This window comes from Cervus canadensis, chromosome 14, assembly GCF_019320065.1.
Source record: "Cervus canadensis isolate Bull #8, Minnesota chromosome 14, ASM1932006v1, whole genome shotgun sequence".
NCBI lineage: Eukaryota > Metazoa > Chordata > Mammalia > Artiodactyla > Cervidae > Cervus > Cervus canadensis.
The window spans coordinates 56,598,427-56,670,515 of NC_057399.1; positions in this window are offsets into that span (position 1 = coordinate 56,598,427).

Here is a 72,089-nt window from a genome sequence, read left to right on the forward strand (position 1 = left end):
CCATTCATATAACTTATTATGATGGGAGAGGATGGTCATCCATGTCCAGATGAATCTCTGGTCAGCCAGACTCAAAGGCATTTGTAGCAGAAGAGCAGATTCCAAGCTTTATCTATTTCTGGACATAACTTACCATAAACAAAAAGCATGAATTCTTGACACTTCCCAAGATTATACGAACTGAACTCTCTTCTATAGACGAAGACGAAGCTACATGTCTTCATTCTCCTTTTACCACATTTTTGGGAAAACATCAGTTATTCTGCTCTATTTAGTGAGAGGTACAGTCTCAAGATTTTTACTAATTTCTCGAGAACAAATTTCAAACAGTGATAGTTATGGCTTCTTTTATTTTTCTTTTTTAATGGGTAACATGGTATTGTATAAGGTAATTTTAAAAAAATGTTTCTTAGAGTTTATCAGGCTTGGAATTTAGAATGACTTCCTAGATCAATGCATCATGATTTTTTTTTAAAGAGGAGAAGAAAAAGAATATTTTAAAACCCTTGAAGTTTTTAGTTACCACAGTTGTCGAGGGTATAAGGAAGGGTATAAGGGTATACCATTATATACTTCCAATGAATATTCAGGACTGATTTCCTTTAGGATGGACAGTTTGGATCTCCTTGCAGTCCAAGAGACTCTCAAGAGTCTTCTCCCACACCACAGTTCAAAAGAGTTACCACAGTTGTGGAGGGTATAAGGGTATATTGTGGTAAAGAAATTTCAAGAGGAAAAATAAGTCATTACCTCATAGCAGGGGTGAAATATGGGCCTTGAATAGGGAAGGTATTTCGTATATACTTTCTTAACTGAATTCCTTGCCCTTTTCCATTTCTTACATGTGGCCATCAGTTCAGTTCTGTTCAGTCGCTCAGTCGTGTCCAACTCTTTGCAACCCCATGGACTGCAGCACGCCAGGCCTCCCTGTCCATCACCAACTCCCGGAGCTTGCTCAAACTCATGTCCATTGAGTCGGTGGTGCCATCCAGTCATCTCATCCTCTGTTGTCCCCTTTTCCTCCTGCCTTCAATCTTTCCAGCATTAGGGTCTTTTCCAATGAGTCAATTCTTCGCATTAGGTAGCCAAAGTATTGGAGTTTCAGCTTAAGCGTCAGTCCTTCTAATGAATATTCAGGACTGATTTCCTTTAGGATGGACTGGTTGGATCTCCTTTCAGTCCAAGGGACTCTCAAGAGTCTTCTCCAACACCACAGTTCAAAAGCATCAATTCTTCAGCATTCAGCTTTCTTCACAGTTCAACTCTCATAACCATACATGATTGCTGGAAAAACCACATGTGGCCATTATCTATCCTTTGTATCATAGTGGTTAACTGGTAATTTAGAGGGTTATAGTTAAGGTAGCAAAGGGTTATAGTGAAGGGTTAAGTTAAGGTCGCTTAGAGGATTATAGTTTATGGTAGGAAAGATTCAAATGGTCTAAATACACAGAAAAGATGTCTCTTTATTATTCAGTTCTCCATTTTGGCTTAGGATAGAAATCTAAATAAACAAGCAATAAAATTGGATAGACTATGTACTGCAGAGTGTAGTTAGTTTAGGGTGTAAGTGAAAGTATAGTTATAAGAACATTGACCCCAGGCCCTATTTTCTACCTGCTTGTATTCTTTTCTAGTTTCTTTAAAGTACAAAATATTATCAGTAGATATTGATACGAGGTATGCTGGCCTCTGGTTATTTTATACCTCAGCACAGAGGATACTGCTGAGATGTGCACTGTTGTAACAACTATGTCCTACATAAATGCACCTAGACTTTCTTACACATTTTTTTATGTTCCCAGAGAACTGGGCCGACCTTATAAGATTTTTAATCTTGTGTGTGTATGTGTTATATAAACTCCAAGGCCACTGCAAAAATCTGTAACTGTACTTACAATTTTTTCAAGGCAGTATTTTTTCAAAAATAAAAAAAAAAAGCCTTCTTATAAATAAATTAACAGCAGAAGTATTTCCCTTGCACAGTTCTGAGAAAAAATTTCAGATGAATTCAGAAGAAGCTTATCAGAAGAGAAATAAGTAAAACAATCAAATAAACAATCATAATAGAATTTTCTCTATTCATTAACATCATGTGGCAATTTAAACATTTCAGACAAGAAAAGCTTATATGTTTATCAGCTGTTTGTGATAAATACTTTGAGTTTCTTTCTTTGGGGGGCAAATGCCTTTTTGCAAATGATTTCTTTTTAATTCAATAAAAAATAAAGACTGTAGGAACCAAGAAGATGAAAAAAGGGAAACTATTTCATGTGTATTATAAATTTAGGAGATGCTATATATATATATATATATATATATATATAAATTTATATATATAAATTTAGGAGATGCTATATGTATATATATATATATATATATATATTTAAGAGAATTTCTGTAAAGCAACTTTTGAAACACATTTTAAATTTGCCTTTTGATTAATTGTGTATTACTTTAAATTTCATTTGTCATACTTCTAAAACAGTCTTTAAATATTTCTAAGTCTGAAGACAATATATGAGTGTTTATTATTAGCTATATTTTGGAAACAAAGAATTTAATTAAATTTTTATATTGAGGATTAAAATTGTGAACAAAATAGATTATTCTAACTTTTCTTCATTTTAAAAAATAATCAAATGTCACTCTGCATTTCTTTATAGTTTGCCTTTTTTTCTTTTGGCATCTTTTCCATTTTTTTTTTCTTCTTTAAGATTGGCAGAAAATGTCATGAAGGAAGAGATAAGAGATCTTGAGATCCTTTAGAAACAGTTCAGCAATAATTAATAAAACACACACACTTTTTATAACTGGCTGAAGTTAATAATTAAGCAAAAACTCTCAAAAATTCAAATGGAGTTTGGAAGTCATATACATTCTGAGAGGAGAATGAATTCATTATTTTGGATTTGAAATTCTGAAATATGAAACTTTTTGTTTTCATTCTATTTTGAAGTTTCTACATAAATGCTACTGCTAATATTCAGAATATATTCTCAATTATTTGTTTCTGGCCTAATGTGGGACTCATTTCTTAACCACAGTATGTACTAACTGACAGAACCAGAGCTATGTCTGCTAGTGGATGAATAAAATAAATGATATTTTATACCTGGTCTGCTAACTTGGAGAAAGATGGAAGAAGAGGGGAATTGCACTGCAAAGAGAGACGAGTAATTCATTTAACAATGAATTTAAGAAAAGTCAAAACCACTGCAGATGGTGACTTCAGCCATGAAATTAAAAGACACTTGCTCCTTGGAAGAAAAGCTATGACAAAAATAGATAGTATATTAAAAAGTAGAGACATTACTTTGCCAACAAAGGTCTATATAGTCAAAGCTATTGTGTTTCCAGTAGTCATGTATGGATGTGATAATTGGACCATAAAGAAGGCTGAGTGCTGAAGAATTGATGCTTTTGAACTGTGGTGTTGGAGAAGACTCTTGAGAGTCCCTTGGACTGCAAGAAGATCCAACCAGTCAATCCTAAAGGGAATCAGTCCTTACCATTCACTGGAAGGACTGAAGCTGAAGCTCCAATACTTTGGCTACCTAATGCGAAGAACTGACTCATTGGAAAAGACCCTGATGCTGGGAAAGATTGAAGGCAGGAGGAGAAGGGGACGACAGAGGATGAGATGGTTGGATGGCATCACTGACTCAATGGACATGAGTTTGAGCATACTCTCGGAGATGGTAAAAGCATAGGGAAACTTGGTGTTTTGCAGTCCATGGGGTCGCAAAGTCGGACATGACTGAGCAACTGAACAACAGAGAAAGAAGTTAGAGGAAGTGATGATAAAAAAAGAGCAAAAATATGATAAGATACAGGACAAAAAATATTAAGGAAGTGCCATCATCAGTATGAAGATGGCAGAGATCCTGTTTTGTTCAAAAGTCTATGGAAATTTGGTGGTGTTCTCATCATCCAGGTCTTTTGTAAGATAGAGCAGTTGGCCTCTGAACAACAGGGAGGTTAGGGGCACCTATACGCCACACATTTATCCTTGCTTTCTTTGTAATTTGCTTTCATATCCTTAGAGTCAACTAATTATAGATTCAGGAAACCTCAAATCTTGTAATGCCATAGAATTTACTGGGAAAAAAACATGTGTGTAAGTAAAGTAAGTGGTGCTTCATAGTTCAGACTCATATTGTTCAAAGGTCAACTGTAACTCTTATTTTGAGAGACACTATGCTATAATATGGGCTTCCCAGGTGGCACAATTGGTAAAGAATCTGCCTGCCAATGCAGGAGATTCAAGAGATGTGGGTTCAATCCCTGGGTCAGAAAGATCCCCTGGAAAAGGAAATGGTAACCCACTCCAATATTCTTGCCTGGAAAATTAGATGGATAGAGGAGTCTTGTGGGCTAGCAGATTGCAGAGTTGGACACGACTGAGTACACACATGCACGCATGCAATAATTAGTATTAGTCTGTGGAAAATTGGGAAAATGTGTGTGTTGTGTATATATGTATGTATTTATGTGTGTGTATGAACATAAAGTTTAATTTTGCTTATCTAAGTATAGAAACATCATTATATAGTGAGTGTACCAAAACTTTTGCTAATTTTATTTGTATTACTAAAAAAAAGAAAAAGAAATAAAGATAAGTTGCAATTTAAAAGTAAATACATTGTCTATGGCCATACCACCCTGAATGCTCCCGATCATGTCTAAAAAATAATATATATGCTGAAAACCCAGGTGTTTTATTTTGTTGTTATTTTTTTGATAACCTAGCTAATTTTATTTACAAATGTATGTCAAATATTTAGAAAGGAATATGGAAGATATCAATAACAACAACAACAAAAAATACTTAAGAAAACCCAGTACTATGCAACATTTACAAAGAAGGCAGAGAACTATGTACATTTCTATACAACATGTAAATCTATCAGTACTTTAAAATAAAAATTTAAAACAGAGGAAATCAATGTAGATCTACCTTTTTAATGCACAGCTGGGCTTGAAGGTAAGAGAATTCACCAACAATGTATGCCAAGTTCGGAGTATTTATGATAGATGTTTACACAAGAAGAGTTTAAGCCACTACATCGGCCATGTAGAGAAGGCTTCAACTAGAAATTACTGGAGAAATTACTGGAAAGCTAGTGAGAAGAAATTCTGTTCATTTGAAAAGGAATGCAATTCAATGAGGATTGCTATGTTTATGAGTACTTCTGATAAGTTTTGGAAAACTCATTAAGGGCTGTGATCAAAGTTAGGATGTGAAAACACTAGGAAATTCTCCTTTCAGATGACTAAGTAATGATAATTCAAATTAAAATATTTAAATAAATTGTCATGCTATAAAGTAAAACATCACAGCCTCAACAAAAATTAAGTTTTCCATGGACTATAAATGCACAGAAGTAAACTAAAGATGGAGTGACAGGGCACTTGGGTAGCAGAAATTGAAAAACTTATATGAGCAGCAGAGGTGTGAAACAAGACTGACTACTTGAACCAAGGAGGCTGAAAATAAGTGGAAAATGCTGCCCTTGGCTAGAGCTGATATCAGTCAGTGTACTTGTGGGTACAGGAGAAATCATCACAGAGTTTGAGTCAAGTTACTCTCTGGTTGAATAACTAGAGCTGGAATATCAACAATATTACCGTGAGACAAATTTTAGTCACTGATAGAACACCTGAGTCTGCATTTGGAGTTACGAGAGTGCCCACAAAATCTATGAAGAGATAATTGTTAAATGCAAAGGAGGGAAATAGTGCACAAGAAAATCTTCCCACAGAATTAGACCCAAATTCCCAAACTTCCTGAGAAAACCTATGGAAGGTGCTAACAGTATAGAGCAATCATGTTATAATAGACTCATAAAACAATCTCTAAACGTCTTTAAAACCAATCAGCTTTGTAAACTATAAAACGAGAGCTTAATAGTCCTAAGAACAAAATAAAATATTAACAGCAGTTATCTATAAGTTAGAATTATATAGACATGGGTTTACAACACTTAGACAAACAAATAGAGACCATATATTGTTTAATGCTATTATCAGGCTTTCACATTTGTAAATAGCCATATAGGTGCTTATATACTTGATTTTGCCTCTCGGCCTGCTTAGAGAAAAAATTTGCCTACTCTATACAAAGTAAAGCACATGCAACTTTGACCAATTTAGGGGAGGAAATCATCAAATCTCTTGTTAAATTTCCAACATTTCCAACAGAATAATTAATCCAGGAGTTCTAAGTAAGTAGAACCTGTAATTCACCCCCTAGTGTCTGCACTTTTTGTTACATAAATTAATAAAAAAGTGGATCAGCTCCAAATCTGGATGGTACCAGTAATTTTATTTTAGGCAAGGACTATACAAATGCCTCCAGAAGCAAGGTAAATACCTCTTCTTTCACTTGATACAAAGTTTATATACTTGGCAGGTTCAGGTGATCAACTGCTAACACAGATGTCATTGATCTTGACTTCAGAGAGCCTACTGATTCTGTTTTAACTTGGCATACTTCAACAGGTCAGGATAATCTAGACACTACATTTAGGTGACCACATAACTGGTTAATGCCCAAAGTATTTTCAGTGTAAGATGTTGGCTAGAAGAATTTAATATGCATTTATTTCTAAAAGAAAAGCCTCAACTTTATTTTAAACATTTCTATCACTGCTACTGCTGCTGCTAAGTCACTTCAGTCGTGTCTGACTCTGTGCGACCCCATCCCTGGGATTCTCCAGGCAAGAACACTGGAGTGGGTTGCCATTTCCATCTCCAATGCATAAAAGTGAAAAGTGAAAGTGAAGTCGTTCAGTCGTGTCTGACTCTTTGCGACCCCATGGACCGCAGCCTACCAGGCTCCTCCGTCCATGGGATTTTCCAGGCAAGAGTACTGGAGTGGGGTGCCATTGCCTTATCTGTTTCTACCACTAAAACCTGGATAAAAATGCGATTTGCTACATCTGCAAATTAAACCAAAGATGAGGAATATAATATAGAACCACACTGTGGCTAATTAAACTTGAATTTAAAATTAATATAATTTAACAGAATTTAAAATTCAGTCCCTCATTTCTATTAGCCATATTTCAAATGTTCAATAGCTGCATGTGTTAGTGGTTACCATTTTGTATAGCACAGTATTAGAAGATTTCCAGCACTGCAAAAATGTGTACTAGACAGGGGAGTTATAGAAGATAAACTAAGATTCAGACTGAACTTCATCCTATGTAGAACCAGGATGAAGAATCAACTAAATACAAACTTGTTGACTTAGCTGACAAAATACATCTGACTTTGCCTATGAGGTAGTGAGTACAGTTTTGAATATATTTAGAGCAGTTTTGGTAAATACCTATGTGGAGATGACAAATAAGTGGAGAAATAGAGTGATGCTCAAATGTCTGATGTCAAAGACAGAAATAAATATTCACTTCTAGGTTTTGCTGAAATTGTGAAATGGTTTTACTGACGACCGAAATAGAGACCTTTAGTTGCTAAATCATGTCCAACTGTTTGCTATCCTCCACTGTCCATAGTTTGTGGATAGACCTTTGAGAGACACCGTGTCGGTCATTAATCTCTGTTACTAACAATATAATAGAAAGCACTGTAGCTAGTTAGAAGAGAAAAATATTAAGAAATTAAACTAAAAAAATAATAGGTGACTTCTAGAGATTCAGGCTTAGAGATGATACAGTCAAATGTTTCTTGACTATCTCATGGGAATGAACCAGCAAAAACCGTGACACTGCAATTGGCCTCACTGGCAGCCAAGGAGGTGGAGCTCTTTGTCTTGTGCTTGTAGGATGGATGATTCCAGCTTCATTCTCAGCCAGCCTTGTTCCGCACTTCCCAATTAAAGTCCCATATGGATGCACTTGACCTGGCAGAGCCTAATTTCCACGTCTACTTTGGCCCCAGGAAGCAAAGAGCTAACTCATTGGAAAATACCCTGATGCTGGGAAACACTGCATGCAAAAGAAGGGGGCAGCAAGAAGGTGAGATGGTTTGACAGCATCACTGACTCAATAGACATGAATTTGAGCAGGCTCCTGGAGATAGTTGAAGATAGAGGGAGCTGGTATGCCATTCACGCCACCCCAGCTCATGGGGTCGCAAAGAGTCAGAAACAACTTAGCAAATGGACAACAACAACAATGCCTTTGTAGCTTAAAAACCAAAACAGAGTTTTCCTAAATTCTACCTTAAGGATGCACAACTCATACTGTATGAAATGTACCGAAAAATGGGATGCATTTTTAAAAACAGCCAGAAATCTTGACTGAAGTTCATGATAATATGGATATGTACATGGATGTCCTCAGCAAAGGAAGAGTACACAGCTAAACTATCTAAAAATTGTCAGAATAAAAAACGTCATGAAAAAAAAAAAAAAAAACGTCATGGGACAAAGGATTTTTAGAAATGAAGGGTGACCTCCTATGTCAACTGCAATAGGGAGAGAGCTGAAGAAACAACTATTTTAAATTTAATTTTGTAAGAGATGAACCAGTTGATGTTAAGTCATGAGCTTTGTGTGAGAAAATGACAATGTTATATGAAAATTAACTCTGGTAAAAAACTCATTTCACTTGTTTGTTACTGGATTAACAAGCCATCTACTCTGTGGTGGTGGCACATTACGTGAATTATCTAATTATATCTCCACTTCAAACCATATTTATTTCCTTTGTATAGATAAAGCAAACTGAACTTCAGAGACAATAAATATTTTGCCCAAGGTTACAAAACTGGTAGGTCCTAGAACTGGGAATCAAAGAATAGAGTAACTCCAATGTTCATTATCTTTCCATTGTGTTTTGCTCCCTAATATTATTAGGCTTTGACCTCAGCAGGCTGTAGGACAAGTATAAAAGTATCTGAAAGAACAAAAAAGAAAAAAAATGTGCTGGATAAGTGAACTGGCAGATAAATGAACAACCAATTCCCAGAGAGTACTTAACAAGTTAGATCAATTAATAAGAGATGTCACAAGATAAACTATTTGGTTCTCTGCATATGTTGCTGTGTTTTTACAATAACAAAGTTGAAAATTTGGGAGATAGCATGTTTAATCCTGTTACTGTTGTTTTTATTTTTATTTTTACATATACTTCTAATTTTGTTATTCTCCTTCATTTTACTTCCTGTTTCTGCTGTGCTGACTTAAATCATAGCTTTGGTTTAATTCCTAGTTTCATCATTCAGTGCAAATTAGTTGACAGTCTATTGATTCAATCAGTGAAGGAGTATTTACTACTCACCATGTGTCAGGTCTTTTTCTAGGTGCTGGGAATATAACTGACGAGCAAGGTAGTTGCAGACTCTGGCTTCATGAAGTCTGGGTTCTGAAGCTAATGTTTCCTTATCTATAAGGTGGAAATTGTACTCCACACTTAAAATTGACTGTGAATGAATAAGCAGATGCATCTAAAAATATTAGCATAGTGGTGACTAGTTCACTTATTTATTAACTCACTAATTTACCCATTACAACCACTGTTTCTGTATGCTTATGTTTTATCTTGGTAATTTCTCCTAACTGTTATGATTAAATATTCCTGACAAACTATTGGTCTAATACTCTGATTATGGTATTCCTGGGTTGCCCTATAAACTAGATTTACTCATGTCTGTTGCATATTATTTTTCCCCTTGATAAACTTCTTTGTAGGACTAGTATGTCTTTCTTTGACCTAATAGTAAATTCTGATGCCTTTCATCATCACCATCTGCCTTTCATAAATGCCCCATTCTTTTTCCTGCTGGATCTATTCCATAGGTTCACAAATTTTTGAGTACACAGGATTCACCTAGGGAACTAATTCAAATGCATTTTTCCACCAACAATTTCAATTGCTAGATACCGATTATTGGAATATATTCTTACTAAAGAACAAGCCTTGAGAGATCCAAGACTTAGATAATTATAGTTTTTTTTTTAATTATAGGTTATTATAGGCTGAAATGTGTCCCTCTGAAATTCTTATGTTGAATCCCTAGCCCCAATACTTCTGAATGTAAGAGTATTTGGAGGCAGAGCCTTAAAAGAAGTGGTCAACTTAAAACAAGGCCATTAGGATGATCCCTAATCCAATCTGACTATGGTCCTTATTAAAAGAGGGGATTTGGACATCAGGATGCACACAGAGGCAAGAGGACATAACAAGAAGGTGGCCGTACCCAAGCCCATGGGAAGGACCTCAGGAAGAACCAAACCTACCGACACCTTCATCTTGGCCTACTGGCCTCAACATAAAAAATAAAAAAATCTGTTGTTTAAGCTAGACTATTTCTGGAAGTCTAAGCAAACTAATACATATGGTAAAATTTATATATGGTAAATAAAGAGTGCATGTACTCTGCCCAAGTTCAATGAACTCAAAAAGAAGTAGAAATATGATTCAAACATAGATCGTTTAATTTAAGTAAACACTTTTTTACATTATGCCACACTGGCTCACATGAACAGCAGTAATCTCATCATTATTAAAGGCAACTCTTGGCTAACAGTGAGACTTTTAAGGTATTCTCAAGGGAGATCATGGCATTTCCCATGTAGAGTTGAGCATGTGGCAGTTGAGTAAGGATGAAAGGACTGACAAAATGATCCATCATTCAGAGTTCATCCCTATAATACCAGTCTATGGTTCAATGTTCCCCTCTAATATCTGCTAGTCATACAGACTTCCTCTTTAAATTTTCCAACTGATAGGGTTACTTGTCAGTGAAAAAACAGCTGCACTGATTTTCAACTGTTTTATTTCTTGTCTTGAAATCATCAGAATGAAGAGGGTAAGACCAAAATCTTTTCTGTAATCTGTGCTTTAAATTTCTCCTGCCTGTTTTCAGTCATCACGAACAGTCAGTCCACAGTCTAAGTTGAAAACTGATTATCAACAGACAATTTTTTATTATAACTCATCTAACCTTTACTATCAAGAAAAACTTAATTCTGATCTCACTTTTTGTGTGTGATGTGTTTTGCACTTGTAGAAAAGTCCTTGAGATTTTCCTATTTTTGTGAGTGTCAGTATTTTCAGAGACATGATTCACAGAGGATAGAATAATTTTCAAGGAGTATGAAATTCTGAGTCTGCAGCCTCAATAAGACAAAGGTGAAGAAAAGGAATAAATGAAAATCTCTTGTATCTATAATGAACTTCAAAAGGAAAATTATAAATAACTCAGAATTTTTACCCAGTTATTACGTAAGCTTACATTATGCTATTCAGGTTCATAATCAAAATAATGAAGGTGAAACCTTCTATTAGAAAATAATACATCCTTCAGATTAAGACACTGCACTGCACCCAGTTGCAAAAATAAAATGTCCTAATGAAGCTAAAGTTGTGAGATTAATTGCTGTCATATAGTCATTTTTAATGAAGAGTAACAATTGACTTGACAGGCTAATTGTTATAACATCCTGGGTCCACAGTATGTAATAAGAGTTATAATGTAGCAGTCAATCAAACTCTTTCACTTCTGTTACTGTGCTTAAAATCCTCAACTTTCTTTGTTTGTCATATTAACTAGATGACATATGGAAATTACTAAAGGTGTTACCCTCAAGAGAGAACAGAAGCATGAAATATTCTGCTCATATTTCTACTGCAATTGATGTTGTGAGATGGCTTTGGCTACACTGAGGAAAAACTCTTCCCAATTTTATAATAATTATTATATTACCATGGGGCATATTGACAAGGAAATTTTGATAAGAATCACTAACGCTTAGAGCATTCCATTGTTAGCATAGGTTCTTGTAGAATGGAGAAAGATTAGAAAAGTTTTAAAATAAACCCACTGATGAAAGGAATGTTAGAAGAGACTATAATATGTAGAAGTTATTGCTGGTGTTGCTAGATTGTTTTAACAAAAATTTTCAGTCACTCTATTCTTTCTCTATATAAAGTGTTAGCCGCAAAGTCATGTCCATCTCTTTGCAACCCCATGGATGGTAGCTCTCCAGGATCCTCTGTCCATGGAATTCTCCAGGCAAGAATACTGGGGTGGATAGCCATTTCTCCAGGGGATCTTCTGGACCCAGGGATTGGGGATACAGGAAACGGGGTCTCCTGCATTGCAAGCCGAAGAAAGTATATTTTCTGGGGAATTTGATTTTTTAAGAGCTTATGTTTAAAATTTATTACTTGAATGTGTGTGATTCTTCCTTTTAATGCAATTCAACCTTTCTAATGTACCCACCCGATCATGTTTGTATACTATCCTCACATTTGTACTGAGAGATCCTGCCATCAAAATATACAAAGAAATCTACAGTGAAAGGAGGAATGTGAAGCAGCTGGTCCAGAAGTCTAGCACATGAAAGGACAGAAATTGAAAATAGTGTTCAGCAATGCAGCATGGGTGAGAATTCAAAAATGATTTTCAAGATGTCATTGAGATACTACTATGATAAAACAGCGCCGAAGTACTTATACAAGTTGTCTGTGCATCATATCTGATGGGAAGAAATTGAATTTTGTGTATCATCTAATCTAAGATGGTGTCAGTTAAAAGAGTACCACTACCAACTTTACTGACTCAACACTTTCTTATCATTTAGAAATTTTATAATCATGGGAAGAGCTTTCTACACATATTCTAATAAAGATATTTATCACATATCTCTTGGTTAGAAATCTATAAGAATAAAAGAAAAAGTAACTGATCAAAAGATTCCTAAAATTTATATCCAACTCAATTTTTCTGAAATATTCTTTGACTTGATGTAAAAGTGTCTATATGGTCTTCACAGTATTGTTCCCTGGGACACCAAGAGAGTTGGTAATGCAGCATTTTTAAGAGTGCTAACTACTGTCTTGGTTTTTCATGTATGTGCTCAGTTATGTCTGACTTATTTGCCACTCATGGATTGTAGCCCACCAGGCTGCTCTGTCCATGGAACTTTCCAGGCAAGAAGACTGGACTGGGTTGCCAGTTTTCTACTCCAGAAGATCAGGAATCGAACCCTCATCTCTTTTGTCTCCTGCACTGGCAGGCAGATTATTTACCACTGTGTCACTTGGGAAGTCCCACTGTCTGTTATTTTCTCCTAAGTTTCTGGTGATTCTTTATCTGTTGACACAGATACAATTTATATTTTATGTATATTCTTCTTTGTTCTTTTCACTAAGAGATGTCAACAGGTTCAGTTAGTTCAGTCACTCACTCATATCCGACTCTTTGTGACCCCATGGACTGCAGCACACACCAGTCTTCCCTGTCCATCACCAACTCCTGGAGCTTACTCAAACTCATGTCCATTGAGTTGGTGATGCCGGCCAACCATCTCATCCTCTGTCGTCCCTTTCTCCTGCTGCCTTTGATCTTTCCCAGCATCAGGGTCTTTTGCAAGGAGTTAGTGCTTTGCATCAGGTAGCCAAAGTATCGGAGTTTCAGTTTCAGCATCAGTCCTTCCAATGAATATTCAGGACTGATTTCCTTTAGGATGGACTGGTTGGATCTCCTTGCAGTCCAAGGTACTCAAGAGTTTTCTCCAACACCACAGTTCAAAAGCATCAATTCTTTGGCTCTCAGCTTTCTTTATAGTTCAACTCTCACATCCATACATGAATACTGGAAAAATCATAGTTTTGACTAGATGGAACTTTGTTGGCAAAGTAATGTCTCTGCTTTTTAATATGCTGTTTAGGCTGGTCATATCTTTTCTTGCAAGGAGCAAGAGGTCAACAGGTTATCAAATAGCAACCAAAACTCCTATATCTTTCACATTTATATCCGGACTGGAACATGACGGGGTTGTGTCTACTCAGATAATAGGAATAGTAGCCAAGTTTCTGCATGAACAGAGCATAACTACATCCCAATGTCACTAGACCAACAGAGACCGTATTACACCCTCAAAGGATAAGATGCAGCTCAATTTCAGATATTAAAATGTGAAAAACAATGTCACAAAGTTGAAGAACATAATAGGCTTCACCAGGGTTATTCCATTCCTGTAAACAATTCTAAAACATATCCTTTTTCTAGAAATAACTAAGAAATAGAGTTTCTGTAGCTATTCAATTTTTCTTGCTCAAAATAATGAAATGAAGAAAGATGGGCTCTATCATGGGGTGCCACATAAGATACCATTTACTGTAGATCACAGAGTTCTAGTCATTTTCCCACATGCAAAGAATATGATTAGTCTTCATCAAAATAGGGTCCTTTAGTTGGAAATCCAGATCCAAGACAGTACATGAAAATGATCAAATCATGTTATTGGATGGTGGTACATGCATATCTGGAGCTTCCCAGGTGGCACAGTGATAAAGAATCTGCCTGCAATACAGGAGACATGGGTTTGACCCCTGGGTCAGAAAGACCCCCAGGAGAAGGAAATGGCAATCCACTCCAGTATTCTTGCCTGGGAAATCCCAAGGATGGAGGAGCCTGGTGGGCTCATGGGGTCGCAATTGGACACTAATGAGCAACTGAGCCCACACACGTGTATTATCTACTAAATAACTGAAGCAAACACTTTGAATAAGAACGAGGGTAAAAGAAGGCAAGACTTACAAAAAAAAAAAAAAAAAAAAAAAAAGAACAAGGGTAATGGATTGGTTTGGTTCTGATTAAATATCTCTAATCTCTTCTCTTTAGGCTGCTGTTAAAAATACACTAACTATGAATAAATAAATAAATATCTCAGGCTCATTCTTGGACCTCAGTGTTTTAAAATTTTGCCTATCTTTGATTTTCTTGTCTACCTTTCAGGGAATAACAAATACACTCTGCAATATCATGTCTTATTGCAAGGTCTTTGCTACATTAAATATAAAAGCATTGCTTTGCTTCTCCTCTTGAGTCAGTTGTTTCTTCTGATCTCAGGACTACCTTAACTCTAATTTCCATGTTTCTCTTATAATGTTGCATCCCTTCTCAGTCTTTTTTTTTTTTTTCCTAAACTGTACATCTGTCTTCACTATGTATTTCACTTTTGGATACTTTTTCCTGGAGAAACTGGCTCAGTCTTTCTAGTTCTCCAAGTCAATGATTTCCATACAATTCCTAGACTCTACAGTAAAATAACTATATGTGGAGGTATAATCTGTGAATGTGTGTATGTGTTTAATACTCTACTAATTTTTAATAATTGTTTTTTAGCCCAACTTCTAATAACTGATTAAGTCATTGTTGAACTGAGTCTCCTGCATTACAGGCATATTCTTTACCGTTTGAACTATCAGAGAAGCCCCTTCTTAATATTACTGATAGCATAGTTGGGAATAGGAGGAAAATTGTCAATCCTGCTCTTGTATTATTATTTGCAGAAAGTGAAGAAGAACTAAAGAGCCTCTTGATGAAAGTGAAAGAGGAGAATGAAAAAGTTGGCTTAAAGCTCAACATTCAGAAAACTAAGATCATGGCATCTAGTCCCATCACTTCATGGCAAATAGATGGGGAAACAGTGGAAACAGTGTCAGACTTCATTTTTTTGCGCTCAAAAATCACTGAAGATGGTGATTGCAGCCATGAAATTAAAAGACGCTTACTCCTTGGAAGGAAAGTTATGACCAACGTAGATAGCATATTAAAAAGCAGAGACATTACTTTGTCAACAAAGGTCCATCTAGTCAAGGCTATGGTTTTTCCAGTGGCCATGTATGGATGTGAGAGTTGGACTATCAAGAAAGCTGAGGGCAGAAGAATTGATGCTTTTGAACTGTGGTGTTGGAGAAGACTCTTGAGAGTCCCTTGGACTGCAAGGAGATCCAACCAGTCCATCCTGAAGGAGATTAGTCCTGCGTGTTCATTGGAAGGACTGATGCTGAAGCTGAAACTCCAGTACTTTGGCCACCTGATGCGAGGAGCTGGCTCATTGGAAAAGACCCTGATGCTGGGAAAGATTGGGGGCAGGAGGAGAAGGGGACAGCAGAGAATGAGATGGTTGGATGGCATCACGGATTCAATAGACATGGGTTTGGGTGAACTCCAGGAGTTGGTGATGGATAAGGAGGCCTGGTGTGCTGCAGTTCACGGGGTCACAAAGAGTCGGACATGACTGAGCGACTGAACTGAACTTATATTAGTTTAGTTTTTAATCTGCATGTCTTTAAATGGATATTTTCAAACCATTTTTGTGATGGTAAATGTAGTTAAAATTAAATAACATAGACCTTAAGTCCTCTTAACTTAGGCAACTATAAATTGCAATGTCCAAATAAACTAAAAGAACCAAACAGTTAAGTAAAAGCCTCTGAAGCCCCAAATTGTAGATTTCTCTTCCTTTACTTAGATTACCTCCCATGTGTTGCTATATTTGACGGAGGACCACTTGACAACTTAATTGATTCCAGCCTTCCATTAATTATAAATGAAACTTAATTTCTTTATTAGCCATAGATATATAGAAGTTATTACTGTGCTTTCTTTCCTAATTTTAATGGGTCATCTCACATGCACTGATTCCTCTTGGAGATCACTGGTCTGAAACAAACCCCTTGACCTCTTTGTCACAAGGTCATGACCCCACTGCTTCCATCTTTCTTCCCATTCTTCATTCTGCTGACCTCTCTGTCTACACAAGCTTTACTGGCTGGGAAGAAAATCTAGCTTCCTGCAAAAAGCAGACCAAAGAACAATAAAAGAATTCTGTCTCCATATAGCTTTCTTGTCTCTGAAAGAAAACACTCCCACTCAGGTACAGAGCAAGGAAAAAAATGAACATATATCAAAATATGCCAACTTGCTTTGAATTCTTACAGTTGCTGATGAAAAGTCATTCACCTTTAGCTCTTCCTTATCTACTCTGACTAAATCATATAGGCAAATTTCTCTTTTTTCCCTAGCTTCCTTTCTTACTGGGAGATGAAATCTATTGATGAACAGAGATAAAATCACACCTTTTTCTCTTTTACTGCTTTCTTGTATTGTTTTGCAATTTTTCTTGAACCTAGGTACTACCACATATTTCCAAAATAAACCTGGCTTTCTTATTTTGATAAGTGGGTCAGTTTTCAATATTTAGTTAACAATGACCACCTACTCTCTGTGACACATATGTTAAGAACCAGAAATTAAAAATATACTCATAAAGTCTTCAAGGACTCAGGGCCCAGTGAGCAAGACATGCACACTATGCAATTCTAATAAAGTTGTGTATGCATATTCCAGCATGTAAGGATACAAGTAAGTGAAGTTACTCAGTTGTGGCTGAATCTTTGGGACCCCATAGACTGTAGCCCACCAGGGTCCTCCATCCATGGGATTTTCCAGGAAAGAATACTGGAGTAGTTACAAAAAAAGAATAATTAATTTTGCTTAAAAAGAAGAGAAGAGAGTTTGGTCTTAAATGATGAATGATTGTTTGGAACTTTATAGGGAGCAGGAAAGCTTAAAAAAATGCCTGGAGCATAAAAACAAACAAACAAACAAAAAAATCCTTGGCTCCATGTCATGTATAATGAGTAAGAAAGAAAGAGAAAATGACTACACACAAAACTCAGCTTAGTTAAAATTGTTTTGTCCAAAAGGTAAAAATCTCAAATTCATCCAAACTGAGATGTTTTATTAACAATATTTCATGAGCAAGCCGTTTATCTTTATAATTTGGCTGGGGGTATACTACATATATAAGTTAGAGCTCTTTTTCTTTTAAACATCAGAATAAATATTTTTTGTTAATTCCATTATACATTTAATAATGGAATTACTATTTGCCTTCAAACAAAGTAGCTGAGAAATTATAATAAATTCTAAGAAAAGGAAGCGAACAGAGTAGGCTAATGATTTGTATAAAAGAACTCACACATACTTTCTTTATTCTCTTTCCACAGAATAGCTCAGTTTCAAATATTTTGTATCATATCTTTCTCATAAAGATTAATTTCTGCAAGAGTAAGAGTCTAATTCGATCAACTTGAGTCTTGATACTTGGGAGACAAAAGAGCAACCCACTTAGAACTGGGCAGGGTAGTTTTCTAATAAGAGGCATTGTGACTGAAGGAGCATGGAACAAAAGATGTCTTTGCAAAAATAACATTAGTCAATTTCACTACTTGGTGTCTTGGCATAAACACATTTTATTTCATACTGCCAATTCAACACACACATAACATCCTTTAGTATCCTTTACTGTGGCTTGGATGGTAAAGAATCTGTCTGCAATGCAGGAGACCTGGGTTCGATTCCTGGGTTGGAAAGATCCCCTGGGAAGGAAATGGCAACCCACTTCAGTATTCTTTCCTGGGAAATTCCATGGACAGAGGAGCCTGGAGGGCTACAGTCCATGGGGTTGCAAAGGGTCAGACACGACTGAGCAACTAACACTTTCACTTTCATATCATACAAACATATACATTATAAATGCATATGCATTAAATCTATAATGTATCTAAATATATAAAACATGAAAAAATCTCCTCCTTGTCTCCCCAAAAGAGGGGCAACTCTAACCAAGTTAACCATGGCAATTTCATGATCTTTGAATGACTCACATTCTTTTTTTTCTTGCCCTGATTTTTTCTTTCTAGATATCTTCTAATCTATGCCATGTATGACCATAATCACTATGCCTCTTTTAACAGTATGAGTCAAGAAGAGAAAAACTAAGATTTTTGTTTTTCAGTGTAACCTAATAAGAAAACACTATCATTTTGCTTCTACAATTGTCCATATCTATAACTTTACATTTATGGTGCTCCTCCTTCTATTTCATCTATATTTTGCTTAATGACCCAGCTAATTGGAGTATGTGGCTAAAATCTTATTTTAAGAAGATCTGATAAGATATTCTGGAGTAGGAAATGGCAACCCACTCCAGTGTTCATGCCTGGAATATTCCATGATAGAAGAGCCTTGCAGAATAAAATCCATGGGTCACAAAGAGTCAGGAACAACTCAGCAACTGAGTACACACACACACACACACACACACACACACACACACACACACACACACACACACTGCCTAGATTACACTTCAGTGGTCTTCTTTTAAAAATTACAGTTGTTTAAATAATGCCCCCCCCACACACACACACAGAGATCTTATATTCTTCTCATAGACCTTTTTCTAAGAGAAAATCTATTTTTCAATGATTTAAATTATTTTGTTGCTTATAGAGCTAACAGAAGCAGAAGATATTGAAAAGAGGTGTCAGGAATACATAGAAGAACTATATAAGAAAGATCTTAATGACCTGGATAACCATGACTAAATTCCAGCTGAGCTATTTCAAATCCTAAAAGATGATGTTAATGTAAAGGGCTGCACTCGATATGCCAGCAAATTTGGAAAACTCACCAGGGGCACAGGGCTGGAGAAAAGTTAGTTTCATTCCAATCCTGAAGAAGGGCAATGCCAAAGAAAATTCAAATTACTCCAGTTACACTCATTTCACATGCTAGCAAGGTAATGATCAAAATCCTAAAAGCTAGGCTTCAACAGTAAGTCAAGTGAGAATTTCCAGATGTTCAAGCTGGATTTAGAAAAGGCAGGGGAGCCAGAGGTCAAATTGTCAACATCTGCTGGATCATAGAAAAAGCAAGCAATTCCAGAAAAACATCTACTTCTGCTTCATTGACTATGCTAAAGCCTTTGTGTGGATCATAACAAACTGTGAAAAATTCTGAAAGAGATGGGAGTACCAGGCCACCTTACCTGCCTCCTGAGAAACCCGTAAGCAGATCAAGAAGCAAGAGTTAGAACCAGACATTGAACAACAGACTTATTCATATTGGAAAAGGAGTACATTAAGGCTGTATGTTGTCACTCAGCTTATTATATGCAGAGTACCTCATGCGAAATGCCAGGCTGGATGAAGGACAAGCTAGAATCAAGATTGCCAGGAGAAATATCAATAACCTCAGATAAGCAGATGATATCACCCTTTTGGCAGAAAGGGAAGAAGAACTAAAGGGCCTCTTGATGAAGATGAAAGAGGAGAGTGAAAAAACTGGCTTAAAAGTCAACATTCAAAAAACTAAGATCACGACATCCAGTCTGATTACTTCATGGCAAATAGATGGGAAACAATGGAAAAGTGACAAATTTTCTTTTCTTGGGCTCCAAAATCACTGCAGATTGTGACTCTAGCCATGAAATTAAAAGATGCTTGCTCCCTGGAAGGAAAGCTATGACAAACCTAGACAGCATATTAAAAAGCAGAGACATTATTTTTTCAATAAAGGTCTGTATAGTCAAAGCTATGGTTTTTCCAGTAGTCATGTACGGATGTGAGATTTGGACCATAAAGAAGGCTGAGTGCCAAAGAATTGATGCTTTTGAACTGTGGTGTTGTAGAAGACTCTTGAGAGTCCAGTGCACCAAGGAGATCAAACCTGTCAATCCTAAAGGAAATCAACCCTAAATATACATTGGAAGGACTGATGCTGATGCTGAAGCTCTAATACTTCGGCCATCTGTTGTGAATAGCCAACTCACTGGAAACGACCCTGTTGCTGGGATAGATTGAGGACAGGAGGAAAAGAGGGTGACAGAAGTTGAGATGGTTTGATGGCATCATTGACTCAATGGACATGAGTTTGAGCAAACTCTGGGAGATGGTGAAGGACAGGGAAGCTTGGCATGATGCAGTCCATGGGGTCACAAAGAGTTGGACACAACTAAGTGACTGAACAACAACACAGAGACTTGTCTAAAGATGCCTAAAACTGATAAGACATTATCAACTTCCAGTGTAATATAACCATTCTTGTATGCCCTGGTAGATGAACCTAGAATGGCAAAAATGGGAGTAATCTTAAAAAGATCCAAGAATTTACTGAGTCACCGCTCCCACATCTGCTTTTTGGTTCCTAAACTCATGTATTCTGGCTCTAAGTGAAACAGCACTGTATCAATAAATGGCTTAGAGAATATAGCACACATCCTCCAGTACCCTCAATCAAATGATACTGGTAGCATCTTATGTCACATGGTCATTTGTTAAATTTTTGTCAGAGCCTGGTAGCATGTCAAGAGGTATTTCTTTGAGGCTAGCTACCAAAAAATCATGGCTTTTCTCCTCCACTTTAGGATCCTACTCTCTAATTATGAGAATAATGCTTGCCAAAGGTTCCATAGATTTTGTCACAGTCATCTTGGGAATCATTGCCTTGGTTGCATCTTCAAATTAGTTCAAAGAACCATTAGCAACATAACCTGGTATTTCTATATCTTGCTCTCAAATTCTAAGCAGAAACTTCACAACTTATTTCACCTGGTAAGTAGCTCACAGAGGGGCTTCCCTGGTGACTCAGCTGGTAAAGAATCTCCCTGTAATGCAGGAGATCTGGGTTTGATCCCTGGGTTTGGAAGATGCCCTGGAGAAGGGATTGTCTACCCAACTCCAATATTCTTGCCTAGAAAACTCCATGGAAAGAGGAGCCTGGCGGGCTATAGATCATGGGATCACACAGAGTTGGACATGTCTGAGAGACTAACACCCACTGTAGGTCACATAAGGACACTTAAATGTTTTCAAAGTTCCAAGTAGCCATCCAAATATTGTTTGTCATCTTCAGTAGTAACAGAACAAAAATGAGCAGCATTTCATTTACTTTAGAGGTAATATCCAGATGTACCTTCAGACTATACAAACTCCAGAAACTTTCCTGAAGTAAAACATGCATCAGTTTAGTTTAGTTACTCAGTCATATCCAACTCTTTGGGACCCCATGAACTGCAGCACTCCAGGCTTCCCTGTCTATCACCAACTCCCAGAGCCTACTCAAACTCCAGGAGCCTACTCAAACTGGTGTCGGTGATGCCATCCAACCATCTCATCCTCTGTCGTCCCCTTCTCTCACAGAGGCAGAGAGGCAGGCTTGTGACAGTCAGAGCTGGAAGGCAAGGGGCTGCTACAATCTCAGCCCCAGAAAGGGCATCTTCCCCCAAACTGTGAGCAGGCTCCCAGCTGCTAACCATGTCTTCCTGAGATCCTGGATGGTTGACATTCACCAGGAGGGTCACAGCCTGAGATCAGCTCTCCAAAGGAGACATATGGCACACCTGAGACAGTGCTCTTGTGGTGCACCCAGGAAACTGAGCAGCCGGGACTGGGGAGGTGATTAAGACACATGGCCCTCCTGGGACAGTGCACTCATCAAGCACCTGGTCATCTGAGGTGCTCAGACCTGGGAAGGGCACAAAAAGCATGCCCAATCCAGAGAGATTGAGTCAGAACTGTGTTTGAGTGTCTCCTGTGGAGGTATGGGTCAGCAGTGACCTGCCGCAGGGGCTCTGGGTGCAGCCGATCTGGGTATGGCATAAGCCCTCTTGAAGGAAGTCGCAATTCACCTCACCATAGAACCACCAGAACTTACATAGGACTGGGGAAACAGACTCTTGGAGGGCACAAACAGAACCTGTGTGCACCAGGACCCAGAAGAAAGGAGAAGTGACCCCACATGAAACTGACCCAGACATGCTGATGAGCGCCCAGGAGTCTCCAGTGGAGGCGTGGGCTGGTGGTGGCCCGCTTGAGGGTCAGAGGCATTGAGTGCAGCGGTGCTTGCATGGGACCTTTTGAAGGAGTTCACCATTATCTTCATTACCTCCACCATAGTTTGGCCTCAGGTCAAGCAACAGCGAGGGGAACACAGCCCCGCCCATCAATAGAAAATTGGATTAAAGATTTACTGAGCATGGCCCCAACCATAAGAACAAGACCCAATTTCTGCCTCAGTTAGTCTCTCCTATCAGGAAGCTTCCATAAGCCTCTTATCCTTATCCATCAGAGGGCAGACAGAATGCAAACCACAATCACAGAAAACTAGCCAAACTGATCACATGGACCACAGCCTTGTCTAGCTCAATGAAACTATGAGCCATGCTGTGTATGGCCACCCAAGATGGACGGGTCATGGTGGAGAGTTCTGACAAAATGTGATCCACTGAAGAAGGGAATGGCAAACCACTTCAGTATTCTTGAACAGGATGAAAAGGATATATGTATATATATATATATATACACACACACACACACACATACATAAGATCTATTTTGCTGTACTCTCTTACTCTGTGATACTCTTATTTAAACATCTTCACATAGCACGGACTCTTATTTTTTGGGCATTAACATCACAATACTTTTATTGTCACACAATAATGACTGTGACATTAAGTTAGCCAACAGAACGAATTAAATTGAGACACAAAACAAGAACACAAGAGAGTGGCAGATTGAATAAAGGTCCCCAAATATGTTCCCATTCTAATCCCTAAAACCCATCAGTATATTTCTTTACATGGCAAAAAATCCTTCATGGGGTGATTAAGAAATTTTCAATGGTAGATTATCCAGGTGGGCCCAATGTAATCATAAGAATTCTTACAAAAAGTATACCAGGAAGGTCAAAATCAAACAAAGAGTTGTGATGAGAAATACAGGGGTTAGAGCAATTTGTGGCCACTAGCTAAGGCATTCAGGCCATCTCCAGAAGGTAGAAAAGGCATGGAAACAAATTCTCTCCAGAGAGGAAGACGGTCCTGTTTACACATTGTAGACTTCTGATAACATATTTTTTGTTGTTTTAATCCACTAAAGGGCCAGAAGTTAGTCTGTCGTTTTAAGCTACCAAATTTGCAGCAATCTCCCATAGCAGGAGTAGAAAACTAATACAAACAATATAAGGATATTATTGATTTTACTAAGAAAAAAACAAACTACTTTGATAGTTGATACCAACAGTCAGAAGCGGCATTACTTTATCCAAGTAAGGCTATAACATTAAGGAGAGTGTACAGGGAATGAATCATTTTTTTAAAAAAACTAAGCTTCCATAATCCTATTACTTTCTGAGTCTCATCAGGAAATTTCACAGATCAAATTAAAGATTTGAACAGGGATAGTATGGAGGTTTCCACCATGATTTTTTATTTTTAGGTCTTTGATGGTGAATATTATCTTGAATTTCCCAAGGATGTTATTACTTTTGTAGGGAGAAGAGTCTCCAATAGTTTCTTCATTATTCCTTCAATGATGATTCTTACAGCAGAGTCTGTGGATAATTTTCCATTTTCTGAGAGTATCTATTCAGATTATTATTCTCAGTGTATGTGAAGAAAAAAAAATCAAGTGGCTGAGTTTGAGGTCAGAATTGGGCTTCTTCTATTTTCTGAACCCTCATAAGCCCCCATTCTTTTCAGCGGGTCATAGTAGTACATTTCGTACCCAATGCTTTCTAAACTTTTCAGCTATTTCTCATTACACAGTATTGTTTTGCTTATTAATCCAGGTCTCTATGTGTGGCTTCTCTTTTGGGTCAGATCGCAAAGAATCCGTCTGCAATGTAGGAGACCTGGGTTCAATCCCTGGGTTAGGAAGATCCCCTGGAGGAGGGCATGGCAACCACTCTAGTACTCTTGCCTGGAGAATTCTATGGACAGAGGAGACTGGCGGGCTACAGCCCATGGGGTTACAAAAAGTTGGGCACGAGTGAGCAACTAACACACAATGAAGGATTTACAGTACATATGATTGTAACATGTGTATACAGTTTCCTCTATCATTAAGACACCACAGCAATGGTATTTCATTTCTAGTAGCCTTCTGGCTGTTGGTGGTGTATATACGCAGACCATACACCACATGATCTGGTTACCTTTCAATCCATTATGCTCAATATGATAATCACGATCAGTGAACAGATGCACAGGAAAGATACAATCCAGCTTTCCAACAATCAAAGTCTGTGACAGTACTTCTAGAAAGTTATGGGACAGGGGTTTTTAGTCTTTCAATGTCAGTTAGCAAATCGCATTCAGGTTTGCTGCTGCTGCTGCTGCTAAATCGTGTCTGTCGTGTCTGACTCTGTGCTACCCCATAGATGGTAGCCCACCAGGCACCCCCATCCCTGGGATTCTCCAGGCAAGAACACTGGAGTGGATTGCCATTTCCTTCTCCAGTGTGTGAAAGTGAAGTCACTCAGTCATGTCCGACTCTTAGCGACCCCATGGACTGCAGCCCACCAGGCTCCTCCGCCCATGGGATTTTCCAGGCAAGAGTACTGGAGTGGGGCGACATTGCCTTCTCCCGCATTCAGGTTTGCTCTTCCTGAAACAGAGGCAGCAGCTGTCTACTTAAGCTAGCTCAATAAATGTAGAAACTATTGAGCATAACAAGTTTGATAAGTCTAGCCTGATCCAAAACTATGTCCCCCTCCCCCATCCTTGGCTAAGCATTCTCAAAATCCAGTCTTACAAATAATTTCCAGGCTTTGACTAGACAAATTAGCAAATTCCTGTAAATCCTCTGGGACTAACTCTTAGCTTAACTATTCTCATTCTGCATTTCAATCTCTGTACATATTCACAAAGATGGCCAGTAGGCTCTCAACGATGCAGATTTCTCTTGCATGAGAAACATAGATTCTTTCCAGAAAAGGATGTTTCACAAGGAGTTGAGAGGCCTGGGTTCTCCAGCTGGTCTTATTACCTATAATCTGGGCCCTACTTGTCGCAGCTGTTGGGGATGTATTAGTTCTAGAGCTGTACTTGATCTTCACAAAGGAAAACGGACAAGGTTGTAAATACAACTAACTTAAAATTCAGTAATCTACAGAACCAATCTCTAAAGATTATTCTGATGATTTCAGCTTTATGGCTATACAAGGGAAGAGATTTTTTTTTTTTCCCCAGTACAGTTACAGAAAGGCCCTGAGTTTCAGTCCATGCCTTAGGGTAAGAATTTAAAGATTTGAACTTGTCATTTTTTTTTGTTTTTAAAATATTGAATATTGTCAGAAACAACTGTTGTTCCCCTTGCTTTCAGAATTATTTGACCTTTCTGTGCCATTCTGTGACAGCAGTTAGTCACCCAAAGCCTTGCTCTTGCTGAACACATGGTTCGAGGTGACCACAGGGAAATATTTAATTAGCTGTTAGACCACAGATTACCCTGAGGCAGTTATTTTCCAGTTCTGGAATGTTATGGGAATCTCAATGTCATTTCCTGCATTTCAATGTCATAATCCATTATAAATACCTGATATTTCACTGAGAGTCTACTGTGTGAAATGCATTCTAAATCTTTATTTCAGTTTCTTTGCATACATGCTCTGGAAAATTTATTCTGGAAAACCTAACTTCATAATCAAATATAAAACTACACAAATAAGCTTCTGAAAGGAGAACTATCAGAAGAGTTTTTGGGATTAGGTAGACGCAATGAATCAGTAGTCTGTTAACCTTACAGAAATTAAGGTGATATAGTTCTAGTAGTTTTCCACCTTTGGGGAATGTTCTGTCCAGATGTGATTTGCCTAATTTTGGTCACTGTTCGCTAGTGACCACTGTTTGCTAGTTCACTCCACCTTTGCTAGTGTTGGTGGTGGAGGATACCATCTGGATTTGTAATTCTGTCAAGAACACAATGACTGGAAAAAGTAGTGTGCTAAGGGAAGGAACAAAGGGGAAAGAGGAAGAAGTGACCTCAGGCAGAAACAACAAATGACCAATAAAGCTTTGAAACATTATTGCAGTCAGCTCTCAAATTCAACACTCAATTTGTATACATCTGTCTCTCTCATTTTCTATACAATTTGTATACATAAATGAGAAAATCATTATTTCTTTCAGGGCTTTTAACTTATATATAACAATCATATAAAAGCTAACTGAGAAGGCCATCTAATAACTAGCCTATAAACTATAAACATCTTAATTATTTAAATTATATCTTACCACATAAGTATCACATTTACTTTTATATCATTTGTAAGACTATGTTCACAATATAATTATAGCATATGTATAATAAGTGATGTAATTTACATGCTCTAATTTAAAGTGAACAAAACCTCAATTCTAGGTGGTTACATTCTAGAAAGTAATATAAATGCAGCAAATTATAAGGAAAGGAGGAAAGAATCTAGAAACTGAAGAGCTGGAATTGGTATCTGGCTGCTTCACTTTTCACACACTTTATAAATCTTTAAAATATATTTTTAGACCTAATTAAAAATTCTTTCAAAAATGCGAAAATGAAGACCAGCCTCCTACCTACTGGTAAATGTTGATGTCAATGACTTAGTGAGCATGGACTAGACAGTGGTATCAGAAACTATCCTGTCAGAAAACCATTACATATACATGCTGGCGTGTAAAATGCAGGGGAGTAGAATAGGCGAGTAGAATAGGCCACCTCCAAACATGCCACTTTTGCATGTGGATTATTACAAGCAGAAGACAACCAAGGTCCCATAACCCAGGAAGACTGCTTATATTCCCCTTAACTGTCTAAAAGAATTTAGATAGAGGGCTTGTACCAGGAAGAGACCTAATATCAAAGATGATTTTTTTTCTGTCAGAAAGACTTATCTATTTGGCATGACAAACATTTGTTTACCAGACATTTTCTCTTCTCATTTTCCTGTAATTTATCTCCCTTCCTTTTAAAGCTGCAAACCCCTACCCACTTCTGCTTAGCTCAGGAGGGCATCTCAGCCCCAATCACCTGATTGTCCTTGGGTCTCATGACTTCGGGACTCCCATATATAGGGAATTTATTTTTCTTCTTTGAATCTGTCTTATATCAATTTAATTATTAGACTGTTCAAAGAACCTAGAAAAGAAGGGAAAAGTTTTCTACCTCTACAAATGCAGTGATTAAGAGGATGGGTTTTTAAGAAAGGCTGAATGGGATCAAAATATGATCCCACTATTCGTTGGCCCCATGATGATGGGAGACCTCTTGTCTTGTATGACCTCTCTCAATTTCAGTTTCTTCTTCTGTAAAATGACAATTATGATACTGAACATGGTAGTTACCAGGATCAAATAAACTAATGCACTTAGCACAAAGGGGCTACTCCAAATTAAGTATGTTCAAATATATGAAGATTTTTATATCCACTGATTAATATTTATAGATACACACACATACATATATATATATATGTAAATAGAATAGGAAATGGCAACCCATTCCAGTATTCTTGCCTGGAAAATTTCATGGACAGAGGAGCCTGGCAGGCTACAGTTCATGGGGTCACAAAGAGTTGGACATGAATAAGCAGACATGCAACATACATATATATAAAATGATATGTGTTTTGTAGCATTGTTATAACACATATTATCCCATAGTCTAGATACATTTAATCCATAAAATAGCATAACAGGACTAGATAATATGAGAAAAATCAAAATCCCTTTTTAACTTTCTTACAACTTCACAAGTAACTAGAGGTAAAAAGGAGCAGCTATTAAGCTCAGCAATTCTCAGTGGTGTAGGGGATTTTTGAGTAATTTTTTTTCCTTTCTTCTTAAGTAGTTTCTCTCTTATTAAACTGTCGAACAGAAGCATACATGGGTATTGAGTCTGATCTCTAAAGCAAAAGCAGAATTTACCGTCTACCCTCCAGCATTTTTTTTTTTGTAATGCAGATTAACTGTCGTTCTCTTGTCTTTTTTTCCCAAGGTAAAGAATCAGAGGACCAATAGGAGCTGAGGAAATACGCTTTGTTCTTTAAAAATCAGCACAATAGCGACAGAGCACATGGAGAAAAGGTATTCAGATTACATTTATCTTTCCATGTACTAGTGACAAGGTGACTAGTTTCCACTTCCATCCTGAATTTTCTGGCAAAATAATTTTTTAAAGGCCATTCTTCTGAAAAAAGGATGAAATGATAAAAATCTCAGAATTTGAAAAGAGATGAAGTCTGATTCACTCAGAAGACTAAAATGATATAATTTAGATTCCAACCTGTTTCTAAACTACCAAATACAGGATTAGATATAACTAGGTAATGCATGATAGGTTTCTTCAGTAATTCATTTACCAGTTGGGTCACACTGGATGCTTTTAAGTAATTAGCAATAGAAAACCCAACTAAAATTTAATCAAACAATAAGGGTTTTTATAACTCAGGACATTAGAAGGCAGGCAGTCCAAAGTTTTGTTTGATGACTGGGAAGGTCAGCAGACAACCCAAGATTTTCTGATCCTTTTGCTAAATCCCATACAGTTTGACAGTGATGTCTTTTTAAAGGTGGATGCTTTTGAACTGTGGTGTTAGAGAAGACTCTTGAGAGTCCCTTGGACTGCAAGGAGATCCAACCAGTCCATCCTAAAGGAGATCAGTCCTGGGTGTTCATTGGAAGGACTCATGCTGAAGCTGAAACTTCAGTACTTTGGCTACCTCATGTGAAGAGTTGACTCATTGGAAAAGACCCTGATGCTGGGAGGGATTGGGGGCAGGAGGAGAAGGGGACGACAGAGGATGAGATGGCTGGATGGCATCACCGACTCGATGGGCCTGAGTTTGAGCAAACTCCGGGAGTTTGTGATGGACAGGGAGGCCTAGCATGCTGCGATTCATGGGGTCACAAAGAGTCAGACACAACTGAGCGACTGAACTGAACTGAACTGATCAACAGGGCAGTATGACATAGTAGGAAGAAGGATGAGGTTGGGGACAGCAGACGAAGATCTCTCTTCCATCCCTAGGTGATTTCTCTTTGAATTTCATTGATCATAACTAGGTCATGTACCTGCCCTTAGTTGAGAAAAGAGTGAAAAAGCTAGTGTTTCTTACCTTTTGAATGTCTTAGGAGGCATCACTTAGATTGCATGGAATAACTGGAGTAAGAACAATTAGTTGAATAAGAAATACATTGACATATCACATGCTTCCTTGACAAGAAAAATAGAACCTTAAATTATTTTTAGTTTGCTTCATCATTTACTGGTTTGCTCCTCAGCATTTTATGACCCTGTCAACCTACGGTATATTTAAAGCTAAAAATGTATTTGGATACAGCCAGAGAGATTTAAAATCATTTAAATAGGAGCCCACCTGTCTCTCATTCACTAACATTGTGTGTACTAAGTCGCTTCAGTCATGTTTGACTCTTTGTGACCCCATGGACAGTCGCACTCCAGATTCCTCTGTCCATGTGATTCTCCAAGCAAGATTACTGGAGTGGTTTGCCATTTCCTTCTCCAGGGTATCTTCCTGACCCAGAGATGGAATCTGTGCCTCTTGCATCTCCTGCATTGGCAGGCAGATTCTGTACCACTAGCATCACCTGGGAGCCCAACATTACATGACTACACAGCCCATCCATCTCCTCTGTTATCCCAAGTTTTCATTTCAGCATATTTCATCCAACAATGGTAATATTCCAACCAATCAGTCTCTTCATGAGAAAGCAATGGAAAAAAAAATTCTGCTTGTGTTCCTGATTATAAAACTAAAGTCTGATTAAAAGAAAACACTTTTTTCCTTCTTCTTCCACATCTCATTTTTCTAATTCTTTACCAGGTAACATAAGACATGTAACTGGTACAAAAGCAGATACAGTGAACCACAGTGCAGATGCTCTCTATTCCATTGTCCTGTGATCTCAAAGCTCTGGAGCAGAAAAAACACCCCAGAATTGAATTCTTTGCTATATGCCTCCCACCTTCCTGCTCTTATCTTCCTTTCCTTTTCTAACTTTTCCATAAATCAGGAAAGTAGATGTTACAAACAACTGGTCAAGTTTAAAGAGATATTGCTAAGGCATTATGGAGGGAAATGTTCTTTTATTTTCTACTAGAAACCTCTGTAATATAATTTTTGAATTAAAGCCTAGATTCCTGCCATTTGAATTTTAATATGTATTTTTAAGACTGGAAAGCACAGTAATATGATATAGAGATTCTTTCAGTTACACTATTAAAAGCTTACTTTCTCAATCTATCATCTATTACATATGTTGCTCCTTGGCAGATACTTGAAGTTTATGACTACAATACATGAAATTCTTAATAGAATTTTGGGTATCTCAGATATCATTTAACTGCACAGCTGAATTTAAGAGGAAATACATATTTTGTATTTGAGCAAAAGTTTTGTTGCTTAGGATGGTTTCCTGATTTATGTAGGCACCTGCCTTCTGATCCATCTTCCTTTTAATAAAGATTGAGGCCACTGGGTGGCCCACTGAAGGCTATCTTTTGCAGAGAGCCTTGCTTTTGGATTTTGGGTGTGTGATTCTCTCCAACTTGTTAAATCTTCCCCTGAGGGGAAAACATTTCAAGTGTCCCCAAATGTATTATTAAATTCTCTTTCAAAGGGATAGTTGAGGAAAATATAAAGTATTCTATATTTTCTTTTAGCACCTAGGGCTAATGCAATATTTTCTCTTATTCTCCCATAAGATCTCTAGGTTTGTAACTGCTGAGGTGGGTGTGACAAAAAAAAGGCATTAGCATCAAGATTTGCAGTGGTCTGAGTGGGTGAGTGCCTCATTTACTCTGAACTCTGCAACTCTGCCTCTAGCTTCAGGGCCTTTCTTCATGGCTTTGATCCATGGGCAAACACAGTGTTGACAGGGGTCAGACCAGACAGCTCAGGTGCAGACTACAATGGGATGTAACCATTTTCTTAAAGTTAAGAAAACATTATAGTAAGTCCCCCTACATATGAACTAGTTCTGTTCCACGAGCAAGTCTGTAAGTCCAATTTGTTCATATACGTCCAACAATGTTAGCCTAGGTACCCAACTAACACAACTGTCTGTACTATAGTTCTGTGTGGGCTTCCCTGGTAGCTCAGACTGTAAAGAATCCATCTTTAATGCAGGAAACCCAGGTTTGCTCTCTGGGTGGGGAAGATTCCGCTGGAGAAGGGAATGGGTACCCACTCTAGTATTCTTGCCTAGAGAATTCCATGGGCAGAGAAGCCTGGCCAGGGCTACAGTCGATGGGTCACAGAGTTGGACACGACTGAGCGACTTACACACACACACATAGTTCTGGACTGTATTAAATTTATAATTTTCACACAAATAATATGGACCTAATATGCAAAAATAAGAAAGAAAACATTTTTAATCTTACAATACATTACCTTGAAAAGTACAGTAGTACAGTACAGTAAATGGCATAGAGGGGTTGGCATATACGTTCACATATTTGAAAGTTCACAACCTAAAGGTTTGTATGTAAGAGCCTTCTTGGATTGGAGTACAGACTCCAATCTTGTTAGGGTTTTTAAAACCTCACAGAATGGTGTACAAGAGGTCATAGAAATCCCACTTGTGACTGTCCTTGCTAAACTTCTACACTAGAAGCAAATTGTAGATGGGACAAATTACAGGCTAAAACCAGGCTGTATTTTGTGGAGTTCTCTCCTAGTAGGGATCAGCAATGTGCTTCCTTGGTTTAACTAATGTAGCCTGTGTATCTATGCATCTCTGTGAACACATGGTCCCTAGTGGGTACTCAAACATGGAATCACGCTTCATGAATGAAAAGATGAAAGAATGAAGACTGAAAGCTGACTTACCCTTTCTATCCTAAGTTCTTTACCATGCTTCTAGAATTTTCTTCAGAGGTTTATGTTCTCATTTGTTTTGTCCCAGTAGTCCCAAAGGTATCTTAAAATGAGTATATATCCCCAAGTTTCTTTTTTTTTTTTCTTTCTATTTTTAAAAACCTCTCACCCTCTGGTTCCTGTCTTGATAAAGCTATGCAATCATTCAAAAATTTTTGAATTGCTTTACTTTTTCAGTTCATTTAGTGTCTAAGTACCTTGATTCTTGCTTGTCGTGTTTTCATATATTCACACGCTTTACCCACCCTATCTGTCACTGCTGTAGTTTAGGGACATACTGCATTTCACTTGGGCAAGTGACACAGTATTCTGAAAATCTGGTTGCTCTGCAGCCCCAGAGCTCTCCCATACCTTCTCTGCAATGTTTAAAGAAAATGAAATAAAATGTGAATAAGACACCATCTCTCTCTAGTTAAAGTCTTAGCTTATCCTCATTAGAAAGGAGATAAAATCAAACTTGCTGCTTTCATAAATATTTACCTATTTTCCAAAAGTATTGTCCAGTTCTATCTTTATTATGAACATATTATTGATATCTATATGTCTGATTCACAAATAAATATGACACTGTTCTGAGAGTAAAATTCTTCCAGAAAATAAGAGGTACTCAATAAATGACTGACAAATAAATCAATGAAAAAAATATATAGATGATATTGAACTGAAATCTATTTCCTGACAACTTATTTTCATTTATCCTAGATAATACCCTTGGACTTAAGACTCTAATATACTCCTTTTGCTTTATTTAATTTTTTGTCCCTGACAATTTTCTAATAATTTAAAAATACTCCTTCATAGATTTGTCAACACTAGCTAAGAATCACCTGTTTGCTATGCTGATTTTCCTAATTTTTAATTATTTTCCTGAATTATAATATTTTTTGAATACTTCTATCATTAATAAAATTAAAATACATGCAAAAGAAAAGGAAACAGATTGAGGCCCAAAGAGCTGGCTTTAGGAATGAACAAAGTCAGTAATCAAGACAGTGTTGTACCAGCACAGAAACAGAAATATAGATCAATGAAACAGAGGGAAAGCCCAGAGATAAACCCATGCAACAATGGTCTCCTAATCTATGACAAAGGAGTCAAGAGCATACAATGGATAAAAGACAGTCTCTTCAATAAGCACTTCTGAGAAAACTGGACAGCTATATGTAAAAGGATGAAATTAGACACCCCCTAACACCACACACAAAAATAAACTCAAAATGGATTAAAGACCTATATGTAAGGCCAGACTATAAAACTCATAGAGGAAAACAGAGGCTGAGCACTTTTTGGCATAAGTCGTGGCAAGATATTTTTTTGACCCACCTCCTAGGTTAATGACAATAAAAACAAAAATAGAGAAAGGGTGACTAATTAAACTTAAAAACTTTTGCACAGCAGAATGAAAGTGAAGGCATAGTCGCTCAGTTGTGCCCAACTCCTGGCAACTCCATGGCCATGGTATTCTCTATGCAAGTACACTGGAGTGGATTGCCATTCTCTTCTCCAGGGGATCTTCCTAATCCAAGGATCGAACCTGTGTCTCCTGCATTGCAGACAGATTCTTTACCATCTGAGCCACAAGGGAAGCCACAGCAAAGGAAACCATAAACAAGACAAAAATACAACTCTTGGAATGGGAGAAAATATTTGCAAATGAAGTAACTGACGGGATTAATTTCAAAAATATACAAACATCTCATGCAGTTCCATATGAAGAAAACAAACAACCCAATCTAAAAAAAGGCATACAACCTAAATAGACATTTCTTCAATTTAAGACATGCAGATAGCCAAGAGACATATGAAAAGATGCTCAACATTACTAATTATTAGTGAAATGCAAGTTAAAACTACAATGAAGTATCACCTCACATCTGTCAGAATGGCCATCATCAAAAAATCTACAGACAATAAGTGCTGGAGAGGGTGTGGAGAAAAGGGAACACTCTCACACTGTCGGTAGGAATGTAAATTGATACAACCACTGAGTGCTCGGGCCTGGTACACTGGGAAGACCCAGAGGAATCGGGTGGAGAGGGAGGTGGGAGGGGGGATCGGGATGGGGAATAAGTGTAAATCTATGGCTGATTCATATCAATGTATGACAAAACCCACTGAAATGTTGTGAAGTAATTAGCCTCCAACTAATAAAAAAATTAAAAAAAAAAAATAGAAGTACCATGTGACCCAGCAATCTCTCTTCTGGGTATATACCCAGAGAGAACCATAATTCAAAAAGATACCCACTCTTCAGTGTTCATTGCAGCACTATTTAGAACATCCAGAACATGAAAACAACCTAAATGTCCATCAACAGAGTGATGGATAAAGAAGATGTGATGCTTACATCCAATGGAATATTACTCAGCCATAAAAAGGAATAAAACTGTTCCATGTGCAGAGACGTGGGTGGACGTAGAGACTGCCACAGAGAGTAAAGTCAGTCAGAAAGAGAGAAGCAAATACCATTTATTGTCACATAAAGAAAAATGGTACAGATGAATCTATCTGCAAAGTAGAACATAGATGTAGACAACAAACATGGACAACAAAGGGGGAAATGGGGAGTGGGATGAATTGGGAGATTGGGACTGAAATATATTCACTAGTATGTATAACACAGATAACTAATAAGGACTAATATAGTGCAGGAAGCTCTACTCAATGCTCTGTGGTGATGTAAAAGGGAAGGGAACCCAGAAAAGAGAGGATATATGTTTACTTCTGGCTGATTCACGTTGCTGCACAGCAGAAACTAACATAACACTGTAAAGCTCCAAAATACTCCAACGAGAATTATTTCAAAAACAGAATCAACAAAACATGGGCCAAGCTGTTTCATCAATATCATCACCACTCTATCCAAACAGCTTTAAATTTTATGAAGTGAATTCCAAACACAATATCATTTTTATCCATAAAAATTTTGGCATGTATTTTCTTTTTTTTCATTTATTTTTATTAGTTGGAGGCTAATCACTCCACAATATTGAAGTGGGTCTTGTCATACATTGACACAAATCAGCCATGGAGTTACATGTATTCCCCATCCCGATCCCCACTCCCACCTCCCTCTCCATCCAATTCCTCTGGGTCTTCCCAGTGCACCAGGCCCGAGCACTTGTCTCATGCATCCAACCTGGGCTGGTGATCTGTTTCACTCTAGATAATATACACGTTTCAATGCTGTTCTCTCGAAACATCCCACCCTCGCCTTCTCCCACAGAGTCCAAAAGTCTGTTCTGTACATCTGTGTCTCTTTTTCTGTTTTGCATATAGGGTTATCATTACCATCTTTCTAAATTCCATATATATGTGTTAGTATGCTGTAATGTTTGTATGGCATGTATTTGCAAAGTGTAAATTTCTTACATTAACATGGTTTCATGACCCACTCATTATTCTGGTCAATATCCTCTGAATATGTTTGATTCTCCTTGTATCCCAGCATTACATGTGAATAACTAGAATGAGACAATCGGCAGAGAAAGAGTATTAGTACTACCCTAATGCCACACACATATTTCTAAATAATTATATTCTTATTTGCCAAATAAAAATACTATTTTCTCCTTTAAAAGCTATTTTTCAACATTTATTCATATTAATTTAAGGGAATGGCAACCCACTCCAGTATTCTTGCCTGAAGAATTCCATGGATGAGAAGGGTCTGGTGGGCTACCATCCATGGTGTTGCAAAGAGTTGGACAAGACTGAGTGATTTTAACTTTTTTTTTTACTTTTCACCAAATAGGATACGTCTGACATTTTGTCATGTTCTAGAATAATCTCTGAGCCTGTGCATGTTAGAAACTCCAAGTGGCAAAGTTCATCTTTCATTATTCGGTGAGAATTTTTAAGAAAATCAGATAAGAGTGTAAATGACTTTGACATTTTAAACAGCTTAAAAATTGCTCTAACTAAATGGTAAAACAGCCAACTCATTGGAAAATACCCTGATTCTGGGAAAGACTTAAGGCAAAAGGAGAAGAGAGGGGCAGATGGTGAACTGGTTGGATAGCATCACTGATTGAATGGACATGAACTTGGGTGAACTCTGGGAGATAGTAAGGAATATGGAGGTCTAGGTGTGCTACAGTCCTAGGGGTCACAAAGAGTTGGACACAACTGAGCAACCAACAAAAGATAATAAAATAGGATGACCCTGAAGAAGGAGGATAAACTAAGTGGGGAAAGTTAGTGGAAAGGGAAGAATTAGGACTTTCAAAATTCCTTCAATTTAAACCATTGGTCACATATTATTATTTAACTTTAAATACAATTTCAGTTTTTCTAGAGTAGAACAGAGCCATTCTAAAGGCACTCCTCTGTACAAAAGGACCACACAAGTATTAACCTCCTAGAGTTCCAGTCATCAGTACCTAGCCGCTTAGCTGCAGGCTCTCCTTCCCAAATGGACAGCATCCCTTTAAGCATCTTTTTCACAGTGAGCACGATACTCAGTATTCTTAGGATGGCAAAATACAAGGACATGGCAGAAGGAAGGATTCTTCTTGTGCAGCAGGCCCGTGTTGTTGTGTGAGAAATCTTGGGAATACTGATTTGTTCACCAAGAGCTCTGCCTGGCCTGATGATCACCATTCCACCACTCTCCAGACATGGACACCAGCTTCCTAAAGTCCCTCCTGCCTACTCTGGCATCTTTCTTTCTCTGGAGGCCTGTGTGGATGGTTCCTCCCAAGCCTTCACTCTCTGCATGCCTAAATTACCAGTTCCTGATTGCCTATGCCCCGCATGACTTTCCAAGAGCTGCTTTCTGCTTGCCCAGCAACAGCAAGCTCGCTGTAACTGGGGCACACCAGCAAACGTCCCTGCTACCCAAGGGGCTGGGCTACACCTCTGCCAGGAGGTCTGAACTCCAGCCTTGGGACGGGACCCTTTCAAGTCTGCCCTGCCTTACAGAGTGTCTTTGTATCTTATGGCCATGCCCTTATCAGAGCTTAATTGCCCTTTATCGGAGCTTAATTGTTCTTTATGTTAAACTTCTCCGGCTTAAAAACAAAAAGCAAAGATACTCATCAAAAATTAAATCCTACATATGTGAGACATAGCAATACCAGCAACAATTCCGTAAGGTGGAAACTTTATCCCAATCTAACATACAATAAAACTGGGTCTTAGGGTTTCTCTGGTGGCTCAGTGGTAAAGAATCTGCCTGGTGCAGGAGACACAGGTTCTGTCTCTGGTCCAGGAAGATTCCATGCGCCACAGAGCGACTAAGCCTGTGCGCCACAGCTATTGAGCGTATGCTCTAGAGCTCAGAAACTACAGCTATTGAGTCCATGCACTGCAACTAGACGAGCCCCTGCTCGCTGCAACTAGAGAAAACCTGCACAGTGATGAAGACCTGGCAGAGCCAAAAACTAAAAATGAAAAACAGTCTCATGGAATTAAATGTGTCCATAGCCGTTCACTCACTTACCTGATGAACCTGGTTTTCAATCCAGGTCATCAAGTGCTCAGGGCTGGTGCACTGGGATGACCCAAAGGGATGGGATGGGGAGGGAGCTGGGAGGGGGGTTCAGGATGGGGAACACATGTAAATCCATGGCTGATTCATGTCAATGTATGGCAAAAACCACTACAATATTGTAAAGTAATTAGCCTCCAACTAATAAAAATAAATGGAAAAAAAAACTTTACTCTAAAGTCATGCTTTATCTGTCTGTCTGAGCTATGGATAATTCCTCTGGTCAAGGCAGACATTTATGATGAAAATACATGTGGTATACAATATGCTTTTTCTAAACTCTCTCCTCTTCACACTAGCTCTAGAGAAGTTAGGGTTTCCTAGGTGGTACAGTGGTAAAAAATCCACCTGCCAATGCAGGAGACACAAGAGACTCAGGTTTTATCCCTGGGTCAGGAAGATCCCCTGGAATAGTAAATGGCACCCTACTCCAATATTCCTGCCTGGAAAATTCCATGGACAGAGGAGCCTGGTAGGCTCGCATCCATGGGATCGCAAAGAGTCAAATAAGATTGAGCAAACACACCCTAGAGAAGTTATATATCCACATTTCCTCCCAAGTAGTGGATGAAACTCTCTGTGTTGCAGTTTCACAATATCAAGATTATAATATTAATCTTTTGACTATTCTCTGATAACATATTATGTTTTAATACCATTAAAATGAATGATCTGCCATATAACAAATTTTTGGTACTCAAATTTTCAGTCAGTACAACCAAATATTCACCCCAGCCACAGTTTTATTTTTAGTCTTGCTCATGCAAAATGAAACAAGTCTTTTAATGTTTTTAAATATGAGTGCTATTCAATATACAGAAAGAAATGCTTTAAAAATCACAGAAATTCTTAAACCATTATCAGTTAATATGACTACTGGGGCATCAAGGTTTCTAATACAATTATAGACCAGTGCCTACACTGTGTAGGAAAGGAAAGTAAAAGCCGCAGAGGCCAAGGAATAAATTCAAAAGGCTATGAATAACAATCTGAATGGGATATGTGCAATCTATTGAGTGGGTTAATTTAGCAGCAAAACCAGCAGTAAGAAAGAAAAATGACTGAACATATCTAATAGATTTGCTCCAGATTAGTTCACTTAAGAGGAAAATAGGTGTTTTTACAAAAGGGCATCTCAGGCAGTATCATTAATGGTAAGATAAGAGATAGAAATCCAAAGGATATACATAGCTTGTCATATACTAAATTATATAATTAAACTCCTTGGAAAATTGCATTTTCGTTAGACTCTGGTTGTGTTATATATATATATATATATATATATATCTCAACAGAATAGCTCAAAGACCTTTATTCAGGTCAGGTCTACAAAGTTGATCAGTTTTCCAGTCACAGTTTGATTATTGAAAAATGGATTATTGTACTTAGAAAACAACATTATCTCATGATAGCAGCCATAAAATCCAGTATATAATTGGGGCTATTAAAAAGAAGAAAGCTAAAATGTCCTATAAAGCTTGGGGGGTGTGTGTGTACTCAGTCGTGTCTGACTCTTTGTGACTCCATGGACAGGCTCCTCTGTTTGTGGAATTTTCCAGGCAAGAATACTTGAGTGGGTTGCTATTTCCTACTCCAGGGGATATTCCTGACCCAGGGACCAAACCGGTGTCCCTGTGTCTCCTGCATTGGCAGGAGGATTTGTTACCACTGTGCCACCTTGGAAGCCACACACAGTAGTTAGAAATATTTAATTCAAATAATTTATTTTTCTAAGCAAATATACTTTAGAGGCAAGCTTTGGTCAAATAATCTTTATGTTTTTTCCAATCAGTTTAGAATGTTCGTGTAGTGTCACTTAGGATTAACTTTCTTAATTTTTTCTGGGCCTGAAACTTTTATCTCTATAATAAGTGTTTATTCTGGACTTTTCAAAAATCTTCACTGGTATATATTTTCTGCCAGGCAACCACATAGTGTGTTATGTGGTTGGAAAAACAAAAACAACAAAAAATTAAAAGATAATGTAATTTCTCCTATAAGTTTCTGCCTTAAATGGAATTTTTGGTTAAGTTATTTGATAGATCAATAAGAAAATTTTATACCAACACTGTTCATATCAAAACCAAAAAGTCTCATTCCTAGAGATGTTCCTCAAAAACTATTACCCAATAACAGAAAATAAGGGACATGCAACTACACCTGCCAAAATAGATTCAAATTATATTCATGATGATAATGAAAATATATGGCCACTTGAGGTAAAGAGCCGACTCACTGGAAAAGATCCTGATGCTGGGAAAGATTGAAAGCAGTGGGAGAAGGGGATGAAGGAGGATGAGATGGTTGAATGGCCTCATGGATTCAATGGATATGAGTTTGAGCAAGCTCTGGGAGATGGTGAAGGACAGAGAAGCCTGGTGTGCTGTAGTCCATGGTGTCGCAGAGTTAGACATGACTGGGTGACTGAATAAACAAATTTAAGCTTGTGTACATATTTTGTGAGACTATGTAATATCTAAAATTCTTTCCCTAGGGTTCTAAAATGTTATAATAATGCCTTGAAAAGAAAAACATTATATGGTATAATCAGATTGGCTTAAAATTGATACAGCTACATGACACATTACCTTGAGAAGACAAACTTATAGATAAACATCACAGGGTTTAATTTATTTGTTAGTACAATGAAGACTGATGACAACTCATTCTTCTGTTTTTTGAAACACTTTAGCACTGTAGTAAAACCTGAAACATTTTCCAATTGGTTTCTTATATTTTCTTGCTCTATGTGTTTTTCATCTGTAAGATAGTTTGTCTTGAATGCTTATATTTAAAATGATCTCTTTATTGAAAGCTACAATCTTCTTCATTGAATGGTCTAAGACCATGAGATAAGTTCTCATTGATCCTCATTTTTGTCTTTTATCAGCTGAAATATGATTGAACATGATTTACTTAGATGAATTCACTGATTTTGATTCATTTTGTACTGTAATTTTTGAGGCAGTCAGATAAGTTCAAAATGAACTACTGAAGACATTCAAAGTTCCAATAAAACACACACAAAGTAAAGATGTAATCTAAGACAGAGTCCCTACATAAAGAAGAAGGGCCACCAATGCTTCCATTCAATCTTCCTCTGGGGACACTCTAGATGATACAGCTTAACTTCATTTACTACCTGTGAGAGATTGGCTGCCTACCTGAGTTCCTATGTTAGGTGTTGGCATGTTGACTACAAATATCAGGGTATTTTCTTCCTTCCTGATTTGGAAATTTCTTTTTAAACAATATTCAAGAAGAAATCTGCTAGAGGTTTTACGAAGAATAGCAAACATAAAAAGTATTCATTCTTTGGTATTCGCTTAGTATGACTTAAAAAAATTCACTCAGAATATAAGTCAGTATATAATTAACAAAAACACAAATATGCTAGCAGTTGATGTTTGAATTTGTTAAGCTGTGTGGTGGTATCACGACATGTGTGTATGTGTCCTCAGCTGCTGAGTCCTATTTGACTCTTTGTGACTCCATAGACTGTAGTCAACCAGGCTCCTCTGTCCATGGGATTTCCCAGGCAAGAATACTAGAGTGGGTTGCCATTTCCTTCTCCAGGGGATCTTTCCAACCCAGGGATTGAACCTGGGTTTCTTGCATTAGAAGACAGATTCTTTGCCACTGAACCACTTGGGAAACCCGGTATTACCAATTACCAAGTATCTTCTTGTCATTAGCACCCAAAGTATACAACCATGAAAACATAGAAACTCTTGAGCCACAGTTGCTTGTGTGAGATCAAAGAGTAAAAATAGAAAAAAGAGAAAATGCATGCACAATAGCGATGCATGTGAACCACAACTTGCAAATATGTGAGAGCTTTGCTACCACTTTTCCTTTCTGTATTTGTTGTGAAATTTTTCTTAAACCAAACAGAAGCAGAAGATATTAAGAAGAGGTGGCAAGAATACACATAAGAACTGTACAAAAAAGATCTTCATGACCCAGATAGTCACGATGGTGTGATCACTCACCTAGAACCAGACATCCTGGAACGTGAAGTCAAGTGGGCCTTAGGAAGTATGACTACGAACAAAGCTAGTGGAGGTGATGGAATTCCAGTTCAGCCATTTCAAAAACCTGAAAGATGATGCTGTGAAAGTGCTGCACTCATTATGTCAGCAAATTTGGAAAACTCAGCAGTGGCCACAGAACTGGAAAAGGTCAGTTTTCATTCCAATCCCAAAGAAAGGTAATGACAAAGAATACTCGAACTACTGCACAAATACACTCATCTCACATGCTAGTAAAGTAATGCTTAAAATTCTCCAAGCCAGGCTTCAGCAATAAGTGAACCATGAGCTTCCAGATGTTCAAGCTGGTTTTAGAAAAGGCAGAGGAACCAGAGGTCAAATTGCCAATGTCCGATGGATTAACAAAAAAGAAAGAGAGTTCCAGAAAAACATCTATTTCTTGCTTTATTGACTATGCCAAAGCCTTTGACTGTGTGGATCACAGTAAACTGTGGAAAATTCTGAAAGAGATGGAAATACGAGGCCACCTCACCTGCCTTTTGAGAAATTTGTATGCAGGTCAGGAAGCAACAGATAGAACTGGACATGGAACAACAGACTGGTTCCAAACAGGAAAAGGAGTATGTCAAGGCTGTATATTGTTACCCTGCTTATTTAACTTATATGCAGAGTACATCATGAGAAACACTGGGCTGGAGGAAGCACAAACTGGAATCAAGATTGCCGGGAGAAATATCAATAACCTCAGATATGCAGATGACACCACCCTCATGGCAGAAAGTGAAGAAGAACTAAAAAGCCACTTGATGAAAGTGAAAGAGGAGAGTGAAAAAGTTGGCTTAAAACTCAATATTCAGAAAACTAAGATCATGACATCTCGCTTCATCTCTTCGTGTCACATAGATGGGGAAGCAATGGAAACAGTGAGATACTTTATTTTTTTGGGCTCCAAAATCACTGCAGATGGTGACTGCAGCTTTGAAATTAAAAGACGCTTGCTCCTTGGGAAAAAAAGTTATGACCAACTTAGGCAGCATGTTAAAAAGCAGAGACATTACTTTGCTAACAAAGGTCTGTCTAGTCAAAGCTATGGTTTCTCTAGTAGTCATGTATGGTTGTGAGAGTTGGACTATAAAGAAATCTGAGTGCCGAAGAACTGATGCTTTCGACCTGTGGTATTGGAGAAGACTCTTGAGAGTCCTTTGGACTGCAAGGAGATCCAACCAGTCCATCCTAAAGGAGATCAGTCCTGGGTGTTCATTGGAAGGACTGATGTTGAAGCTGAAACTCCAATCCTTTGGCCTCCTGATGCGAGGAGCTGACTGATTTGAAAAGACCCTGATGCTGGGAAAGATTGAGGGCAGGAGGTGAAGGGGATGACAGAGGAAGAGATGGTTGGATGGCATCACCAACTCGACAGACATGGGTTTGGGTGGACTCCAGGAGTTGGTGATGGACAGGGAGGCCTGGCGTGCTGCGGTTCATGGGGTCGCAAAGAGTCAGACACGACTGAGCCACTGAAATGAACTGTTGATAAATGATTCTTCATTGCTGAGCTTTGAGAAAATTTAGAAGAATTTTAAGACAATAAACCACATGGGTGCTAACAGTCAGTGATAACATCTACTATGAAACTATCTTCCCTTCCCTATCAAAAGAAATCACTGACGCTAAAACTTCACATAAGTACACTGCAATGAAGATTGCTTGAATAAAGTGGGAAGAGCAGTTTCAGCTACCCAGTGTATACTGATGTTTATGTACATTAATAGCAAGTAAGGTAGATGCAGAAAAGTATTTTGCAACGCTAATAACAATGTCAATGATTCCTTTTTTTTTTTTTCCCAGTTGTAGCTTTTATTTTTTTTTTTATTTTTATTTTTATTTTTTATTCTTTGAATCAGCCATGGATTTACATGTATTCCCAATCCCGATCCCCCCTCCCACCTCCCTCTCCACCCGATTCCTCTGGGTCTTCCCAGTGCACCAGGCCGGAGCACTTGTCTCATGCATCCCACCTGGGCTGGTGATCTGTTTCACCATAGATAGTATAAATGCTGTTCTTTTGAAATATCCCACCCTCACCTTCTCCCACAGAGTTCAAAAGTCTGTTCTGTATTTCTGTGTCTCTTTTTCTGTTTTCATATAGGGTTATCGTTATCACCTTTCTAAATTCCATATATATGTGTTAGTATGCTGTAATGTTCTTTATCTTTCTGGCTTACTTCACTCTGTATAATGGGCTCCAGTTTCATCCATCTCATTAGGAACTGGTTCAAATGAATTCTTTTTAATGGCTGAGTAATATTCCATGGTGTATATGTACCACAGCTTCCTTATCCATTCATCTGCTGATGGGCATCTAGGTTGCTTCCATGTCCTGGCTATTATAAACAGTGCTGCGATGAACATTGGGGTGCACGTGTCTCTTTCAGATCTGGTTTCCTCAGTGTGTATGCCCAGAAGTGGGATTGCTGGGTCATATGGCAGTTCTATTTCCAGTTTTTAAGAAATCTCCACACTGTTTTCCATAGCGGCTGTACTAGTTTGCATTCCCACCAACAGTGTAAGAGGGTTCCCTTTTCTCCACACCCTCTCCAGCATTTATTGCTTGTAGACTTTTGGATAGCATCTTATCCGGTCCTATCACTTCATGGAAAACAGATGGGAAAACAGTGGAGACAGTGGCTGACTTTATTTTTCTCGAAAATTACTGCAGATGGTGATTGCAGCCATGAAATTAAAAGACGCTTACCCCTTGGAAGGAAAGTTATGACCAACCTAGACAGCATATTAAAAAGCAGAGACATTACTTTGTCAACAAAGGTCTGTCTAGTCAAGGCTATGGTTTTTCCAATGGTCATGTATGGATGTGAGAGTTAGACTGTGAAGAAAGCTGAGTGCTGAAGAATTGACACTTTTGAACTGTGGTGTTGGAGAAGACTCTTGAGAGTCCCTTGGCCTGCAAGGAGATCCAACCAGTCCATCCTAAAGGAGATCAGTCCTTGGTGTTCATTGGAAGGACTGATGCTGAAGCTGAAACTCCAATACTTTGGCCACCTGATGCGAGGAGCTGACTCATTTGAAAAGACCTTGATGCTGGGAAAGTTTGAAGGCAGGAGGAGAAGGGGAAAACAGAGGATGAGATGGCTGGATGGCATCACCGACTCAATGGACATGGGTTTGGGTGAACTCCAGGAGTTGGTGATGGACAGGGAGGCCTGATGTGCTGCGGTTCATGGGGTTGCAAAGAGTTGGACACGACTGAGGGACTGAACTGAACTGAATTATCTCATTCAGTCAAGAGTATTTCCAAACTGAAGTGTTAGTCACTCAGTTGTGCCTGACTGTGTGAGATCCCATGGACTGCAGCCCACCATTCTCCTCTGTCTGTGGGACTCTCCAGGCAAGGATACTGGAGTGGTTTGCCATTTCCTTCTCCAGATTCCAAACTTAAATTGCTATTAATAAAAGAATTTCCTACCACACTACTTTGGCAACCTCATGCGAAGGGTTGACTCATTGGAAAAGACCCTGATGCTGTGAGGGACTGGGGGCAGGAGGAGAAGGGGATGACAGAGGATGAGGTGGCTGGATGGCATCACCGACTCGATGGGCATGAGTTTGAATAAACTCCTGGAGTTTGTGATGGACAGGGAGGCCTGGCGTGCTGCGATTCATGGGGTTGCAAAGAGTCGGACATGACTGAGCGACTGAACTGAACTGAACCACACTAGATTCTAATTAATTTTGAAATGATGAATAAATGAGTTTCATGAGGAACCAAGATGAGCCTAAATTTTGGCAAAAACTGACAAGATAATTTTAAAGCAATAAAGCCAAGGAAAATATCACAAATCAGTTCAATAAATCAGCCTTGAGATTTACAGGATTTATACTAACAAATAGAAAGATGGTAATGATAACCCTATATGCAAAACAAAAAAAGAGACACAGATGTACAGAACAGACTTTTGGACTCTGTGGGAGAAGGCGAGGGTGGGATGTTTCGAGAGAACAGCATGTATACTATCTATGGTGAAACAGATCACCAGCCCAGGTGGGATGCATGAGACAAGTGCTCGGGCCTGGTGCACTGGGAAGACCCAGAGGAATCGGGTGGAGAGGGAGGTGGGAGGGGGGATCGGGATGGGGAATACATGTAACTCCATGGCTGATTCAAGTCAATGTATGACAAAACCCACTGCAATGTTGTGAGGTAATTAGCCTCCAACTAATAAAAATGAAAGAAAAAAAAATAAAACAAAAAAAATTTAAAAATAAAATCACAGCAATGGTATTGTCCAAAAAAAAATCAAAAGTTCCTTCGTTTATAAATGGTGATATCTATTCCTGAAAAATACCATTATTCTTAGTTATTAAGAGAAGTTCCTACCTAAACATCAAACTCTAGCTCAAGTGTCATGTCTTCTATTAAGCCTTATCCAGTTTTTCATTTGATGTCAGGTAGCTGAGATTCATGCAGTCGCAAAGAGTCAGACACAACTGAGTGACTGAACTGAACTGAACTGGAACTGAGGCCTCTCTCTCGTCAGGACACAGTGCATTGCATTCTTTCCCTGTTTGTTTATCTGAATACATAGAGACAATAGATTTTTAAATTTTTCTTTACATTTTCTGTGCATGAGACCTGTTAAATAAAATGTATGTGTGGATGTGTTTGTGTATCAATGAATGCACCTTAAAATATTCTAAGTAGATGACAGTTATACAAGATTACAGGCATATCTCAGGTAAGGTGGTCTGGTATTCCCATCTCTTGAAGCATTTTCCACAGTTTGTTGTGATCAACATACTCAATGGCTTTGGCATAGTCAATAAAGCAGATGTTTTTCTAGAACTCTTTTGCTTTTTCTTTTTCCAGACCACCTTACCTGCCTCCTGAGAAATCTGCATGCAGGTCAAGAAGCAATGGTTAGAAATGGACATGGAACATCAGACTAGTTCCAAACTGGGAAAGGAGTATGCCAAGGCTGTATATTGTCACCCTGCTTATTTAACTTTTTTCTTTTCTCTGACTTATTTCACTTAATACCTTCTGGTCCATCCATGTTGCTACAAATGGTAAGATGACATTTTTTTTGCTAATATTTATTTTATGTATACATATAAATACATACACATATACATACATATATATAACATCCTACAGAAAGACTCAAATGACCTTTTTGGCCAAACCAAATGCATCAAATTATTATCCTGTTTTGAACAGAATATGATTGTTTAGAGCTAAGAAGGATATAGAAATCACAAAGGAATATATTCCCTTGAGTAGCTTCTAAACTAGTTTTATAGAAAGAATTGTAAAAATAATTAAAGAAATATACAGGCTATATAAAGCAAGTGATGTAAGCAATATTTTCTCAAGTTGATCAGTGAAGAGAAAGGCTTTTTTGGTCAAATATGTGAGAAGGGCTTATTTAAATCCCTAGGGTAACATGCATTAAGTGTAAAGAAAAAATTTCCTAGAACTACACTGACTGCTTCTCTGCTTTCATGGAGAGAAACCCTTCATTTTCTTGTGATCCAGGGCAAGTGTTAAAATAGAGACCCTGCTCCTATGATAAAGCCAAGACTTATGAACTTCTGATCTGAGAGGTTTATGTGACCCTTGCAAGTAGCATATTATCCATCACAGCTCTAGCTTTTGTTTGTGGGTTGTTGGAGATATTTGGAAGATAGGGCCAGTTTGTCTAGCTGAATTTCAGAATATCTGTCTTGTAACACATGCTATCATTCAGTCTAGCACAAAAAATAACAATATAGCACACTCTTCAGTTTCACAAAGTCTCAATCTCTTTACCATAATAAACTGGAAGCTTGTATCTAAGCTGGTTTGAAAATCAGCAACCTATTTCAATGTACCATCAATTACATAGGACATTCTGACCTAGAAGAAAAAAAAAAAAACTATAAATTTCGTATTTACCTAAGTGCATGGATATTCATATTGGCACTGATACTGTGATCTTTGGAAACATATATTTGGTTACTCCAAGTCCTGGGATTTCTCTGATACATTTTGCTGTTGTCACTAGTTTTTGCTTGCTTTTCTCTATCAGTTCAAAAACCATCTGATATATCCTCCCTCAATCATGCAGCCTCATGTTTTATTTTACTTTAAATTTTTAATTTTTTTAAAATTTATTTAGGCTAAGTCCTAAAATGAAACAACATGAGGAGCAGAGCCACGGCCTGGAGCAGAAGCACAGCTAATTGTTTGCATACATATGCCAAAACAGATAAATATTTGGCAAGGAAATCTACTCAGATTTCTCTTTGTACTGAAGCAAAAATGACTTAATAGACTGCCTGAGCTATTTGCCAGATAAACATAACTTAAACAGAGAACTGGTAAATTTGTCTTTCTTCATTGTCCTAAATGGGGCAGGGGACTTGAGTACATATTTATTTTCCTTTTTTATGCAATTTTTTCCATAAAGCAACTTTAGAATAAGTTCATCACATTAATCCCCTGGAGAAGGGAATGACAACCCACTCAGTACTCTTGCCTGGGGAATTCCACGGACAGAAGAGCCTGGCAGGCTCTAGTTCACGGGGTCACCAAGAGTCGGACACGACGGAGCGACTAACCCCGTCACTGTTATCACATTAATAAACTTCAGCTGGGACCATATGAAGTGCTTTTACAGTTATCAGAAGACACAATAAGCTTTAGGTGCTGTAATAGATCTGGAATCTATGCATTTTCTGACTTCGCTGATGTTTCAGATACGGTGTTTCTCAGTTCTACAATTTCTGCTTTGCATAGTTTCTTCTTGCTCTGTTGAGATGTCCTCTATTTTCACTTGTTAAAAGCATATTTTGATGTTGAGCACAGTTATAGTAGCTGCATGAAAATCCTTGTCAACTTATTCTAACATCTTGGTTATCGAAGGGTTGGTCTTTACTGATTGTTCTTTTCTCTTGAGAATGGGCCATGTTTTGCTTATTTTTTATTCCCCTGTATGTTGAGGAGCTCTGCATGGTACCTTGGACACTGTGAATAATATACTGTAGAAAATCTAGGTTCTAGTATGGTCTTCCCAATAATATTCACTTTTTAAGCAGGGTGAATTCAGACTACAAAACACATCTCCTTTTTGATAGGTGGCAGCTCCAACTGCAATTAAGTTCTTTTTTCTGGGCTGTTTGACATTAGTCTCACTTATGTGTAGTCTAAGCTGAAATTAGACATTTGAGTAGTGATTGGACTGGTTACCCTTATCCTCTGGCTTTTATATTATTCTGGAAATTCCCCTAGCTGAGATTTCACCCAGTTTTATTTTTCCCTTTCATTGTAGTTGCTCCAAACTCTCTCCTCTGGTTCTTCAAACCAGCAAGACTGTGGGCTGCCCATTAGAGTTTTAAGTGCCTTGAATGATGCAGACTTGTGCCTGCTCTCAGAATAACAGCCATAAAAAAGAGAAACTCAGTGCTATTCTCTTCATTCAAAAGTTAACTCTCTTTGGTGTGTGTGTGTCTGTGTGGTCACTTCATGTCTGATTGTTTATGACTTAATGGACTGCAGCCCACCCATGGGGCTTCTCCGTTGAGATTCTCCAGGCAAGAATACTGGACTGGGTTGCCAGGCCCTTTCCCAGGGGATCTCCCTGACCCAAGGATTGAACCTGAATCTCTCACATCCCCTTCATTGGCAGACTGGTTCTTTACTACTGGGCCAGCAGGGGGTGGAAGCCCAGCTCTCTTCTACCCTCTGTTTATTATTCTCTGGTGTCTTCATCGAGGTCCCCTAGCCCCAGATTTTCGGTTTCTATGTTCAGAAAGGTAGTTTTGATAGGAGCTACTCAGCCAAACCAGAAGCAAAATTTTCAGATAATATTTGAAATGCAGATGGAGGTTTGTTATCTACAATTAATATCCATAATTGAACTAAAAGCTTATTTTTAATTATATTGGATATATTGTTCCTCATATTCCAATCCCCTCACACTTTATTGATAGAGTTTAGGAGATTATTTTTAAACAAAATATTCTTTATAAACTAATTTCTAGAATATTAATTAAAAGATAAAGTTTGCAGTTGTAATTTAAATGACTTATGATCTACTTCATGTGTGATCTCAGTATAAAAGATTTAAAACCCTTCAAAGTATTCATTTAATTTAGTAAGGACGGGATTTGAATTCTTTTGAGGTACCTCTTGATATAGGTCATTCTTACAAGGAATTACATTTTCAAATGACTTAAAAGTATTATTGAATAAAGCTACATATACTAGAAGAAAGTAGAGAGTAAAAAAAAGCACAGTATTTTAAAAGTGATTTTTATCAATTAGTACCAATTAGTATATAGTTACATATATGAACCTAATATTAGTCTTCACAAAGTACATATTGATTATTTTACATTAGGTTTTCCGATTTTTCATGGTGAGGACAACTTTCTATAAGAATAGAAGTTTTATATTTCATTGTTGGTAACAAAAGATTAGAATAGAAGGCTTTAATTCTGAACTTAAATTCAGAAGAACATATATACTCTGCTTCTCTTCCAGACTAGTAAAGTCTTTGCATAAACCAAGCATACTCTGTTGAGTCAATATGACAAATAAATTGAATTCATGACCAAACTAATAAATTGTACACATTTACCAACACTTCAGGTACTGTTTCATTTCTCTTGATACATAATCACTATAAATACAAGCTATTTTCAGTACAAAACATAAGTTATCCAGAAAACCATTACTTATTCACATTGTTATCATTTATATGAAAAACATTCTGTACAGTTGGAACAGACCAATTTATTCTTATACATAGAAGGGCTCGTCATAAATTCTGTTTTTGCTTTCATGTTGAATCTTGTATTCCTTGTACCATCCAATTTAAATCAAGTTTCATTGGCAAAAATCATTTTGTGGCATATATCATTATCTTACTTACTATTCTTAGGATGTGAAATAAAACATCATCTTGAGTAAACAAACATCCTATGAAACCAATGTAAAAATAATCACGAACAATTTCTTTTTCTATTTTGTAATTTCTGTAATCTTATTTAAGTATATGTATAATCATATGCTAAATTTACAAAAAATATGTTTTACATACTTTATTTGTGTATATATTTTTTAATATGTCTAAGTTTGAAGTCAAATAGGAGACAGCCTATTCTGCTTGAAGCAAGCAAATTTTATTCCTATTATTATTAGTAGGTTTTTAATAGAATTTGTATTTACCTTAAGACACACAATTGTAGACACATGTGAACTACTACAGTAACACACATTTTTATTTTCTGTTAGCAAATCAAAGAGATGCTCAAAACCAGATGACCATAGTTAGCCAATCTTTTTTTTACTGTATAATAGGCTTTTGTGAAGAACTGTATCTAAAATAATTAGATAGAAGATGCAAAAGTTTACGTAAGGACTTGAGAATTTTATAGTAGTTATCAACAAACTAGATGTACTATAATAGCTCAGAAATCAAAGAAAACTCCTTTTATATTTTTCATAAGGTATGTTGTTGTTAAGTCACAAACTTGTATCCAACTCTTTGGATACAAAGACTACAGCAGGTCAGCCTCCTCTTGCCTCTACTATCTCTCAGAGTTTTCTCAAATTCATGTCCACTGAGTTGGTGATGCTGTCCAACCATCTCATCCTCTGCCACCCTCTTCTTTAGCCTTCAATCCTTCCCAGCATCAGGGTCTTTTCCAATGAGTTGGCTGTTCGCATCAGGTGGCCAAAGTATTGGAGCTTCAGCTTCAGTCCTTTCAATTTATATTCAGGGTTGATTTCCTTTGGGATTGACTGGTTGGATCTTCTTGCAGTCCAAGGGACTCTCAAGAGTCTTCTCCAGCACCACAGTTCTAAAGTATCAAATCTTCAGTGCTCAGTCTTCTTTATAGTCCAACTCTCACATCCGTACACGACTATTGGAGAAACCATAGCTTTGGCTATATGGACCTTTGTTGGCAAAGTCTGCTTTTTAATACTCTGTCTAGGTATGTCATAGCTTTTCTTCCAAGCAGCAAGCATGTTTTAATTTGGGGGCTGCAATCACCATCTGCAGTAATCTTGGAGCCCAAGAATATAAAATCTGTTAATGCCTCCACTTTTTCCCCTTCTATTTGCCACAAAGTGATGGGACCAAATGCTATGATCTTAGTTATTTGAATGCTGAGTTTTAAGCCAGCTTTTTCACTTTCCCCTTCACCTTCATCAAAGGGCTCTTTAGTTCCTGTTCACTTTCTGCCCTTAGAGTACTATCATCTACATATGTGAGGGCTTTGAAATTTCTCCTGGCAATCTTGATTCCAGCTTGTGCTTCATCCAGCCCAGCACTTCAGATGATGTACTCTCATAATAGGCAAGGTGACAGCATATAGCCTTGACATACTCCTTCCCCAATTCTGAATCAGTTCCTTTTTACATGTCCAGTTCAAGAACTGGACCTGCATACAGGTTTCTCAAGAGACAAGTAAAGTGGTCTGGTATTCCCATCTCTTTTAAGAATTTTCAGTTTGTTGTGATCCACATAGGCAAAGACTTTAGCATACTTAAGAAAGCAGAAGTAGATATTTTTTAGAATTCGCTTACTTTCTCCATGATTCAACGAATGTTGGCAATTTCATCACTGGTTCCTCCGCCTTTTTAAAAATCCAGTTGTATATCTGGAAGTTCTTGGCTGTTCACGTACTGCTGAAGTCTAGCTTGAAGGATTTTGAGAATTTCCTTGTTAGTATGTGAAATGAGAACAGTTGTACAGTAGTTGGAACATTCTTTGGCATTGCCTTCTTTGGGATAGGAATGAAAACTGTCTTTTTCCAGTCTTGTAACCACTGCTTTTTTCCCCCCAAATTTGCTGACATATTGAGTGCAGCTCTTTAACAGCTTCGTCTTTTAGGATTTTAAAGATCTCAGCTGGAATTCCATCACCTCTAGTAACTCTGTTGTGATTCTTGCTAAGGCCTACTTAACTTCCCACTGCAGAATGTATGACTCAAGGCATGAGACCACACCATAGGCTACCCAGGTCATTAAAATCATTTTGCAGTTTAGCAGTACATTTGTTAAGTATATATAGTATGTGGTTTATTTATTTCCACTCTCTCTAATCAGCTTTATCCCCCTGGGATTAATGAGATTTTTTTTTTTTCAGAACTGAATTTTTATATGACTGTGATCACAGACTTTTAATAATAATTGCAATGAAACACAAAACAAAAATATACTTATGGTGGGTTAAATCTTATACACATGGGCATCACCAGATCGTCAACAATGAAATCAGATTGATTATATTCTTTGCAGCCAAAGAAGGAGAAGCTCTATACAGTCAGCAAAAACAAGACCGGGAGCGGACTGTGGCTCAGATCATGAACTCCTTTTTGCCAAATTCAGACTTAAATTGAAGAAAGTAGGGAAAACCACTAGACCATTCAGGTATGACCTAAATCAAATCCCTTATGATTATACATTGGAAGTGAGAAATAGATCTAAGGGACTAGATCTGATAGACAGAGAGCCTGATGAACTATGGATGGAGGTTCATGACACTGTACAGGAGACAGGGATCAAGACCATCCCCATGGAAAAGAAATGCAAAAAGGCAAAATGGTTGTCTGAGGAGGCCTTACAAATAGCTGTGAAATGAAGAGAAGTGAAAAGCAAAGGAGAAAAGGAAAGATATTCCCATTTGAATGCAGAGTTCCAAAGAATAGCCAGGAGAGATAAGAAAGCCTTCCTCAACGATCAATGCAAAGAAATAGAGGAAAACAATAGAATGGGAAAGACTAGAGATCTCTTCAAGAAAATTAGAGATACCAAGGGAAGATTTCAGGCAAAGATGGGTTCGATAAAGGACAGAAATGGCATGGACCTAACAGAAGCAGAAGATATTAAGAAGAGGTGGCAAGAATACACAGAAAAACTGTACAAAAAAGATCTTCACGACCCAGATAATCAAGATGGTGTGATCACTCACCTAGAGCCAGACATCCTGGAATGTGAAGTCAAGTGGGCCTTAGGAAGCATCACTACGAACAAAGCCAGTAGATGTGATGGAATTCCAGTTGAGCTATTTCAAAACCTGAAAGATGATGCTGTGAAAGTGCTGCACTCAATATGCCAGCAAATTTGGAACACTCAGCAGTGGCCACAGGACTGGAAAAGGTCCGTTTTCATTCCAATCCCTAAGAAAGGCAATGCCAAAGAATGCTCAAACTACTGCACAATTGCACTCATCTCATACGCTAGTAAAGTAATGCTCAAAATTCTCCAAGCCAGGCTTCAGCAATACATGAACTGTGACCTTCCAGATGTTCAAATTGGTTTTAGAAAAGACAGAGGAACCAGAGATCAAATTGCCAATATCTGCTGGATCATTGAAAAAGCAAGAGAGTTCCAGGAAAACATCTATTTCTGCTTTATTGAGTACACCAAAGCCTTCGACTGTATGGATCACAATAAACTGTGGAAAATTCTGAAAGAGATGGGAAAACCAGACCACCTGATCTGCCTCTTGAGAAAACCAGACCACCTTACCTATATGCAGGTCAGGAAGCAACAGTTAGAACTGGACATGGAACAACAGACTGGTTCCCAACAGGAACAGGAGTACGTCAAGGCTGTATATTATCACCCTGCTTATTTAACTTATATGCAGAGTACATCATGAGAAACGCCGGGCTGGAAGAAGCGCAAGCTGGAATCAAGATTGCTGGGAGAAATATCAATAACCTCAGATATGCAGATGACACCACCCTTATGGCAGAAAGTGAAGATGAACTAAAAAGCCTCTTGATGAAAGTGAAAGAGGAGAGTGAAAAAGTTGGCTTAAAACTCAATATTCAGAAAACTAAGATCATGCCATCTGGTCCCATCACCTCATGGGAAATAGATAGGGAGACAGTGGAAACAGTGTCAGACTTTATTTTTCTGGGCTCCAAAATCACTGCAGATGGTGACTGCAGCCATGAAATTAAAAGATGCATACTCCTTGGAAGGAAAGTTATGACCAACCTAGACAGCATATTAAAAAGCAGAGACATTACTTTGCCAACTAAAGTCCGTCTGGTCATGGCTATGGTTTTTCCAGTGGTCATGTATGGATGTGAGAGTTGGACTGTGAAGAAAGCTGAATGCCGAAAAATTGATGCTTTTGAACTGTGGTGTTGGAGAAGACTCTTGAGAGTCCCTTGGACTGCAAGGAGATCCAACCAGTCCATCCTGAAGGAGATAAGTCCTGGGTGTTCATTGGAAGGACTGAGGCTAAAGCTGAAACCAGTACTTTGGCCACCTCATGTGAAGCATTGACTCGTTGGAAAAGACCCTGATGCTGGGAGGGATTGGGGTCAGGAGGAGAAGGGGATGACAGAGGATGAGATGGCTGGATGGCATCACTGACTCGATGGGCATGAGTTTGAGTAAACTCCAGGAGTTTGTGATGGACAGGGAGGCCTGGTGTGCTGCGATCCATGGGGTCACAAAGAGTCGGACATGACTGAGCGACTGAACTGAACTGAAGAGCTTTATTAAATTCAAGAACAATATAGTAAAGAAATGTAAATTCTTCATAAATGATTCTTTTCAAGACAGATATCACAGTTTTTAATTTGGTCAATTATGAATCCCACACAATAACTGTTAATTGTGAAAACAGTGGATAGGGAATTTAGGAAACTTGAGAGTATGAAAGAAGGAAAAATGAACAGAGATGTGGAAGAAATTCCTGACACAGAAAATTAAGAAGTAGTAAGTAGATAGATTAAAATAGCTGGACTAGGAAGTTAAGACTGCAAAAAAAGCAGCAAGTCACTTCAAAAATTAAGTCAAGCCTAGGTTATAAGATTAAGGAATGTGCTCTATCATGAGTAGATAGCTTGGGACCATTGATACTTTTAAATCTAAAGATTGAATAACATCATGAATATAAAATGTTAGAAGGATTTGCCACTGGGAATACAGTGAAAATTATAATGGGGAGAAATTAGAGATGAGGAGTTCAGAGATACCCTCTATCTGCAATTATCAGAGCTCAAGTTAGCATGAATACATGAAAGTCAGAACTGGGAAATAATATTTAGCAATTATGTTGAAAAAACAATTGACAGAAATCAGTGAATTATTTGACTTAAGAGATGAGAAGGGTAGATGATAACACAGTTATGTGTTCTCAGCCCAGAATATTAAGAAACTGTTAAGGGTCACTAACAAAAGTAAATTAATTACTATAATTTAACATGGAAGCTATGACTATATGCTAGGCTTTAATCATATCAATATTTCTTAATCACATCATTATTTCTTAATCAAAAAGAAACAGATAAATGATACTTTGGAAAAATGTGTTACTGAATCTATTATTTTTATTATCTTGACATTTTACTATATTGAAAGCATAAACATTTGAAATGTTATATATATATATATATGCATATTGTTATTCAGTTGCTAAGTCCTGTCCAACTCTTTGCCCCATGGACTGCAGCATGCTAGGCTTCCCTGTCCTTCACTATTTCCTGGAGTTTGATCAAACTCAAGTCCATTGAGTTGGTGATGTCATCCAACCATCTCATCCTCTGTCATCCCCTTCTCCTCCTGACCTCAATCTTTCCCAGCATCAGGGTCTTTTCCAGTGAGTTAGCTCTTCACATATGAATACATAAAATATCATATATATATATACATATATATATATAAATATATACACACACACACATGTGTATATGTGCACATATACATATTTATATATGAAACTAAGCAAAAGAACAAAAGTTTTTTGTTGTTGATGTTATTATATTAAGGCTAGAATGGGCCTGGATATATATTTTGATGAAAGAAATAAACTAGATGAATATAATAAATAGCAATGGTTCAAGAAATATTTCCTAAATTATCTTACTGTCCTAAAAGGATAAATTAGAAAAAAAGTATAAATAATAATATTGCCACCTGCCTAGAATTTTCTTAAATTTATATTTTATATATATAAATTTATATATAAATATATATAAATATATATATAAAATACATAGATTTATATAATTTCTTAAATATATATTTGATAATAAAGATGAATATCAACTTCTATGTAGAATCATTAACAGATCACTTATGAATTATCAAATTGATCCTGACACAAAGTAAAACAGTCTATTTGTTGCTTTACAAGACAAGCCAACCCCAGACTAAAGGTAACACATCTTATTGTGACTCTCCCTATTGACTTCATTTTTGAAATAGTGACCTCCTGCAGGGAGATTCATTTGAGACTAGAGAATAGATTATGTGAGGCAGTTAACTATAATAATTAATAATACACTAATATTTTAATAGTTGAGTATTCCAGTTTCATATTATAGAATATATATGATTCATTTGGATCTTGAGAATTACTTAGATACAATTAACCATGAAAAATAAAATTGAACACTGGGATATGTGAATTATAAGAGGAAAACAAAGGATCTGTGATGTTAATGAATTAGGTGAGAATTTTAATTTTCTCAGATCAAAGAAGTTGTTTTTAAATGAACAATGACAGAAGCTGAGACAAATGTCAGGACATAAACATGATCACTTCCAAGTACCAAAGAGTAATAGGGACTCAAGAGGCACAAGGAAAGAGAGGGACACAGCTCAGTGTTTTCATGAAAAACAAAAAGCAGAGAAGCTTGACTTTACCAAAATTAAATGAAGTAATGTGAAGAAAAGCAAGAGTTTCTAATGTTTTCATTGAAATATTAATTGCATATCCCTATATCATCTTTAAAATGGATAAACAATAGCTCTCAGTTATAAAAGTATCTCCAAAGAGATAAATTAATATACTTTTATATCATTACTTGGAAGTTGGACTTATTTACAATTTTTGTGATTTGCTTATTTTTAATAAATTCACCTTTATTCAATACTTCACAAAATTTCCTATGTGAAAGCATGGATGATGCTTACAGAAATGTAAAATACCTGTTCAAGAATTCACACACTCTTAAGATAAATCATACAAGCAAACTAGAATAAAGTGAGTGCATTATGATAAATCCTGGGCATATGCATCTATAATAAATAAATCTAGAGTGAGCAATATAGATGATTTAAAAGAATCTTAGTAAAAGTATTGTTATGGCTACATTTTATACAATTCAGTGCATAAACAGATATATGCAATCCAGGATGGTCATTGAATGTATGTAATCTCATGCAAGACAGATGAAATATTTCTAAATATCCTACTCAACTATTAAAGTACTTTTATATTCTAGATTGGCATGGATGTTTATTATAGGGATATTGTTAAATATCTGAGCTGAGAGATTCACTATTTATAAATAACTATAATAATTAGACAGGGGATAGAGTAGTTATGGGTATAACTGATACATTCTTTATAAAGAATTTGGGGCTTTGGGATACTTCTGGTATATTCTTAGGGCAAGTGAGTTGCTTCTAGTATCATGAAGGTCTAATGTCTTATAAGAAGTAAGTAGGAACGTTGGAGAACGTGAGGTCAAATGAAAGTAGCAATGACAGAGTCCTCCCTCTCATAATAACCACACAATATATTATGGTTTTGAACTGCTACACTGATTGAAAAGATGAAAAATTAGCTAGTATTATTTTCACTGTTTATTAAGTCACTTCATTTTCTTTCAAATTGCGAGATGGAAGTGAAAATATGCAGCAATGTAACTATGATAACATGATCAAGAGAAGAAGAACATTCTGTAGGAAACCAATCCTTCATCTTACTGGGAGAGGCACAGCATATAATTTTACAAAATTATTAAGGAGTGATTCTGTATATAAATAAGCAGTTCATCCAAATCATTTAGATTCCAGGAATAGCAAAACAAGTTTGAAATTTTAAAATAACATATTGTAAGAGAGATGAAGGGGCTTCAAACATGCCCCTACTGTATGGCACAGCTTCCTGCCAGATAATGAATCTAAAGAAACCTCACAAATGAACCAATATGTGTGCTCTGTATTTGGTTAGAAATGTCGTTCAAGATCAATGATGAGATTTATGACCAAGATATATTTGGGGCTGTTTTATAACAATATTCTCTGACCTCACACATGATGGTTCCTTGACCTGTATTACAAACACGGGGAATTAGAGCTGAAGATTTAATGACTGTGATACACATGTAGGGTGTCTTTTCAACACAGTGGCAGTGATCCTAGAGGTAACTCCAGGAAAAGAATGGGTTTCTCTTCAAAAAAACAGCCCTGAAAAATATATAACCTCAGTGGGCAAAACTCCTTATTAAACTACAAATTATTTTGTCTAGTCCTCTGCTTCCTACATTCCTGATGCTAATCAGAAACATATAAATTATGGTCAAAAGAACACAGACTGAGATCAGTCCACCATGCTTGAAAAAGAGAAGACCTGGCATAAATTTTTTTCTCTAATTTATGACTTATTACAAGTGTGAATATTATTATCTTGTTTTAAATGGAGAAAGGATTTTATTTGAAAGCTTTGGTCTCTTATTATTTCAGTAAGGAAAATATAAGCAATTTAGAAAAATCTTGGAAAAATTAACATCATTGCTACTTTTTATAAAATTTGGTGCACAAACAGATATATGCAATCCAGGGAAATATTTGAATATACACCACCTCAGGGAGACAGACAAACTGTTACTAAATAACCTATTCAACTATCAAAGTACTTTTATATTTTAGTATGATTCATATACTCAAACACATCAGAAATAGGTCAATATGCACTCACTCAATAAAAATTAACTTGTCTGTTTTTAGATTTATTTTCTTTAAGCACTTCTATATTAATCTCTTCATGTAAGGTCGAGTTTCTAACAAATGTGGATAAAATATTTTAAAATTTCAGAACACTTTTATAACAGTTTGGCCACAATTGGGTGACAGAATCCTTCTTATTTTGAGAGTCTTGACATTATGAAACTTTATGATGATGTTGTTGTTCAGTTGCTAAGTCGTGTCCAACTCTTGTAACCTCATGAACTGCAGCAAGCCAGGCTTTCCTGTCCTTTACTGTCTGCTGGAGTCTGCTCAAACTCACGTTCACTGAGTTGGTGATGCCATCCAACCATCTTATCCTCTGTCACGCCTTCTCTTTCTGCCCTTAATCTTTCCCAGCATCAGGGTTTCTTTTCCAAAAAGTCAGCTCTATGCACCAGCTGGCCAACGTATTAGAGCTTCAGCTTCAGCATCAGTCCTTCCAATGACTATTTAGGGTTGATTTCCTTTAGGATTGCCTTATTTTGTCTTTGATCCTTTTAAAAACTTTATCAGTGATACTCTGAACTTCTTTGGGTCTGTTATCATCAAAAGAGCAGTCCTGGTTTTCTCCTGATTAGACTTTGGTTCAGTGTCTTTCAAGATCCTTCAGTTTTCTAACATTTGAGTGTTTCCTAAAACTACAATCTCTTTTTCTTCTTATATTCTTATTCATTTCACTACTTATGCTCCATGGCTAATTTCATCTTTTCCATTATTTGATTTCCTTTATATTCTTTTGAGTCCTAAGTCCATTATTACAACAATCTATTAGCCTTTCAAAACAATGTTTTTCCAGTGTTCTCTCCTGATTGATAAAACTACCAACCATATGGTTTCTCAATCCATAAATATGTACCTATTTGTTATTTTCTTTCACTGAATTTCTACACCTAGTAGGTCGGTAATCGGTTAGAAAAAAACATTCATTTACTACTGCTACAGAATTATTTTCTAACATCATAAATCATTAGAATCCCAATTCATTAAAAAATGCTAAATCCTATGCCACTCTAGCTATTTAAATGATATTGTTTAAAGATAGCCTATTATTTTATCATAGAAATATAACTGAAGATGAGACAGCATATATATTTATATATAGTAATTTATAACTTATGAATTGAATTAAATTTAAGAAAGCAGTTACAAATAGCAAACGGAAGAAATCTTCTTTAAATTACTTCATCACACATGTAAAGCCCATTGACTGTTGATACTCCACTTATTGGGAATTCTGTATTACTAAAGAGCATTGGACTCAATTGTTTTTACTCACATTGTGATTACATGTCTACTGATAGAATGTTGGTTTAGAAAATGTGAAGCAGTTTAGATATAATTATATCTAAATGGTAAGTAATACATCTTGTTCAGTCCTTTTGTTCTCAGGCTGATCTCTGGGGTCATTTATACAACTTCTTGTTCTGTCTCCCTGCCCCATTTTCCACTCTGGATATTCTAAGTGCTTAAGCCCAGTGAGACACTTTTTCTCTCGGGCCCCACTGGTCATTTTCCTTTGCTTACCCAACTTCACTTTAAATGTTTCTGCTGAAGCATTGCCCACCCCTCTCTCTATATAAAACAAACAAAAACCCTTTCCTGTTTGATTCTAAGACACTTGCCAATTTCTGATATAGCATTCTCCCTATTGCAAAAGTCTTACTTTTAAATAAAGTCTCTCCTTATTCTAGGACTTCTTGGTGTCTCAGACAGTAAGGGATTCACCTGCAATGCAGAAAACTTGGGTTTGATCCCTGGGATGGGAAGATCCCCTGAAGAAGGGAATGACAACCCACTCCTGTATTCCTGACTGGAGAATTCCAGGGACGTAGGAGCCTGGTGGGCTACTGTCCATGGGTCACAGAGTTGGACACAATTGAAAGACTAACACTTTTACTTTCAACCCTTCTCTAAGTCCAGATTTGCTTTTATTCAACAACATGAAGTGTTAAAAATGGAGTAGAAAGAACAGAATAAAATATATTTAAAATCCAAACAATTTTATAGAATTGGATTGGAACTTTTGCTACAAATAATGGAAGCCTAGATAATCAAGGATAATTCTGGAAAAAAAATCTCATAATTACCTCAAATTTTCAATGGGCTAGTGAAGATTATTTCAAGTTAAGAACAGAGAGATAGTCCATTTTCATAGCCAGAAGACTTAATAATATAAAGCTGTCATTTCTCTGCAAAACTCCCAAAGATCTAAAAATTCTCTGTGCATATAAATATTCATATGCAAATTCTAAAATTTACATTGAAATGTAAGAGGTCAAAAATGCCTAAGACAATCTTCAAATTGTAAAAAAAAAAAAAAAGAAAAAAAAAGTGCATTGGTCAAAATGTTGATAAAATAACCAATGGAATAGAAAATAGTGACCAGAAGCAAAGCAATTCATGTATGACACTTGATCTATCATGAAAGTTGATATGGCATGGATATGAAGAGCAGGGTCTTTTCAATGAATGACTGAACTTGTAATTTTTTTGCATATTAAAAATGTCATGACCATGTATCTAACATATATATTTACTTCCATTACTATGCTAATGTAAAAAGTAAAACAAAAAACAATTTTTATGAAAAAATATACAGGACTATATTCATGCATGAAGACTAGAAACATATATCTTTAGACAAACCACAAAATGCACAAAAAGAAAAATTAACGAATTTAACTATACTGAAATTAGAACTTATGTTCAACTAAAGATAATGTTAAATTTAACCTTCAATATTGACAAATATGTTTGGAGCACACAAAACTTACAAATAATATACAACCAGAGTATTTGTCATATAAAAATAATCAATATATAAAGCCTACAAATCAATTCTTAAAAGATAGAAATCCTAGAAGAAATATGTGAGAAGAAAAAAATTTGAGCAGTGTTCTACAAAAATGAAAGAAGATGCCTAAAGAGACATTAAACCTATGTGAAGGTATAGAATTTCACTAATAAACAGAAAAATATGAGGGGGATCGAGATGGCAGAATAAGAGAATATGGAGCTCACCTCCCTTGACAAACATATCAAAGATACATCTACATGCAGAATGATTCTCCTGGAAAACCCACTGGAAACTGGCAGAATTTCCATACAACCAAGGTTGCAAGAAAGACTGCCGTGTAGCTGGGTAGGATAGGGAAAAAAGCAAAAGTTCAGGACTTGTGCTTTTGGGAGGGAATCTGCGTTTAAAAAGAAGATTGCACAGGATGGACACTCACCCTGGAGAGTAAGCGGATCAAGCCACAGCTTATATGTCCCTGTTCTGGGGTCCGACACAGAGGAGACAAGCCTCTCAGGCTACCGGGAGAACTATTGGAACAAACAGGGGGGCTGGTGCTGAAAAGCTGAGGCTCCGTTCAGGAAGTGCACAAGTGCTGGCCTGCCGACAGACAGGACAGAGAGCTCTGCATTAGATGCTGTCCTTCCACCGCATTCCCCAGCCCAAGCCGGCCAAACAGCCCGGCCCCACTCATGTCACGACAGAGTGCGGTGTGGAATCTAGGACAGTCACAGCCCGGAAAAGACTAAATCTGGCAAAGCTGAGATGGGCCAGGTGTGTGTGGGGTGGTCTTGGTGGGGCAGCGTGGCCAATGCTGGTGATACCTAGCAGCACAGAAGCAGCCCAGGCTGCTGTCAGCAGGGCACTCCTCCCGCTCCAGCAAACACTCCCACTTGAGCAAACACTTGGACTCTGCCCACCCGGTGCCACAGCCGTGCACTGGATCTGGGATGATCATAGCAGGGAAAAGGAAAGCTCACGCTACTTTGGGCTCTGTCTGAGCGGAGCCACAGACACGTTCCCAGCACATCAGACGTCAGTGAGCACACAATCCCCACTTACTTCAGCACTCCCCTCATTTGGGACAAAGTGTGGAAGGAAGTTTCCACACTTAAACGTAACAGAATCTGCTCAAGCCCAACACACAAGGATTACACTCTAGTAACTGGGAAAGAGACCCTGCCCCCCAGAAGGGCAGGAATAGTCATGGAAAAGACGGGAAGTTGAGTCTCATGTTTTGTTCGGGCTTTAGCAGCTCCAGCACCAACTACACTTCCTATCAAGGGGTTAGTGGCCAACACACCCTGAGAAAGGATGTGGCTGGCATCCACGCCAAAGACAGTGGGCACACACAGCCCACGTAGGGATGTTCCCATATACAAATGCCCTTCAAGATCATAAGAGATAACTGTTTCACCTAAATTCACAGAGACGGAAAGTAAAATGAAAAGGTAGAGAAAATACTCTCAAAATACCAAGAGAAAACCCGTGAAAAAAATAAACTAATGAAACAGAGACAGTCTGCCAGACTCTAAATTTTAAGAGTAGGTAATAAAAATGCTATCTGGATAAGAAAGATTAGCAATATAAACAGAGATCATTTTAACAAGGAACTAGAAACTATGAAGATGACTGAATCAAAAATTGATAATTCCATTTCTGAGATAAGAAACAATCTAAATGCAATTAATAGTTGATAAAATGACAGAGAAGGGTGCATAAGTGATCTAGAAGAGAGATTAATGAAAATCACCAAAACAGAACCATAGACAGAAAAGCTTTTTTTTAAAAAAAGGAAAGAAAGCAAAAAAATATATGTATAGCCTGCTATAAAACAAGTCAATAAACATAATAGAGGGTTCCAGAAGGGGAAGAGAGAGAAGAGGATGGAAAACATATTTGAAGACATCGTGGCTGAAAACTTCCCAAACGTAAAGAAGGAAATAAATATCCACACAGAGGAAACACAGAGGGTCCCAAACAAGATGAACACAAAATAACAAACACCAAGACATAGCATAATTAAAATGGCAAAAGTTAAAGAGATTTATAAAGCCAGCAAGATAAAAACAGACTCATATACAAGGAAATCCCCATTAAGACTATCAGCTGATTTCTCTGCAGAAATCAGAAGAGTGTTACGATATAGCAAAGTCCTAAAAGTGAAAAACCTGCAACCCAGAATACTCTACACAGCAAGACTATCATTTAGAAAAGAAGAAGAAAGATTCTCTCAACAAGAAAAAAAATAAAAGAAATGATCAATATTAAACTTATTAAAGAAATGTTGAAAGGCTGTTGCTAAACGGAAAATAGGCAAGAATCTATAGGAAAGGGAAAATATCAATAGCAAATGCAAATATATAGTAAGAATCAAAGTTTACTTAAATACAGTACATGGTACATAGTACACAGCCAGTACATAGATTAAACAACAACAACAAAAAGTTGTAAAAGTGAATATAACTGCAATAAACAGTAAGAGATAAGCATGAAGATGTAAAATATGACTTCAAAAACACAAAATGTGGAGGAGGAAAGTAAAAAATGATTTTTAGAATGCAACTGAAGTGAAATATCTATCTATCTATCTATCTATCTATCTATCTATATATATATATATACACACACACTATGGTTATACATATAATTATGGGTCAGTTCAGTTCAGCTACTCAGCTGTGTCCAACTCTTTGCAACCCCATGGACTACAGGCCTCCCTGTCCATCACCAGTTCCCAGAACTTGCTCAAACTCATGTCCATTGAGTCATGGCATCATGTCCATGATGCCATCCAACCATCTCATCCTCTCTCACCCCCTTCTCCTCCTGCCTTCAGTCTTTCCCAGCATCAGGGTCTTTTCAAATAAGTCAGCTCTTCATATCAGGTGGCCAAAGTATTGGAGTTTCAGCATCAGCATCAGTCCTTCCAATGAGTATTCAGGACTGATTTCCTTTAGGAAAGACTGGTTCGATCTCCTTGCAGTCCAAGGGACTCTCAAGAGTCTTCTCCAACGCCACAGTTCAAAAGCATCAATTCTTCGGCACTCAGCTTTATAGTTCAACTCTTACATCCATACATGACCACTGGAAAAACCACAGTCTTGATTAGATTGATTGACCTTTGTTGGCAAAGTAATGTCTCTGCTTTTTTTTTTTTTTTAATTTTTTATTAGTTGGAGGCTAATTACTTCACAACATTTCAGTGGGTTTTGTCATACATTGATATGAATCAGCCATAGATTTACACGTATTCCCCATCCCGATCCCCCCTCCCACCTCCCTCTCCACCCGATTCCTCTGGGTCTTCCCAGTGCACCAGGCCCGAGCACTTGTCTCATGCATCCCACCTGGGCTGGTGATCTGTTTCACCATAGATAGTATACATGCTGTTCTTTTGAAATATCCCACCCTCACATTCTCCCACATAGTTCAATAGTCTGTTCTGTATTTCTGTGTCTCTTTTTCTGTTTTGCATATAGGGTTATCGTTACCATCTTTCTAAATTCCATATATATGCGTTAGTATGCTGTAATGTTCTTTATCTTTCTGGCTTACTTCACTCTGTATAAGGGGCTCCAGTTTCATCCATCTCATTAGGACTGGTTCAAATGAATTCTTTTTAATGGCTGAGTAATATTCCATGGTGTATATGTACCACAGCTTCCTTATCCATTCATCTGCTGATGGGCATCTAGGTTGCTTCCATGTCCTGGCCATTATAAACAGTGCTGCGATGAACATTGGGGTGCATGTGTCTCTTTCAGATCTGGTTTCCTCGGTGTGTATGCCCAGAAGTGGGATTGCTGGGTCATATGGCAGTTCTATTTCCAGTTTTTTAAGAAATCTCCACACTGTTTTCCATAGCGGCTGTACTAGCTTGCATTCCCACCAACAGTGTAAGAGGGTTCCCTTTTCTCCACGCCCTCTCCAGCATTTATTGCTTGTAGACTTTTTAATATGCTATCTAGATTTAGCATATTTAATATGCTATCTAGATTGTTTATTACTTTCCTTCCAATGAATAAGCATATTTTAATTTCATGGCTGCAATCATCATCTGCAGTGATGTTGGAGCCCCAAACAATAAAATTGGTTACTGTTTCCACTGTTTCCCCGTCTATTTGCTGAAGTGATGGGACCGGATGCCATGATCTTCGTTTTCTGAATGTTGAGCTTTAAGCCAACTTTTTCACTGTCCTCTTTCACTTTCATCAAGAGGCTCTTTAGTTCATCCTCACTTTCTGCCATAAGGATGGCGTCATCTGCATATATGAGGTTATTGATATTTCTCCCGGCAATCCTGATTCCAGCTTGTGCTTCATCCAGCCCAGCATTTCTCATGATGTACTCTGCATATAAGTTAAATAAACAGGGTGACAATATACAGTCTTGACATACTCCTTTCCCAATTTGGAAACAGTCTGTTCTTCCATGTCCAGTTCTAACTGTTGCTTCCTGACCTGCATACAGATTTCTCGAGAGGCAGGTGAGGTGGTCTGGTATTCCCATCTCTTTTAGAATTTTCCACAGTTTACTGTGATCTGTGAGGCTATCATGGCTAATGCCATGACAGGCAGCCTAGATTAGGAGTAGGCCTGGTTTCCTGGGGTAGCATAATTATCAGGCCACCTGGAGCCAGCCAATCAACATGTGCCTAGCAAGAAAAAGGGAACCTATCAGGGGAAAGCTGAAAGCCCACAAGGATTGGGCCAATAAAAATTGCCTTGCAACTGTGTAACCAATCTGCTTGCACCAACTACCCTATTGTACCCAATAAATACCCGAGAGAACTGGGGCTCGGGGCCTTTTCATCCTCACACCCTTGGTGAGGGTGGGAGGCCCTGGCTCGAGTCAGTAATAAATTCCCCTATTGCAAGTTGCATTGTCTCGAGGAGTCTTCTTTCCCGATTGGGGATTCGGACTATGGGCAGAACATTTGGGGGCTCGTCTGGAATCCCTTGACCAGGGAAGAACGCTCTTTGGAACAAAGGGGAAAAAGGACAGGTAATAGCACCAGTGCTCAGGCAGGTCTGGAAAAGTCCAGTGTAAATTCGAGGCCCTGCTAAAAGGCAGGACGGTGTCTGGCGTGAGGGAAACCTTTCCATGAGGGAATAGATTGGCCATTCCGGCCGGCGTGAGGCCGAGGCCAGAGAGCATGCTGGAAGGCAGCCGGCTCTGTGGGAAGGAGACCTCCTTTCCTAAGCCCGAATCTGGGGAACAGTGGATGCCATTCGGTAAGGTGACCCTTGTTCCAGAGGATAGGGAGACTCAGGGGGTCCCGCCCCCCAGTTCTGTGTTGTCGGCCGATGTGTATCTGTCTATGTGTTTTTCTACGCCCTTTCGCGTCTGTATAACTGCCGGCATTGTCTCCTGTCTCGTTGTTCTAGTGTGTCATTGTCTACTTCCTCCTATAAAGCCTTGGAGCCTCATTTCTGTTTCTGAGAGTTTCAGTGAACAGGCAGACAGTTGTCGGGGCAACTGATGAGTCCCGGCCAGGGCTACTCTCTGGCGGATTCTGAAGGCCTCCCAACAAGTCAGCCCCAGTAACGGGAGCCCGAGAGGGTGAAACTCTTTTCTTTTTTCTCGTATTCTAAACCGAGAATCTGGCCAAATAAAAACCCGTCTGTGTGGGCATGGGACAGGCACTTAAGAGCCGATAGGGTGCCTGCCGCTGGAAGACTCCCGTGAAAGGATAAGGGGGTCACAGAACGGGCTAGAAACCCTTAGGGTGCCCGCCCCCAACAAGTAAACTTCCATGCAATGACTAAGGCACTCAAATAGTTCCACGAAGCATACCACAAGCCCAACCTCCTGGCCGCCACCACTCCTGATAGGATTTTTTGGTGGTAATTCTCGGTGACCTTCTTCTGACTCTCGCTATGGGGCAAGAAAATCTACCTCACTCTCTCTCATGACTGATCATTTCTTGGATGTCAGGGCCAGAGCGTATGATCTGTCGCTACTGGTTACAAAAAGTAAATTAATAACCTTTTGCTCTGCAGAGTGGCCCGCCTTCCAAGTTGGATGGCCTCCAGAGGGAACTTTCCAACCTTCTATTATTGGGGCGGTGAAAGAGAAAATTATGGCTCCTGATCCCTGGGGCCACCCGGGCCAAGTCCCATATATTATGGTCTGGCAAGATCTAGTAGAAGATCCGCCCAAATGGTTAAAACCTTTTGTTCACAAACTCCCTGATTCTCCTAATGTACAGGCCCTGGTTATGGAAACCCCCACTCCCCCAGAGGAAGCCAAGAAAAATAAGGGCCCAAAACCGGTCTTGCAGGAATCCTCGTACCAGAACCTGATTGACTTGGAGATGGAAATTAGGCCCCCGCCATATGCCCCTCCTCTGTTGCAGGTTCCCCCGGGGGGAAGAGCCCCCCCCCGCAATGAATCAGAAGGGATAAGGGAACCCCGACCCCGGAGAAGGAATAGAGGAGATAGGGGTGAGCAGGATCATGGGGACCCAGAGTTACCTTCATCTACTGTACAGGCACTCCCCGTCCGAGTGGGACCAGCTAACCCGGACGGAAAGCGAACCTATCAGTACTGGCCCTTTTCCACGAGTGATCTGTATAATTGGAAAATCCCAAATCCTCCTTTTTTGGAGAAACCCCAAGGCCCCATTGACCTCTTAGATTCCATTTTGTTCACTCATAACCCCACCTGAGATGACTGTCAGCAGCTGTTGCAGGTGCTCTTCACCACGGAAGAATGGGAGCGAATCCTGGCAGAGGCACAGAAACGGGTCCTGGGGGTCGACGGGAGACCAACCGCCCAGCCTCATCTCATGGACGAGGGGTTTCCTCTGTTGCGGCCTAACTGGGATTTTGAGCGAGTGGAAGGTAGGGAGCATCTCCGAGTGTACCGCCAGACTCTAATGGCTGGCCTGCGGGCCGCAGTTAGGAAGCCGACAAATTTGGCGAAGGTAAATTTAGTAAGGCAAGAGCCCACTGAGAGCCCGTCAGCCTTCCTAGAGAGGCTAATGGAAGCCTTTAGGCAATATACACCTATGGACCCCCAGGCTGAGGGATCACGCGCTGCAGTTCTACTAGTGTTTGTGAATCAGGCAGCCCCAGATATTAGGAGGAAATTACAAAAGATAGAGGGGTTAGGATAACAGACAATACAAGACTTACTGAAAGCAGCTGAAAAGGTATTTAATAATAGGGAGACCCCAGAAGAAAGGGAGGAACGACTTCGTCGGGAGGAAAGGGAACTAGCTGAGAAGATCAGGAAAGAAGATAGGGAACATAGGGCGAAGGAAAACCGGAAGAACCAGAGAGAGCTAGCCAAGATTCTTTTTGCGGGGATAAAGGCCGGAACAGAATTGAGGGAGCCTTGAGGCCCCCAGACGGGAGAAAAAGAGAGACCAAAAAGGCAGGCCCTAAAGAAAGATCAGTGCGCTTACTGCAAAGAACGGGGGCACTGGAAAAATGAGTGCCCTAAGAGGGACCCGAAGAAAAGAACAACCCAGAGAGAGAATTTCCCCTGGAACTCGAGTTCTATATGCGGGGGAAGACAGTGACTAGGGGAGTCAAGACTCAGCACCCCTCCCCGAGTCCTGGGTAACCGTACATGTGGAGGGGAAACCCGTTGGCTTCATGGTGGACACTGGCGCCCAACACTCTGTTTTAAATAAAAAACTGGGACCAATGTCTAAGAAAACCAGCTTAGTGCAGGGAGTCACGGGGACAAAAAGATATTTTTGGACCACGGAATGGAAAGTAAATCTGGGGACCCACCAGGTGTCCCATTCGTTTTTGGTGATACCAGAATGCCCAGCCCTCTACTTGGATGGGACTTGTTGACTAAAGTTAATGCTCAGATCCATTTTGACCCTGGGGGAATGTCAGTCACGGATGGACTTGGACAGCCGATACATGTCTTGTCTCTAGCTTTAAGAGATGAATACAGACTTTTTGTGCCTAAGCCCTCAGAGGTTATAGCACCAGATATACAACCGTGGGTCCACAAATACCCGTTGGCATGGGCAGAAACAGCAGGAATGGGACTGGCTAAACAGAGACATCCGGTTGTCATTGAACTAAAAGCCGAGGCGACTCCTATGAGGGTGAGGCAATACCCTAAGAGCCAGGAGGCTCGGTGGGGGATCACTCCCCACATTCGACGGCTCATGGATGCCGGAATTCTCAAGCGGTGCCAATCCCCTTGGAACACCCCCTTACTACCGGTGAAGAAGCCAGGGAGTACGGATTACAGACCTGTCCAGGACCTACGAGAAGTCAACAAGCGGGATAGTGACATACACCCTACTGTCCTCAACCCGTATACCCCCCTGAGCAGTCTGCTGCCTGAGTACACTTGGTACACTGTGTTGGACTTGAAAGATGCTTTTTTCAGCCTACCCCTGGCAGCCCAGAGCCAGGAGATATTTGCCTTTGAGTGGACTGAGGGGGAAGGCCAACCGGTAGTACAACTAACTTGGACCCGCCTCCCACAAGGGTTCAAAAACTCCCCTACCTTGTTTAACGAGGCTTTGAGTGAAGACCTCTATGAATATCGGACTCGCCACCCAGAGGTCATCCTGCTGCAATATGTGGATGACCTTATGTTGGCTGGGAACCACAGAGGAGGCATGCAGCCGTGCCACCGGGGACCTCTTACAGACTCTAGGCACCTTGGGATATCGTGCTAGCGCAAAGAAGGCGCAAATATCCCGGCAAGAGGTCACCTATTTGGGGTATAAGATCAGGCAGGGGCAAAGGTGGCTAACTCAGGCCATGAAGGAAACAATATTGCAGATACCAGAGCCCAAGACCCCCCGCCAGGTGAGAGGGTTTTTGGGGACTGTTGGATATTGTAGACTGTGGATCATGGGGTTTGCTGAGAAGGCCTGGCCCTTGTATGAGGGAAGTAAAGAGACCCCAAACTGGACTTGGACTGAGCCAATGAAACAGGCTTTCCACACACTCAGACGGGCCCTACTAGAAGCCCCAGCCCTTGCCCTGCCTAACCCAAATAAGCCATTCCAGCTGTTTGTAGATGAAAAGCAAGGAATAGGAAAGGGGTTCTTGACGCAACAATGGGGACCATGGAAGTGGCCGGCGGCATACCTTTCAAAGCGATTAGACCCAGTGGCCTCTGGGTGGCCCCCTTGCCTCTGCATCATTGCAGCCACTGCCCTCCTCGTCCGCGACGCCGACAAGTTGACGTATGGACAGCAACTCTGGGTTTACACCCCCCATGCCATGGAAGGGGTTTTAAAGCAGCCGCCGGGTAAATGGATCTCCAATGCCTGTTTGACACATTACCAGGCCCTGCTGCTTGATGCCCCATGGGTGCGTTTTCAGACCCCTTGCTTCCTGAATCCAGCCACGCTTCTACCTAACCCAGAGAAGGACCGCCCTCTCCATGATTGCAGTAAGATACTGGCTGAGGCCCTGGTGGCTCGAAAAGACTTAACTGATGTGTCGCTAAACAACAGTGAGCTAGTATGGTTCACTGATGGGAGCAGCTATGTAAAAGATGGACAAAGGAAGGCGGGAGCTGCTATAGTTGATGATTCAGGACAGACAATATGGGCTGAGACACTTCCCCCAAACACGTCTGTGCAAAAAGCAGAATTGATTGCACTAATACAGGCTCTGGAACAAGCAAAAGGGAAGAGAGTCACCATTTTTATGGACAGCCGATATGCTTTTAGCACTGTCCATATTTAAGGTCCAATATACCAGGAAAGGGGATTTAGAACAGCGGAGGGAAAAGAAGTCAAGAATTTGCCCGAGATCCACAGGC